The sequence below is a fragment of the Ovis aries genome, chromosome 22 (assembly GCF_016772045.2).
Source record: "Ovis aries strain OAR_USU_Benz2616 breed Rambouillet chromosome 22, ARS-UI_Ramb_v3.0, whole genome shotgun sequence".
Classification (NCBI taxonomy): Eukaryota; Metazoa; Chordata; class Mammalia; order Artiodactyla; family Bovidae; genus Ovis; species Ovis aries.
The window spans coordinates 6,443,213-6,515,301 of NC_056075.1; positions in this window are offsets into that span (position 1 = coordinate 6,443,213).

The window sequence follows — 72,089 nt, forward strand, 5'->3', positions numbered from 1 at the left end:
TAAATATAAATTTATTTATTTTAATTGGAGGTTAATTACTTTTACAATATTGTATTGGTTTTGCCATACGTCAACGTGAATCCGCCACAGGTATACACATGTTCCCCATCCTGAACCCCCCTCCCTCCTCCCTCCCCATACCAAATATTTTAAAATAAATGTATAATAATATTGAAAATACTTTATTCTCATTCTTTGTTTTTCTATAAGATGTTTCTTCCCCAATTCTTTCTTTATTACCAGGCTTATTTTTCAGCATTACTCATCTTTACTATTTTTGAAGTCTCTCCAAATTTAATACAGTATACATACCTGAATATAACTTTGAGATAATATCCAGTATTGGTTGACATCTCTGTAATGATTTAATTGTTTTAAATCAAAGAAGTCAAACAACCAATATTGCTATTGACTTTAGTATCAAGAGCATTGCAGTAAATATACCAGTATGTTTCATCTCTGCAGAGGCATTGACTTAAGGAAGCTACACAATTTTTCTCTACATTTTATTATCACTTTCTTCTAAGTAAAAAAAAAAGCTTGATTTTGATTTGAACATTTAAATTTGAATGCCACCTTAAAAGAAAGTAAGAGGTTTCTGTTAATGCCAAGGGATTGAAGCTCCAATTTTGATATATCAGAGAGCCAAGTTCAACCTCAATGAGACACCACGGATCTGTGAAAACCCCTAATGTAATGAGTTACTCAGTCATCATTTTAAAGTAAGCACACATTTTTGTGGGAGCCCAGATTGAAATGTGAAATTGAAATAATAAATACAGAACATATACATGAATATAGGAATCCAAAATTTGGATGAAAGCTGAGTTCTGGAAAGAGCATTAGTGTGTGGAAAGAACCTGTTATGACTACATCTAAATGGTCAAATTGGACTTTTAATAGACTTGACAATTAAGAGCTATGGAAGATTCTTCAGCTAATCAAAATCATATGTGTTCCTAAAGTTTCTCAGTTCTATAACACTGCTACAAGGGAAAAGAAAAGATTCCCTTTCAAGAGCAGAATGACATTTTGAGAAAGTTGCTTTTGGTTTCTAGATGGGTAAATTCGTATAGAGTCTTAGCTACTTTTTCCTCTCGGACCATCATTGAATACCACCGAGCAGCAATGATGATGAGAGTCTATCTGAGATCAGGATTTTTGCTGCTTCGTGCTGGTATTTTCAGAAGTTTATAATATCGCCATTCATTCTCACTTAAGGACAGAAGGCTGTCTGGAAAATCCCACTGATGAAGTTCACTCCCTTTTTTTAGCATTTGCTCAACTAACCATCTCAGCTGCCTTTATGGCCAATTAGTGAGCTCATGGACTTAGCTGAAAGTTTTGTTTTGTTTTTTTTAAGTTGCATGTGGCTCCCACTGCTGTCAGTTTCCCTTGCTCTCACCAAATATTTTCCTCTTTGGGATGGTTCTCCCCTTGCTTTGAGACTGTTTTGATCCTAGGAACATCTCCTTTTGTTGCTGCCAAGTTTTTCACTGGAACCCTCAGCTGTAGCAGTAAGATGATTTCTCACTTCATTTTCTTTTAATTTCCCTCCTATTCCTATCAAGTCAAATGTATATTACCATTTCATAATGATATGCTAAACCTTTACATCCCTGACATCTTGGGAATCAACTTTTCATTCTCTTCATTTCTCTAAGACTTTGCTACTCTTCAGAGAGTGGTCTGTGATCCAACAGTATGTGCTTCACCTAGGAGCAGAATCCAGGCCCCAGCTCAGAGCCACAGAATCAGTATCTGCATTTTAACAAGACCTCAGGTGATATACATGTATGCATACTGCATTATAGGAGCACTGCTCTGTGATGTCACTGGTATGTGGTAATATCTTCTTAAATGTCCTAGTGATGCAGAAAAGTGAAAGCGAAAGCCCTTCCTTACACTGAAATCACGTTTACATCTCCATGAATTCTATCTGTAGGTTTAAGCTCTGCATGCTTGGGTCAGGCCAAAATTTAATCTTTTGTTTACAAGATATTCTTTCAAATATGTTAAGATAAATATCAGCCCCATTTTTTTTTCTATTTCAGAGTAGGTACATTCACTTAATTACCTCAACAGGTACTCATATCATATAATTTCAGGTTTTTGCTCCTCTGAAGACATTTCAGTTTGACTCCACCTGCAAAAGAAACTGTCCTAAGTTTTGAAAATTTCATGGCCCAGCATTTAGGGACTAGATTATTGGTACAACCTCACGTTGTAAGAATGAAGGGTGGAATCTCCTTTCCAATATTCTCACTGCCACACTATTTTCATCAAAACCCTAACCCCTAGCATTGTTTGGCATGCCATAAGTTAGAAGTTTCTTACCTATCTGATACAAACCTATGGGATTCTTTTTCTTAAAGGTTTTTAAAATACATTAAAACCTGGAAATAACCTAATAAATTTACCTAACATTTTTCATCTTTTAAAATAATGTGTTAGGCCTACTGCCTTGTATGGAAGTGATGAGATTTTTTGTTCTTTTCCATTCTCTCAATAAAAGCATCTGTTAATGGAAGTATAATTTGAATTCTCTGAAGCTGCATCAAATAAAAGAAAACCATTAAGTGGACTCAAGGAGGAATAAGGACACAGAATTGGAAAAGGAAAATCTCAAAAATAGAAGGCTATGTTCTCACAGGGGAAAGTGCAATCACAAGCTCTATGATGACATTTAGCCCCATGGAAATACGAGTGTTCTCTAGCATTCCAGCACTCAGACATCAATTCATGGTGGTCTCAAGCTATGTTTTTGTTCTGGCACATTAAACAGAATGAAGACATATGTCTAAATTTAAGACATCCTTTCAGTGCTGTGTGCACGAGAGCCAGCTGAGAAATTTGAACTATTTCAAAGCACTAGAAAAGGAATTGTAGACACATCCTTTGTTTGGGCATATATTTTTAATTATCTTGCCTTTTAATATTCTTCTCCATTTGAGGATAATCAGACAAAATGGATCCTGCTGGGCATTGTCATGCTTAATAAAAGTAAGACTGAACATCTGCAAATATGGCGACACTGTGGCGCGTACGATGCGCCAGTGACTGAGCTGCATTCTGATGTAATTATAACACCACATGTTGCTGTGATAATGCAACTCCCTGCTTACATTAGTTCTAGCACTTAGAGCAAACTCTTCTTGTATTAGGTGCTAAGCAATTTCAACCAGGGTAGGCACAAAGAATAATGAAGGAAGAAATGTATTAAATGCAGGATGTAGATGATAGCAAGGGAAGGCAGATAAAAGTCTACAGACTCTCATGTTTGAGTCTGCAGGCCAGACGTAACCTCCCTGCAATTAATTTCAGCTTCTTTAGTTACTAACTGTATGACCTTGAGCAAGTCTTTAGCCTCTGTGACATGGAGACAATAATCATACTTTTCTCATAAGATTATAAGAAGATTTAAATGTATTAATATATGTAATGTTTTCTCTTCTTCCCGTTCTTACTTTCCCTTCTCTTGATTTCTTTCTTTTCTTTTTTTTTTTTTTTTTTTTTGCTTTTAAAAAATATTTTATTTTACTTTGGAGAATAGTTGATTTACAATGTGTTCGTTTCAGTTGCACAGCAAAGTGATTGAGTTAGATACATGCATGTATCCATTCTTTTTCAGATTCATTTCCACATAAAGTTTTACAGAATATTCCCTGTGCTATATAGTAGGTCCTTGTTGATTATCTACTTTCTATAGTAATGTGTATATATTAAAAACAAACTCCTAATTTATCCCTCCCCACCTTTCCCCTTTAATAATCATAAGTCTGTTTTTGAAGTCTGTGTGCCTGTTTCTGTTGGATAAATAAGTTCATTTTGTACCATGTTTTTAGATTCCAAATATAAGTGATATCATGTAATATTAGTATTTATCTTTTTCTGTCTGACTTACTTTATTTAGTATGATAATCTTTAAGTCCATTCAGCTGCTCCAAATGGCATTATGCATTCTTTTTGTAGCTGAGTAATATTCCATACGTACAACATTTTCTTTACCCATTCTTCTGTCAATAGACATTTCGGTTGCTTTTATGCCTTTGCTACTGTAAATAATGCTTTAGTGAACTCTAGGGTACATGTATCTTGAAGTATGGTTTCTCTGGATATACCCGCAGTAGTGAGATTAACTGATCATAGGTATGTAGGTGTATTTCTGAGTTTTCCATCCTGTTTCATTGATCTATGTTTCTGTTTTTGTGCCAGTATCATACTATTTTGATTTCTGTAGCTATGTAATATAGTCTGAAGTCAGGAAGCCTAATTCCTCCAGCTTCTTTTTTCTTATTTTTTCTTTGATTATTCAGTGTCTTTTGTGTTCCATACAAATTCTAAAATGTTTTCTTCCAGTTTCATGAAAAAAGCCATTGATAATTTAATAGGGATTGCACTGAATCTGTAGGTTGCCTGGGATAGTATAGTGATTTTGATGATATTGATTCTTCCAATTCAAAAGCATCACACTTTTATTGCCTTTCTTCTTTCCTTTATCAAAAAGCCATTAAAAAAGCAGATAGTCCAGACTTGTCAGGCCTCAGTGACAGTTGGATCCAGTGTAAAAAGAGCGGCAGCCAAGTGATATCATGAAATTGACTACGCTTAGGCACTTGAGGTAATGAGAGCTGGACTCTTCACTGTCAAAGAAGCAAGATACAAACGTGGAGGGGAAAGCTAGATGGACCCTGTGATGTTGGACTAGAGTTGAGGTATCAACAGAAACTCATTATTTTATAGATTTTATATATATATATATACACATATATAGAGAGAAGGCAATGGCACCCCACTCCAGTACTCTTGCCTGGAAAATCCCATGGACAGAGGAGCCTGGTAGGCTGCAGTCCATGAGGTCGCTAAGAGTCAGACACGACTGAGTGACTTCACTTTCACTTTTCACTTTTATGCATTGGAGAAGGAAACGGCAACCCACTCCAGTATTCTTGCCTGGAGAATCCCAGGGACGGGGGAGCCTGGTGGGCTGCCATCTATGGGGTCGCACAGGGTCGGACACGACTGAAGCGACTTAGCAGCATATATATATATATATATATATGCATTGTCTATGGTCTATATGGCCTATGGTCTGAATGTTTGACCTAAATTCATATGTTTAAACCTAACTCACAAAGTGATGATTCTAGGAGGTGTGGCCTTTGGGAGGTGCTTAGATCATGAGAGTGGAGCCCTCATGAATGGCATTAATGCCCTTATAAAACAACCCGCCCCCGCCAGAGCTCTCTTACCTTTTTACCATGTGAGGATACAATGAGAAGTCTGGGACCTGGAAAATGGCTCTCACCTAACCATGCTGGCACCCTAAACTCAGATTTGAAGCCTCCAGAACTGTGAGAAGTAAATTTTTATGGTTTATAAGCCACTGCTCGCTGGTATTTTGTTAGGACTAAGTCTGTGGTGGGTGTGTGTGTGTGTGCGTGTGTGTGTGTGTGTGTGTGTGTGTGTGTGCGCGTGTGTACATGCATGTATTTTCTATCTCCCATGAAGAGTTGGGAAAAGAAATATTACAATAGCAATGAGCATGCCTCATGTTAAGACCTTGCTAATGTTTCCAAAGAATATTTTGCATTAAAAGGAACCGGGGCACCTTACTGAAATGACTGATTCTAGGTCTGATTTAGGAAATGAACAGAACGAGCATAGAATTTCATTATACCAGATAGGAAATACTTAAAGAATAATAAGGACTTGTCAAAATAATAAGAGAAGCTACCTTAAAAGAGGTAAACTAGTCAAATCTAGGATAATCTTTGATCATCAAAATAAATCATAATAGTAGTAAATTATTATGGCAAATCTCTTCATTATTCTTGCCTTGAGAACCCCATGAACAGTTTGAACAGTAAATTATAAGGATTCAATAAAATAGAAACTCATGGGTTCCCAGGGAAATAAATAAATTAGTGAGAAAGCTCCTCCTTATAGAAAGCCAACTAATAAATATAGAAGAAATTATAAGAATAGAAAACCACCATTTAGCAACCATCAGTATAACAACTCAGAAAAGAAGTATTAATGATGTTATGATAAAACATGATTTAAGGAACTGGATTTTTTTTTCAACTATCACAAATTTGCTTCAAAAAGAACTAAACATTTCTGCTTAAGACATCCTTGTGACAGCTCACATAAAGATTGCACCTGATTCAAAGGTAAGCCTTTTAGTTTATATTTAAATTAAGTCATTATTCATATTTAGTACGATCATTTCACCAACCTTTATCATTAGTAGGAATATACATTTTGTTCAATACCAGAAGCTGTTTGCAGATCCAAGGAATGGGATTTTTACATGGTCTCTAAATATCCTCCTACAAAATTTTAATTGCAAAGGGAGAAAATTGATTTTACAGTGGAGAAAAATTTGGCAGACATCACTTTAATCAAATGATCAAAGTTAATAGCACTAGTAAAAATCATTACCACTCAAAAGAATGTACAAAAGTTAGTTACTAACCCTAACTTCAAGGGTCTTCTACAAAAGGAAGAGTCCATAATTCTTTAAGAAATTCAAGATCATGAAAGTGAAGAAAAGACTGGGGAAATGTTCCATTTGAAAGAAACTGGAGTGACAAGACTAACGGGTACAAAGCATGAATTCTTTGCTCAGATATTAGTGGGATAATTGGTGAAATTTGAAAGAGGTCTCTGAACAAAGGATATGTGAGAGTTCTTTGTTTGCTTTTGCAACTTTTCTGTAGGTTTGAAACTTATTCAAAATAAAATATTTAATTTTAAAAATTTAGGAAAAACAAGCTTTGCCAAGTAGCTGGCACATAGTAAGGGCCCCCCAAAATTTAGCCATTGTTTTTCTAATTGCTGTACTATAAAATTATTTTTGTTACAGGTGTTTTCATTTTCATTTGTCCTAACCAAGAATTTCCCCAAATAACCAGTTCAGCTCAGTTCAGTCAGTCAATTGTGTCTGACTCTTTGCAACCCCATGGACTGCAGCACGCCAGGCCTCCCTGTCCATCACCAATTCCCAGAGTTTACTCAAACTCATATCCATTGAGTCAGTGATGCCATCCAACCATTTCATCCTCTGTCATCCCCTTCTCCTCCTGCCTTCAATCTTTCCCAGCATCAGGGTCTTTTCAAATGAGAGAGTTCTTCACATCAAGTGTCCAAAGTATTGGAGTTTCAGCCTCAGCATCAGTCCTTCCAATGAATATTCAGGACTGATTTTCTCAGCAAGACTAAACCTTTAAACCTGCAAAATTTTAATATCCACACCAAGATTTACCAATGCTGTTCAAATTTCCTAGGTATAGGTTAAAGGAACTCAAGCGTCTATTTCAGTAGATACTCTAAAAATTCTCCATATAGCCAGATTCTTTATATGTATATATGTATATATACAATATATACATATATATGCATATACACACATATATAATGAACTGAAAAGGAAGAGAAAAAAATATGAGAATAAATGCAAAGGTTTATACTGGTTTCTCCCAAATGAAAACCAGCCTCACAATTGCAAGGTCACATTTCATACAGCTACTTTTTGGAACAAATGACTAGTCCTTATTTTCTGAGTTGGAGGCTTTCATTTATATTTTTCAGTGTTTCTCTCTAGTTTGTTTCAATACAACTGCAATGGTTCTAGGTACCACAAGTACACGTATCTCCACCAGCAAAGAAGAGAGCTATTCCTTCATATGAAGGTCTTTCTTCCTTAAGAAGAAAAACTTTCCCAGTAGGTAGTGAAAGACTTTCCTCAGATCCAATTTGTTAGAATTAGGTCAAGAAACACTTAAAACCAATCACTGTTCAGTTCAGTTCAGTTCAGTTCAGTCGCTCAGTCGTCTCCGACCCTTTGCGACCCCATGAATCGCAGCATGCCAGGCCTCCCTGTCCATCACCAACTCCCGGAGTTCACTCAGACTCACGTCCATCGAGTCAGTGATGCCATCCAGCCATCTCATCCTCTGTCGTCCCCTTCTCCTCCTGCCCCCAATCCCTCCCAGCGTCAGAGTCTTTTCCAATGAGTCAACTCTTCACATGAGGTGGCCAAAGTACTGGAGCTTCAGCTTTAGCATCATTCCTTCCAAAGAAATCCCAGAGCTGATCTCCTTCAGAATGGACTGGTTGGATCTCCTTGCAGTCCAAGGGACTCTCAAGAGTCTTATCCAACACCACAGTTCAAAAGCATCAGTTCTTCGATGCTCAGCCTTCTTCACAGTTCAACTCTCACATCCATACATGACCACAGGAAAAACCATAGCCTTGACTAGACACACCTTAGTCGGCACAGTAATGTCTCTGCTTTTGAATATACTACCTAGGTTGGTCATAACTTTTCTTCCAAGGAGTAAGCGTCTTTCTATTTCATGGCTGCAATCAACATCTGCAGTGATTTTGGAACCCAAAAAAATGAAGTCTGAAACTGTTTCCACTGTTTCCACTCTTTCCCATCTGTTTCCCATGAAGTGATGGGAACGGATGCCATGATCTTCGTTTTCTGAATGTTGAGCTTGAAGCCAACTTTTTCACTCTCCTCTTTCACTTTCATCAAGAGGCTTTTTAGTTCCTCTTCACTTTCTGCCATAAGGGTGGTGTCATCTGCATATCTGAGGTTATTGATAGTTCTCCCGGCAATCTTGATTCCAGCTTGTGTTTCTTCCAGTCCAGCATTTCTCATGACGTACTCTGCATATAAGTTAAATAAGCAAGGTGGCAATACACAGCCTTGACGTACTCCTTTTCCTATTTGGAACCACTCTGTTGTTCCATGTCCAGTTCTAACTGTTGCTTCCTGACCTGCATAGAGGTTTCTCAAGAGGCAGGTCAGGTGGTCTGGGATTCCCATCTCTTTCAGAATTTTCCACAGTTGATTGTGATCCACACAGTCAAAGGCTTTGACATAGTCAATAAAGCAGAAATAGATGTTCTTCTGGAATTCTCTTGCTTGTTCCATGATCCAGCGGATGTTGGCAATTTGATCTCTGGTTCCTCTGCCTTTTCTAAAACCAGCTTGAACATCTGGAAGTTCACGGTTCACGTATTCCTAAAGCCTGGCTTGGAAAATTTTGAGCATTCCTTTACTAGCATGTGAGATGAGTGCAATTGTGTGGTAGTTTGAGCATTCTTTGGCATTGCCTTTCTTTGGCATTGGAATGAAAACTGACCTTTTCCAGTCCTCTGGCCACTGCTGAGTTTTCCAAATTTGCTGGCATATTGAGTGCAGCACTTTCACAGCATCATCTTTCAGGATTTGAAATAGCTCAACTGGAATTCCACCACATCCACTAGCTTTGTTCATAGTGATGCTTTCTAAGGCCCACTTGACTTCACATTCCAGGATGTCTGGCTCTAGATGAGTGATCACACCACTGTGATTATCCAGGTCATGAAGATCTGTTTTGCACCGTTCTTCTGTGTATTCTTGCCACCTCTTCTTAATATCTTCTGCTTCTGTTAGGTCCAGACCATTTCTGTCCTTTATTGAGCCCATCTTTGCATGAAATGTTCCCTTGAACCTCTAATTTTCTTGAAGAGATCTCTAGTCTTTCCCATTCTGTTCTGTTCCTCTATTTCTTTGCATTGATTGCTGAAGAAGGCTTTCTTATCTCTTCTTGCTATTCTTTGGAACTCTGCATTCAGATGCTTATATCTTTCCTTTTCTCCTTTGCTTTTCACTTCTGTTCTTTTCACAGCTATTTGTAAGGCCTCCCCGGACAGCCATTTTGCTTTTTTGCATTTGTTTTCCATGGGGATGGTCTTGATCCCTGTCTCCTGTAGAATGTCATGAACCTCATTCCTTAGTTCATCAGGCACTCTATCTATCAGGCCATGATTGAATTAAACTTATGATCAATTCTTTGAAGCTGGAAAGTAGAGTTTATCTCTTTCCCTGGTTATGGTGTAAACACCAAAACATAGTCAAGATTTCTCCAGAAAGGGGAGATAGAGGGTGGGGACATGGTTACTGCATAAGAAACTTGCAGTGTCTGACTACAGAGATAGGAAAAAAGTATAAGAGAAACATAAGAAAAAAGACCTACAAAAACAAACCCAAAACAGTTATGAAAATGTCAATAGAACATATATGTTGATAATTACCTTAAATGTAAATAGATTAAATGTTTCAACCAAAAGACAGCAGAATGGCTGAATGGACACAAAAACAAGACCCATATATATGCTGTCTACAAGTGACACACTTCAGATCTAGGGACACACACAGATTGAAAGTGAGGGGATAGAAAGAGCTAGTCATTGCAAAGAAAATCAAAAGAAAGCTAGAGTAGCAATATTCATATCATAAAAAAATAGACTTTAAATACTGTTATAAGGGACAAGGAAGGATACTACATAATGATCAATGGATCCATCAGAGAAAAAGATGCAACAATTGAAAATATATATGCACATGCACCCACATAGTGGCACCTCCATATATAAGGCAAATGCTAACAGCCATAAAAGGGGAAATTAGCAGTAACACAATAACAGTGGGGGACTTTGCCACTCCACTTACAGACATTCCATCCAAAAGAGGCAGAATACACTTTCTTCTCAAGTGCACATGGAACATTCTCCAGAATAGATCACATCTTGGGTAACAAATCAAGCCTCACTAAATTTGAGGAAATTGAAATTATATCAAGCATCTTTTCCTACCACAGTGCTATGAGACTAGAAATCAATTACTGGGAAAAGATATTGTAAGAAGACACAAACACAGAGGCTAAACAGAATGTTACTAAGCAATGGATCACTGAAGAAATCAGAGGAAATAAAAAAATAATATAATCTGGCCATTCATAAATCACCAACTTCATTAAAACAAAAATGCTTCTTAATGTCTAATGTGTGTGTGTGTGTGTGTGTTAGTCACTTAGTCTGACTCTTTGTGACCCCATGGACTGTAACCTGCCAGGCTCCTCTGTCCATGGGATTCTCCAGGCAAGAATACTGGAGTGGGTTGTCATTTCCTTCTCCAGGGGATCTTAAATCTTATTAATTATAAGAATGCACATCTTTTTATTTTTAAACATCTCAGAAATTGAGTTTACCTTTAAGATATTCTATAATTCTTTAAGTGGCAATTCTCTTCTTTGTTTCTAGCCTGCAAACTAATGGTACATCTTACATTTGTTGCAGTGTTAGATTAGACAGCATGTAGTAAACAATAATAGTTACCTTATTCACTGGTGGCAAATATTATCTGAATAGGGGAATAGCCCTATGAGGTAAGCACTATTATTTTCCCTATTTTAAAAATAAGAAACTGAGGATTATTAAGGCTCATCTGCCCAATTCCACAAGATTCCACAGTGATTTAATGGCAGAATTAAGACTGGAGTCCACAGTTTGTCTGATAATAGTTTCTACTTTTACCAACCAAACACTTGTCTATCAATTCCTCCATTCAACATATGTATGGTGGGCCTACCAGGTGACAAACACCATCAGTTCAGTTCAGTTCAGTCACTCAGTCATCTCTGACTGTTTGCAACCCCATGAACCGCAGCAGGCCAGGCCTCCCTGTCCATCACCAAATCCCGGAGTTCACCCAAACTCAGGTGCATCGAGTCAGTAATGCCAGCCAGCCATCTCATCCTCTGTTGACCCCTTCTCCTCCTGCCCCCAATCCCTCCCAGCATCAGAGTCTTTTCCAATGAGTCCACTCTTCACGTGAGGTGGCCAAAGTACTGGAGTTTCAGCCTCAGCATCAATCCTTCCAATGAACACTCAGGACTGGTCTCCTTTAGGAAGGGCTGGTTGGATCTCCTTGCAGTCCAAGGGACTCTCAAGAGTCTTCTCCAACACCACAGTTAAAAAGCATCCATTCTTCGGTGCTCAGCTTTATTCATAGTTCAACTCTCATATCCATACATGACCACTGGAAAAACCATAGCCTTGACTAGACGGACTTTTGTTGGCAAAGTAATGTCTCTGCTTTTGAATATGCTATCTAGGTTGGTCATGACTTTCTTTCCAAGGAGTAAGCGTCTTTTAATTTCATGGCTGCAATCACCATCTGCAGTGATTTTGGAGCCCCTAAAAATAAAGTCTGACACTGCTTCCACTGTTACCCCATCTATTTCCCACGAAGTGATGGGACCAGATGCCACGATCTTTGTTTTCTGAATGTTGAGCTTTAGGCCAACTTTTTCACTCTCCTCTTTCATCAAGAGGCTCTTTAGTTCTTCCTCACTTTCTGCCATGAGGGTGGTGTCATCTGCATATCTGAGGTTATTGATATTTCTCCCAGCCATCTTGATTCCAGCTTGTGCTTCATCCAGCCCAGCATTTCTCATGATGTATTCTGCATAGAAGTTAAATAAGCAGGGTGACAATATACAGCCTTGATGTACTCCTTTTCTTGTTTGGAACCAGTCTGTTGTTCCATGTCCAGTTCTAACTGTTGCTTCCTGACCTGCATATAGGTTTCTCAAGAGGCAGGTCAGGTGGTCTGTAGTCCCATCTCTTTCAGAATTTTCCGCAGTTGATTGTGATCCACACAGTCAAAGGCTTTGGCATAGTCAATAAAGCAGAAAGAGATGTTTTTCTGGAACTCTCTTGCTTTTTCCATCATCCAGCGGATGTTGGCAATTTGATCTCTGGTTCCTCTGTCTTTTTTAAAACCATCTTGAACATCTGGAAGTTCACGGTTCACGTATTGCTGAAGCCTGGCTTGGAGAATTTTGAGCATTAATTTACTAGCATGTGAGATGGGTGCAATTGTGCAGTAATTTGAGCATTCTTTGGCATTGTCTTTCTTTGGGATTGAAATGAAAACTGACCTTTTCCAATCCTGTGGCCACGGTTAAGTTTTCCAAATTTGCTGGCGTATTGGGTGCAGCACTTTCACAGCATCATCTTTTAGGATTTGAAATAGCGCTACTGGAATTCTATCACCTCCACTAGCTTTGTTCAAAGTGATGCTTTCTAAGACCCACTTGACTTCACATTCCAGGATGTCTGGCTCTAGGTGAGTGATCACAACATTGTGATTATCTGGGTCATGAAGATCTTTTTTGTACAATTCTTCTGTGTATTCTTGCCACCTCTTCTTAATATCTTCTGCTTCTCTTAGGTCCATACACTTTCTGTCCTTTATCGAGCCCATCTTTGCATGAAATGTTCCCTTGGTATCTCTAATTTTCTTGAAGAGATCTCTAGTCTTTCCCATTTATATTTTTCCTCTATTTCTTTTTTTTTAAATTTAAATGTATTTATTTTCATTGGAGGCTAATTACTTTACAATATTGTTTTGGTTTTGCCATACATCAACATGAATCTGCCACAGGTGTACACGTGTTCCCCATCCTGAACCCCCCTCCCTCCTCCCTCCCCATACCATTCCTCTGGGTCATCCCAGTGCACCAGCCCCAAGTATCCTGTATCATGCCTCAAACCTGGACTGGCAATTCGTTTCTTATATGATATTATATATGTTTCAATGCCATTCTCCCAAATCATCCCACCTTCTCCCTCTCCCACAGAGTCCAAAAGACTGTTCTATACATCTGTGTCTCTGTCGCTGTCTCACATACAGGGTTATCGTTACCATCTTTCTAAATTCCATATATATGTGTTAATATACTGTATTGGTGTTTTTCTTTCTGGCTTACTTCACTCTGTATAATCGGCTCCAGTTTCATCCATCTCATTAGAACTGATTCAAATGTATTCTTTTTAACGGCTGAGTAATACTCCATTGTGTATATGTACCACTGCTTTCTTATCCATTCATCTGCTGATGGACATCTAGGTTGTTTCCATGTCCTGGCTATTATAAACAGTGCTGCGATGAACATTGGGGTACATGTGTCTCTTTCAATTCTGGTTTCCTCAGTATGTATGCCCAGAAGTGGGATTGCTGGGTCATAAGGCAGTTCTATTTCCAGTTTTTTAAAGAATCTCCACACTATTCTCAATAGTGGCTGTACTAGTTTGCATTCCCACCAACAGTGTAAGAGGGTTCCCTTTTCTCCACACCCTCCCCAGCATTTATTGCTTGTAGACTTTTGGATCGCAGCCATTCTGACTGGTGTGAAGTGGTACCTCACTGTGGTTTTGATTTGCATTTCTCTAATAATGAGTGATGTTGAGCATCTTTTCATGTGTTTGTTGGCCATCTGTATGTCTTCTTTGGAGAAATGTCTATTTAGTTCTTTGGCCCACTTTTTGATTGGGTCATTTATTTTTCTGGAGTTGAGCTGCAGGTGTTGCTTGTATATTTTTGATATCAGCTGTTTGTCAGTTGCTTCATTTGCTATTATTTTCTCCCATTCAGAAGGCTATCTTTTCACCTTGCTCATAGTTTCCTTTGTTGTGCGGAAGTTTTTAATTTTAATTAGGTCTCATTTCTTTATTTTTGTTTTTGTTTCCAGTATTCTCAGAGGTGGGTCATAGAGGATCCTGCTGTGATGTATGTGGGAGAGTGTTTTGCCTATGTTCTCCTCTAGGAGTTTTATAGTTTCTGGTCTTACATTTAGATCTTTAATCCATTTTGAGTTTATTTTAGTGTATGATGTTAGAAAGTGTTCTATTTTCATTCTTTTCTTTGCATTGACTCTGAGGAAGGCTTTCTTATCTCTCCTTGCTATTCTTTGGAACTCTGCATTCAAATGCTTATATCTTTCTTTTTCTCCTTTGATTTTCACTTCTCTTCTTTTCACATCTATTTGTAAGGCCTCCTCAGACAACCATTTTGCTTTTTAGCATTTCTTTTCCATGGAGATGGTCTTGATCCCTGTCTCCTGTACAGTGTCACAAACCTCAGTCCATAGTTCCTCAGGCACTCTATCTATCAGATCTAGTCCCTTAAATCTATTTCTCACTTCCACTGTATAATCATAAGGGATTTGATTTAGATCATACCTGAATGGTCTAGTGGTTTTCCCTACTTTCTTCAATTTAAATCTGAATTTGGCAATAAGGAGTTCATGATCTGAGCCACAGTCAGCTCCCTGTCTTGTTTTTGCTAACTGTATAGAGCTTCTCCATCTTTGGCTGCAAAGACTAGAATCAATCTGATTTTGGTGTTGACCATCTGGTGATGTCCATGTGTAGAGCCTTCTCTTATGTTGTTGGAAGAGGGTGTTTGCTATGAGCAGTGTGTTCTCTTGGCAAAACTCTATTAGCCTTTGCCCTGCTTCATTCCATATTCCAGGGCCAAATTTGCCTGTTACTCCAGGTGTTTCTTGACTTCCTACTTTTGCATTCCAGTCCTCTATAATGAAAAGGACATCTTTTTTGAGTGTTAGTTCTAAAAGGTCTTGTAGGTCTTCATAGAACCGTTCAACTTCAGCTTCTTCAGTGTTGAGGCATACATAGGCTTGGATTACCATGATATTGAATGGTTTGCCTTGGAAACAAACAGAGATCATTCTGTCGTTTTTGAGACTGCATCCAAGTACTGCATTTCGGACTCTTTTGTTGACCATGATGGCTACTCCAACTCTTCTAAGGGATTCCTGCCCGCAGTAGTAGATATAATGGTCATCTGAGTTCCCATCCATTTTAGTTCACTGATTCCTAGAATGTTGATGTTCATTCTTGCCCTCTCCTGTTTGACCACTTCCAATTTGCCTTGGTTCATGGACCTGACATTCCAGGTTCCTACGCAATATTGCTCTTTACAGCATCGGACCTTGCTTCTATCACCAGTCATATCCACATCTGGGTATTGTTTTTCCTTTAACTCCATCCCTTCATTCTTTCTGGAGTTATTTCTCCACTGATCTCCTGTAGCATGTTGGGCACCTACTGACCTGGGAGTTCTTCTTTCAGTATCCTATCATTTTGCCTTTTCATTCTGTTCATGGTGTTCTCAAGGCAAGAATAGGAAGTAGTGTGCCATTCCCTTCTCCAATGGACCACATTCTGTCAGACCTCTCCACCGTGACCCACCTGTCTTGGCTGGCCCCACACGGTATGGCTTAGTTTCATTGAGTTAGACAAGGCCATGGTCCGTGTGATCAGATTGGCTACTTTTCTGTGATTATGGTTTCAGTGTGTTTGCCTTCTGATGCCCTCTCGCAACACCTACCATCTCATTTGGGTTTCTCTTTCCTTGAACATGGGGTATCTCTTCACGGCTGCTCCAGCAAAGCGCAGCTGCTGCTCCTTACCTTGGATGAGGTCACCTCTCCTGACCTTAAACGTGGAATAGCTCCTCTCGGCCCTCCTGCGCCCGCACAGCTGCCACTCCTTGGATGTGGGGCTGCTCATCTCGGCTGCCACCCCTGACCTCGGGGCCAAACACCATATGTGACACTAAATATGAAGTGGTGATTAACAGAGCTTTGGGGCTTAAAGTTGAATAAGGGAGAATAGTGGTATTAATAATCAATATGTCATTAAAATTGCAATAAGTAATTAAGACTCTGATGGATTTCTCACAAATGTCTGATACCCTTCTTTGGGGAAGGATTTTACTTCCCAGTCCTATTAATGGCAGACTTTTTGGCCAATAGGAGACACTTTGTTGGCCAACAAAATGTGGGGGAACATAGCATAAATTATTTTGCTAAAGAACTTTAAGTACCAATATATGGTTTGCTATATCATTTTTTCCTCAATCACAATGACAAGCAGTATTCCAGAGAGAAGCATCTCTGTCAGTCTAAGCTCAAACGTGAAGAAAACGTACAGTACAGTTGTAACCACCCTGAGATGTACTAGTAGCAAGAATATAAAATACATTTTTGAGGTCGCAAGCCACTGAGATTTTTGAGGTCTCTAGTTACCACAGTATATTCTAGTCTGATGATTCACCGACTTCTCTTTTAATTGAAAAAATTAAAGTACAAGAGCATGAGAGGCCACATAACATAGTTCCTAAAAGCAGGACTCTGCAACCAAATTACATGGATTCAATCCCATCACCTCTATCTACTAGAAAACCGGTCTTCGAAAATGTACCTGTTCCTCGGATGCTCATAGGATAATACTAGACTTAACTCATAGCATTATCATGTAGATTCAGTTCAGTTCAGTTCAGTTCAGTCACTCAGTCGTGTCCGACTCTTTGCGACCCCATGAATCCTAGAAAGCCAGGACTCCCTGTCCATCACCAACTCCCGGAGTTCACTCAGACTCACGTCCATCGAGTCAGTGATGCCATCCAGCCACCTCATCCTCTGTCGTCCCCTTCTCCTCCTGCCCCAATCCCTCCCAGCCTCAGAGTCTTTTCCAATGAGTCAACTCTTCGCATGAAGTGGCCAAAGTACTGGAGCTTCAGCTTTAGCATCATTCCTTCCAAAGAAATCCCAGGGCTGATCTCCTTTAGAATGGACTGGTTGGATCTCCTTGCAGTCCAAGGGACTCTCAAGAGTCTTCTCCAACACCACAGTTCAAAAGCAGTAATTCTTCGGCGCTCAGCCTTCTTCATAGTCCAACTCTCACATCCATACATGACCACTGGAAGAACCATAGCCTTGACTAGATGGACTTTAGTCAGCAAAGTAATGTCTCTGCTTTTGAATATACTATCTAGGTTTGTCATATCTTTTCTTCCAAGGAGTAAGCGTCTTTTAATTTCATGGCTGCAGTCACCATCCGCAGTGATTTTGGAGCCCCCAAAAATAAAGCCTGACACTGTTTCCACTGTTTCCCCATCTATTTCCCATGAACTGATGGCACCAGATGCTATGATCGTTTTCTGAATGTTGAGCTTTAGGCCAACTTTTTCACTCTCCTCTTTCACTTTCATCAAGAGGCTTTTAGTTCCTCTTCACTTTCTGCCACTGACTGATATTTTTCTGGGCAATCTTGATACCAGCTTGTGTTTCTTCCAGTCCAGCGTTTCTCATGATGTACTCTGCATAGAAGTTAAATAAGCACAGTGACTATATACAGCCTTGACGTACTCCTTTTCATATTTAGAACCAGTCTGTTGTTCCATGTCCAGTTCTAACTGCTGCTTCCTAACCTGCATACAGATTTCTCAAGAGGCAGGTCAGGTGGTCTGGTATTCCCATCTCTTTCAGAATTTTCTACAGTTTATTGTGATCCACACAGTCAATGGCTTTGGCATAGTCAATAAAACAGAAATAGATGTTTTTCTGGAACTCTCTTGCCTTTTCTATGATCCAGCAGATGTTGGCAATTTGATCTCTGGTTCCTCTGCCTTTTCTAAAACCAGCTTGAACATCTGGAAGTTCACAGTTCACGTATTGCTAAAGCCTGGCTTGGAGAATTTAGAGCATTCCTTTACTAGCATGTGAGATAAGTGCAATTGTGTGGTAGTTTGAGCATTCTTTGGCATTGCCTTTCTTTGGCGTTGGAATGAAAACTGACCTTTTCCAGTCCTCTGGCCACTGCTGAGTCTTCCAAATTTGCTGGCATATTGAGTGCAGCACTTTCACAGCATCATCTTTCAGGATTTGAAACAGCTCAACTGGAATTCCATCACCTCTGCTAGCTTTGCTCGTAGCGATGCTTTCCAAGGCCCACTTGATTTTACATTCCAGGATGTCTGGCTCTAGATTAGTGATCACACCATCATGATTATCTGGGTCGTGAAGATCTTTTTTGCACAGTTCTTCTGTGTATTCTTGCCACCTCTTCTTAATATCTTCTGCTTCTCTTAGGTCCAGACCATTTCTGTCCTTTGTCGAGCCCATCTTTGCATGAAATGTTCCCTTGGTATCTCTAATTTTCTTGAAGAGATCTCTAGTCTTTCCCATTCTGTTCTGTTCCTCTATTTCTTTGCATTGATCGCTGAGGAAGGTTTTCTTATCTCTTCTTGCTATCCTTTGGAACTCTGCATTCAGATGCTTATAGCTTTCCTTTTCTCCTTTGTTTTCACCTCTCTTCTTTTCACAGCTATTTGTAAGGCCTCCCCAGACAGCCATTTTGCTTTTTTGCATTTGTTTTCCATGGGGATGGTCTTGATCCCTGTCTCCTGTACAATGTCACAAACCTCATTCCATAGTTCATCAGGCACTCTATCTATCAGATCTAATCCCTTAAATCTATTTCTGACTTCCACTGTATAATCAGAAGGGATTTGATTTAGATCATACCTGAATGGTCTAGAGGTTTTCCCTACTTTCTTCAATTGAGTCTGAATTTGGTAATAATGTGTTCATGATCTGAGCCACAGTCAGCTCCTGGTCTTGTTTTTGTTGACTGTATAGAGTTTCTCCCTCTTTGGCTGCAAAGACTAGAATCAATCTGATTTTGGTGTTGACCATCTGGTGATGTCCATGTGTAGAGTCTTCTCTTGTGTTGTTGGAAGAGGGTGTTTGCTACGACCAGTGCATTTTCTTGGCAAAACTCTATTAGTCTTTGCCCTACTTCATTCTGCATTCTAAGGCCAAATTTGCCTGTTACTCCAGGTGTTTCTTGACTTCCTACTTTTGCATTCCAGTCCTCTATAATGAAAAGGACATCTTTTTGGGGTATTAGTTCTAAAAGGTCTTGTAGGTCTTCATAAGACCATTCAACTTCAGCTTCTTCAGCGTTACTGGTTTGGGCATAGACTTGGATAACTGTGATATTGAATGGTTTGCCATGGAGATGAACAAAGATCATTCTGTCATTTTGAGATTGCATCCAAGTACTGCATTTCAGACTATTTTGTTGACCATGATGGCTACTCCATTTCTTTTGAGGGATTCCTGCCCGCAGTATATATATATATATATAATAATGGTAATCAGAGTTAAATTCACCCATTCCCATCCATTTTAGTTCGCTGATTCCTAGAATGTCGACGTTCACTCTTGCCATCTCTTGTTTGACCACTTTCAATTTGCCTTGATTCATGGACCTGACACTCCAGGTTCCTATGCAATACTGCTCTTTACAGCATCGGACCTTCCTTCTATCACCAGTCACATCCACAGCTGGGTATTATTTTTGCTTTGGCTCCATCCCTTCATTCTTTCTGGAGTTATTTCTCCACTGATCTCTAGTAGCGTATTAGGCACCTACTGAACTGGCGAGTTCCTCTTTCAGTATCCTATCATTTTGCCTTTTCATACTGTTCATGAGGTTCTCAAGGCAAGAATACTGAAGTGGTTTGCCATTCCCTTCTCCAGTGGACCACATTCTGTCAGACCTCTCCACCATGACCCGCCCATGTTGGGTTGCCCCGCGGGCATGGCTTGGTTTCATTGAGTTTAATCATGTGGATTAAACACATTAATATTCACAAACTTTTGAGGACAAGGAATGGCATATGGTGAGTGTTACACAAATGTTTGTTAAATAGTGTTTCTTTGCTAGGAAATAATAGAAGGTATTTAATTTGGGAGGTGGGGAAATTAGTCATAAAAGGGATATCCTGCAAAGCTTTAAATTGTATCTGTTTTGTCTTCTATTTGGTAATGTTCCCCAAGAACAAAATTTCCTGAGAATTGTTGCATATTTAAGGATGAGAGGACTATACAAGGCCATATTGAAATGTAGGTTCTGGATGGTCAGCAAGTCTACCCTAAGGGGTTATTCCCATAAAATGGTCATTTAGAGTTCAAGGCTCTGATTGGTGTTTCCACTTAGGTACACACTTCTACCCTTCACAGACTTTCTGGAGGGCTTCGAAACAGCTGAGTATACAAATATGCAACATCCAGAATGCCCAGGATATTCCATAATTTAACAAAGTGAAAGTCACTCAGTCATGTCTGACTCTTTGTGACCCCATGGACAATATAGTCCATGGAATTCTCCAGGCCAGAATGGGAGTAGGTAGCCTTTCCCTTCTCCAGTGGATCTTCCCAACCCAGGAATCGAACCCAGGTCTCCCACAATGCAGGCAAATTCTTTACTAGCTGAGCCACAAGGGAAGCCCATAATTTAATGAATCCTTGTTTAATTTAAAACTGGAATCCTCAAAAACCTAGAAGTTCACTAGTTACCTTCCTGAGTGATTGGTTGAATAGTTCATGGTTCTCTGATAGGATTTTAAATGAATATAAAACCTTCTTCCCTTTCTCATCAGCATTCTCAGCCATCATCTGCTTGCTGAAGACCCAAATCTTTCAGAAGAAAAAGTTTTCTTTTTTTCATGTAGAGATGAGGCTTAAAATACAAATCTTCCTGATAGGAGTAATATAACTGGAGTTAAATTTACATTAGTTGTACATTACTGATAACAGATTCCCAACAGCCAAGAAGGATTTCCTGGAAGAAGGCGCAAACCATAGAAAGGAAAAAAGTGCAAATGATGGTTTCTCAGCTGTGCTTAGGGTGGGGCCTTAGTTCTTAGTAACCCTGCCTTTTCAAATCACTCATAATTTACTTCACATTGGACTTTCTTCAATACAGCAATCCTAGCTTCATTGGCTGAATGCTTGTATTTGCATGAAGTCTCTCCCTAAACTGATTCTCTTGGTTGCCTAATACTAATCCATGGACCAGACCCTAACTCCAGAGGTTCTGACTCACTGCATCTGGGAACTTGTATTTTATCACTGTAGGATTTACTAGCATACCATGATACATACAGAGGAAAATAAGCCATGTTAAAGACACATTCTACAATACATACTGTTCCACTAGACTGCACATTCTGGAAAACTAAATTTTTTGTTAATATCTATTAGCTTCACAGTAACATATGCTTACTATAGACTGTGGAAAATCACAGAGGTAATAAAAATTACTTCTAATAAGTCCAATACTCAATGATATCCATATCATTCATGAAAATTTTCCAGTCTCTTAAGTTTTATAAAAAACATTTATTCATGGAGCAAATGTAGCATGATTTATTTGACCATGGGAGACATTTAGAGACTTTTTTCCTTCCAATGTTTTACATTAATTTCAATAATATCACAAGCATAATTATAGTTAAATACTGAGCATATCCATGGGGATAAATTCTAAGTTTCAATAATATGAAGTTTTTTAAAGTTAGGAGACTGTTGCCAAATTTCCATCTAGAAGCAACTTAAAATCTGAGTTCTTTAAATCAGAACTTTATGAAAACAACACAGCAATTTTTTTTAGAATTAAGCTACACTGTCTCATGAAAACCTTGAAAGGTCTTTGGCATGTTGGAATTGAAGAGCGAGATGCTATACTACCGAGGAGCAGTATGACAGTCCATGGCATGGTCAGATGATTTTAATGGGTGAAAATTTGAAAAGCAGGGCTTCCCAGGTGGCGCAGTGCTAAAGAATCTGCCTGCCAATGCAGGAGGTGCAAGAGATGCAGGTTCAATCCCTGGGCTAGGAAGATCGCCTGGAGTAGATAATGGCAACCCACAGCAGTATTTTTGCCTGGAAAATTCCATGGACAGAGGACCCTGGCAGGCTACAGTCCATGGCATCTCAAAGAGTCAGACATGACTGAGCATGCACACGTGCACACACACACACACACACACACACACACCACACACAATTTGAAAAGCACATTCACAGATCAGGTAGGCAAAATTCAGTCAGTGCCTGGCACTTGGTCCTTAAGATGGCTTTGTAGTTTATCACCCATTCTTCTGTTTACAAAAATCCTGTGGCTCAACAAAATGAACAATAAGACTATAATGAAAATTGAGAATTTGTGTATGTTAAAATGGTCTGGGATTCTTTAATGTGATTCAGGGAAAAGCCAAGAGCTTATACAGACATTTCTACTTGAAAATGTGAGTATTCTTGAAGGTCTTGGCACAAATTCTAAAAACAAAATCAATGATATGCTGCTCATCTAACTAACTGTATAATTTTCTAACATTTATATTTAACAAAATATAATATGTAGTAGGTGCTGATATAAATGTGATTCCCTGGTATTTCAGTGGTAAAGATTCCAACTGCCAATTGCAGGAGCTGCAGGAGATGCAGGTTTGATCCTGGGTGACCCCCCTGGGGTGGGGGGGGGGGAAGACCCCCCTAGAGGAGGAAATGGCAACCCACTCCAGTATTCTTGCCTGGGAAACGCCATGGACAGAGGAGCCTGGAGGGCGACAGTCCATGGAGTCGCAAAGAGTCAGACATAACTGAGCAACCAAACACACTGATATGAATATCTAGTTGTACCCTTCTGAGAAAGCATAAAGGCTACCCAGATCTGACTAAAAGGAGGGTGTCTGTTTGAATCTGACCTCTCCTTCTTTCCTTGTCCCTTTTCCTATAGTTCCCTTCTTGCCCTTCCTCTGTGTGACCCATGCTAATCTTTCTCCATCCTGGCTGGGAGTTGTTCAATCTATGTATTAGGACCCTTACAACTATTTACAGAGTTTTATGGTCTATTTACAACTGCAAGTTCTCTTTTTTCTCTTTTTAAAAATTCATTTATTATTTATTGAGATATAGTTGCTTTGCATGGCTATGCTAGTTTCTGCTGCACAACAAAGTGAATGAGCTATATACGTATACATATACCCCTTCCTTCTTGGACCTCCCTCCCACCCCTGCCCCCTCCCACCCATGTAGGTGACCACAGCACAGCAAGCTGAGCTCTCTGCCTTATACAGTACATTCCCACTGGTGTTATTCTGTTGTATAGTCGCTGAATCACATCTGATTCTTTTGTGACCCTATCGACTGTAGCCCACCTGGCTTCTATGTCCATGGAATTTCCCAGGCAAAAACACTGGAGTGGTTTGCCTTTCCTGGGGATCTTCCCAACCCAGGGATCAAACCTGCATCTCTTGCACTTCCTGCATTGGCCAGTGGGTTCTTCACCACTGAGCCACCAGGGAAATCTGCACTATACAGTAGGTTCCCACTGACTTTGGTAGCAATGATTTTAAGACAGGCCTGTTGGTAACTATTTGAGGCTCCAACATTAACTTTCATGTGGTTTTCTGGATCCTACAACTTTCCTCTCTAACATAAGTATTCTGGGTTCGGTTAAATTCTGTGTGCTTTTTGCTTCTTTATTACTATTTGTTTGGAATCTGAGTTTAAAACAGCACACCTTTAGGCCCAAATATGGGCACCATGATATATTCTTTCTTAAAACTTTCCTTAAAACATTGTATTAGGTGGCTCAGTCAGTAAAGAATATGCCTGCAGTTCAGGAGACCAAGTTTGATCCCTGGCTTGGAAAGGTCCCCAGAGAACAGAATGGCAACCCACTCCAGTATTCTTGCCTGGAGGAGCCCATGGAGAGAGGTGCCTGGCAGGCTACTGTCCATGTGGTCCCAAGAGCTAGATATAACTTAGCAACTACACCAGGCTTCCTTGGTGGCTCAGCTGGTGAAGAATCCACCCACAATGCAGGAGACCTGGGTTCTATCCCTAGGTTGGGAAGATACCCTGGAGAAGGGAAAGGGTACCCACTCCAGTATTCTGGCCTAGAGAATTCCATATAGTTCATGGGGTTTCAAAGAGTCAGACATGACTGAGCTACTTTCACTTTCTTTAGCAACCAAACCACCAAATAAGCAACAAAATGATCAACTATCATTTACCATAGCCATCTCTACTCATTGTGAAACTCTTGTTCCCTCAACAACATCTACCACAGTTCAGTTCAGTTCAGTCACTCATTCATGTCCAACTCTTTGCAACCCCATGGACTGCAGTGCACCAGGCCTCCCTGTCCATCACCAACTCCTGCAGCCCACCCAAACTCATGTCCATTGAATCAGTGACGCCATCCAACATCTCATTCTCTGTCATCCCCTTCTCCACCTGCCCTCAATCTTTCCCAGCATCAGGATCTTTTCAAATAACTCAACTCGTTGCATGAGGTGGCCAAAGTATTGGAGTTTCAGCTTTAGCATCAGTCCTTCCAATGAACAAGGACTGATGTTTAGGATGGACTGGTTGGATCTCCTTGCAGTTCATGGGACTCAAGAGTCTTCTCCAACACCACAGTTCAAAAGCATCAATTTTTCGGCACTCAGCCTTCTTTATAGTCCAACTCTCACATCCATACATGACTAATGGAAAAACTGTAGCCTTGATGAGACAGACTTTTTATGGCAAAGTAGTGTCTCTGCTCTTTAATATGCTATCTAGGTTGGTCATAACTTTCCTTCCAAGGAGTAAGTGTCTTTTAATTTCATGGCTGCCATCACCATCTGCAGTGATTTTGGAGCCCCCCAAAATAAAGTCTGACACTGTTTCCATTGTTTCCCCATCTATTTGCCATGAAGTGATGGGACCAGATGCCATGATCTTTGTTTTCTGAATGTTGAGCTTTAAGCCAACTTTTTCACTCTTCTCTTTCACTTTCATCAAGAGGCTCTTTACTTCTTCACTTTCTGCCATAAGGGTGGTGTCATCTGCATATCTGAAGTCATTGATATTTCTCCTGGCCATCTTGATTCCAGCTTGTGCTTCATCCAGCCCAGCATTTCTCATGATGTACTCTGCATTTAAGCGAAACAAAGCACGATGACAATATACAACCTTGATGTACTCCTTTCCTGATCTGGAACCAGTCTGTTGTTCCATGACCAGTTCTAACTGTTGCTTCCTGATCTGCATATAGGTTTCTTAAGAGGCAGGTCAGATGGTCTGATATTCCCATCTCCTTCAGAATGTTCCACAGTTTATTGTGATCCACACAGTCAAAGGTTTTGGCATAGTCAATAAAGCAGAAATAGATGTTTTTCTGGAACTCTCTTGCTTTTTCTATGCTCCAGTGGATGTTGGCGTATTTATCTCTGATTCCTCTGCCTTTTCTAAAACCAGCTTGAATATATGGAAGTTCACGGTTCACCTATTGCTACCACAATACTGCATTGTATTTTGTGCATTTAAGAAATACATTGAAATGGAAAAAAATCAACTGGAAACAAGGTATAAAGTTTTTCAATTCTGCTATACATTGATATAATATCCCAAAGTTTGATACTTTTCATAGGAGCAGATTTTTAATACTAGTCACCTAATGGGTAAAACAGGTGCTTACAAAATTTTTACTGACCCATAAAGACTGCTTTAGCATCAGCTATAATTTTCAGTTCAGTTCAGTCACTCAGTCGTGTCCGACTCTTGCGACTCCGTGAATTGCAGCACGCCAGGCCTCCCTGTCCATCACCAACTCCTAGAGTTCACCCTAACTCACGTCCATCGAGTCAGTGATGCCATCCAGCCATCTCATCCTCAGTTGTCCACTTCTCCTCCTGCCCCCAATTCCTCCAAGCATCAGAGTCTTTTCCAATGAGTCAACTCTCCGCATGAGGTGGCTAAAGTACTAGAGTTTCAGCTTTAGCATCATTCCTTCCAAAGAACACCCAGGGATGATCTCCTTCAGAATTGACTGGTTGGATCTCCTTGCAGTCCAAGGGACTCTCAGGAGTCTTCTCCAACACCATAGTTCGAAAGCATCAATTCTTTGGCCCTCAGCTTTCTTCACAGTCCAACTCTCATATCCATACACGACCACTGGAAAAACCATAGCCTTGACTAGGCGGACCTTTGTTGGCAAAGTAATGTCTCTGCTTTTGAATATGCTATCTAGGTTGGTCATAACCTTCCTTCCAAGGAGTAAGCGTCTTTTAATTTCATGGCTGCAATCACCATCTGCAGTGATTTTGGAGCCCAAAAAAATAAAGCCTGACACTGTTTCCACTGTTTCCCCATCTATTTCCCATGAAGTGATGGGACCAGATGCCATGATCTTAGTTTTTTGAATGTTGAGCTTTAAGCCAACTTTTTCACTCTCCTCTTTCACTTTCACCAACAGCCTTTTTAGTTCCTCTTCACTTTCTGCTATAATTTTAATGACGTCCTATTACACAGATAGTAACTTTATTAATGACTGACCAACAGTGACTTGGGCTTTCCAGATAGCACTAGTGATAAAGAACCTGCTGCCAACGTAGGAAACAAAAGAGACTCAGGTTCGAACCCTGGATAGGGAAGATCCCCTGGAAGAGGGCATGGCAACCCACTCCAGTATAGTTGCCTGGAGAATCCCATGGACAGAGGAGCCTGGCGGGCCACAGTCACGGGGTCACACAGAGTTGAACATGACTGAAGAGACTTAGCACATAGCACAACAGTGACTTAGAGGGTAGAATTCATAGGCTGTCTCACATTTTAAAATTTTACTTGTTTTCAACTTTATCGTCTGTATTAAGAAATGGTTTAATACAGGTGAGATATTTTCATATAGAGAATCACTCTATTGCTCTAATCTTTACAATCCTTTGTCAACGCACATGGTCAACCACACTGAAGGCCAAGGTGGGCAGAGGACTCATAAAAATAGTCAGTGTATATATTATAACATATTATGGAAAATGAACATAGCAATTCCTGTTTTGAAAGAGACTGTAAAACTTACTTTAGACTCACGACTTAGGGAATACAGTTTATTTTCAAGGCATAGTTATTTTAAAAAATTGTTTATTCATTTTAAATGAAAACCCTACCAATATATCCTTTCCCTCTCCCCTCCCCTTTTTGTTCTTGTCCTTCCCTCTCACCATTACTCCCATATAAATGTTTTAAGGTTAATTGAATTGGAACATTTGCATTTGGTATTATGGTGCATAAACAAGGCTGCCCCATTGTTCAGGCATGTAAGGAAAATCTGTTTATCCAACAACTGTATTTAACCAGCTCTTAAAGGTATTTTTATTTATTTGGTAGGAACCAAAGTTGATGAGTGAATCATAAGGGTCAATTTGGGGCACTGTAGCACCAAAAAATACAGACACACTTCTTTCTGCTCTTTAATTCTTCAAATTAGAAATAAGAAAATCAGTTTTAGGCTGTAAATATTGAGTCCGGAAACATTTCCACTTGATCTAAAATTGCATTAAGAGATGAAGCCCAAGTAATATACCCTTTTCCCATAACGTGTCTTACACACATTTAACATTCCTAACCTGAGAAAGATGTGAACAAGCAAGCTCTCACCATTCCCTCACACTCTAAATTATCCACCAGCTTCAAAGCTGAATGCAAAAAAGTACAAGCAAAGAGGATATTATGTTTTTTCCAACCACACAATGGTAAATCAGAAAAGACATTCTGTGGGGTTCTTACAGAACTTATTAACCAAATAGTGTTTATCTTACCTTCCTGGCTAACTCAGAGCATTACTACTCAGAGCAAGTAATGAGCTCAGAGGAAATAAAGCAAATACTGAGCCCTTTCCAATCCTTCCAACTCCTCTGCTACACACTAGTTCTTTGAATGTTTTCTCAATTCTGTGTTTGGTTGACCTAAGAGCTCCAACTGAACTGAGCAAGGGCTTCCAGGAGGTGGTTTGGAACAAGCAGAGTAGGTTTCTTTGTTTCCCACAAAGACATATGTCAATCAACAGTAAATACTTTTCCCCAAACATCTGCCTTTCCTGGCCAGCAACAGATTGAAGACTATGAAAAGAAGTCTCTTCTAACTTGAACACTGCTGCTGCTGCTGCTAAGTTGCTTCAGTTGCGTCTGACTCTGTGCGACCCCATAGACAGCCGCCCACCAGGCTCCTCCGTCCATGGGATTTTCCAGGAAAGAGTACTGGAGTGGGATGCCATTGCCTTCTCCGAACTTGAACACTACATTGCCCCAATTAAACATGTAGCATTCAAGTTAGAAGAGACTTCATTTCATAGTCTTCAATCTGTCGCTGGCCAGGAAAGGTAGATATTTGAAAGTACTTACTGTTAGATGTCTGTGGCCTTAATTTTGTTCCCCACTGCTATAATCTCTACCTTCTCCTCTGTGGCCTTCTCTTCAGTGAAAGAAAGCTGCCATTCTACTTTCAAGCATAGTGGAGAGACCAGACGGATATATCTTTTAGCACCACCAGCAGAACCATTTATATCAGTAGGGAGGATCAAGTGCATTACCACTTACTGAGAGTTTTATCATAACTTTTATTAGGAGGAATTCTTTCAAATTCTGATAAAATAATATCAAAGATTAATGACTCATAAAAAAACTTAAATTTCTATTTATTGCGGAGAGTCACAAAGTGTAATATGAAACTTCTGTGACTCAATTAATAGGAGGCGGGGATTATGGAAGAAAGGATAAAGAGGATGGCTGAAGCTGAGGAATAACAAACGACAAAGAGCAGGGGTTGCCAGTTTTTCCACAAAAAGGCACTATATAAATGGGGAAAGTTAGGAAATCGCCCACCATCTTTGATGTCTCCATGACTTTTTCCAAGACCTTCTCATTCCCTTGGAGAAGAGAATGGCAACCCACTTCTGTATTCTTGCCTGGAGAATCCCATGGACAGAAAAGCCTAGTGGACTATCGTCCATAGGGTCACAAAGAGTCGGACACGACTGAGTGACTAACACTTTCACTTTCTCATACCTACAGCCATTAAAACATTTAATGAAGAAGTTGAACCATACTCCCTGTGGAGGACATTGTATCCACTTCCACTATCTCATTGTGTCAAAACATTCCTAATACAAACTGATTAGATTTCCAGAACTAAAAATTTATTTTGACTATTGCTTCCATGCAGAGAAACGGCCTTACTTTGAGAATGTTCCTATGTTGTTTATAATCGTTAAACCCAGTTATTTCAAATACTTAGAAATTTATAATTCATTATTTTCACTGCTTAGATTTATATAGTAGTTATGAAATAAATTAAAGCCATTTTTAATATTGTGGCATATCAGGAATTATGCATATTTGAAAGTTCTTCTCAGGTGACACTGTAAACATAGTCAATTTATTATCATTTTCTTCATGTACCAATAAAATCTGAATATTAAAAAAATTCCATTTTCCTAACAAAATTAAGCATAAAAAAATTGAGTTTAAGTAACTTTCTCCATGCATAGGTCTCCCCAGCTTGGATCTTGTGCCAGAAAACAGAAAAAAAAAAGCTATATAAAAACTTTAAGCATTAAGATGCATGCATGCTCAGTCACTAAATTATGTCTAACTCTCTGCAACACCATGGACTGTATCCTGCCAGGCTCCTCTGTCCATGGGATTTTCAGGCAAAAATATTGGAGTGGGTTGCCATTTTCTCTTCTAGGGGATCTTCCCAACCCAGGGATTGAACCCATGTCTCCTGTGTTTCCTGCATTGACAGGAGGATTCTTTACCACTGCACCATCTAGGAAGCTCAAGCATTAAGATACTTTATAGTAAACAAGAAAAAATATGTTAATAGTAGGGCAAAATGATATATATATTTTTTAATTTTCCACACTTTCTACAGTAGGCATGTACCAATTCTATCATGTAAAATAACCAGTTTTTAAGTAGAAAAGTTTCCTTTTGACATAATACAAAAGAGGTAAGGAGAACAAAAATGAAAGCTATAATAATGACTCTAACAGAAACATTATAACTTTACAACTTAGATGCTTATGCTGCTGCTGCTGCTGGTAAGTCGCTTCAGTCGTGTCTGACTCTGTGCGACCCCATAGACGGCAGCCCACCAGGCTCCTCCATCCCTGGGATTCTCCAGGCAAGAACAGTGGAGTGGGTTGCCATTTCCTTCTCCAATACATAAAAGTGAAAAGTGAAAGTGAAGTCACTCAATCGTGTCCGACTCTTAGCGACCCCATGGACGGCAGCCCACCAGGTTCCTCCATCCATGGGATTTTCCAGGCAAGAGTACTGGAATGGATGCTTATAGCTACATGTTAAGAGACTGAAGAAGATCGCTTCCTATATCACTAAAATTTAGGATGATGAAACTAAGGCTTAATTTACGTGGGCTTCCCTGGTAGCTCAGCTGGTAAAAAATCCACCTGCAATGCAGAAGATCCCAGTTCAATTCCTGGGTTGGGAAGATGCCCTGGAGAAGGAATAGGCTACCCACTCCAGTATTCATGGACTTCCCTGGTGGCTCAGACTGTAAAGAATCCACCCGCAATGTGGGAGACCTGGGTTCGATCCCTGGGTTGGAAAGATCCCCTGCAGGAGGGCAACTCACTTCAGTATTCTTGCCTGGAGAATCCCCATGGACAGAGGAGCCTGGCGGGCTACAGTGCATGGGGTTGCAAAGAGTTGGACATGACTAAGAGACTAAGCACAGCACAGAGTGATGGAACTAAGGCTTAATTTACATTTAAGTAAATTGCCAAAAGTCACAAAGTGAATAAGCGGTTAAACCTGAACCAGAATACAAATTGTCAGCTCTTAGACCCTAGCAAGTGCCCTCTCCATCACCTCATCATGGGTCACTCTAGAGGATGCCGTCATATCCTTACAATAGCCCTGGAACTGCTTATCCATGCGTGCTGTAGCTAATAATAATAATGAACATTCATATAGTCCATACTAGGTGCTAATCTCTGCTCTATGTACTCTATAAATATTAATTCATGTAATTCTCACAGCAACCCTACAGATTAGGTACCATTCTTACCATGCTATTTTATAGATAAGAAAAGACAAAAAAAAAAAAAAAAAACTTGAACCAAGATCATACACCTAGCGATAAGCCTGGGACACAGGCTACCTGGCTTCAGAGCCTCTGTGCCTGACAACAGCATTAAATGGTGTACCGACTCGCCTTTATCAGTTATGTTAAAAGAGAGCATGATCACCTTTGGTGCTAGGTAAACCTCAAGACTGGGGGCTTCTCTGGTGGCTCAGACATTAAAGAATCTGCCTTCGATGCAAGAGGCCTGGGTTTCATCCCTGGGTCAGGAAGATCCCCTGGAGAAGGGAATGGCAACCCACTCCAGTATTCTTGCCAGGAGAATCCCATGGACAGAGGAGCCTGGCGGGCTAGAGTACATGGGGGTCACATAGAGTTTGATACGACTGAGTGACAAACACATGTACACACACACAAGCCTCAAAGCAAATTGTAGAAAATAGTCTATAAAGAGTAAGCGCAGCATCACTGTTTTTCCAAGGAATTGCTTTGCTTATGTATTTACTGATTGTCAGAATCCAACTTGAATAAATTCGCTTCCACACTGAGCCTCAGTTAACACTTGACTCATTTCATGGAGAAGGAATCCAGGTCCATAAAGACAGTTCCATTAAACTCTACCATTGTTGGTTCATTAAACTATGGCCTGTGACGTTTCAGGGAGCAAACACAAAAAGTGCCACTTGTACTAAAGTGAAACTTTTCCTTACAAGGAAGTTGACTCCAGCAGGAGTAAGACTACCTAGAAGCAAAAGATTACTGCAAAAAAAATCCAGAACATGACTTCTTCATTGTACGTATGCGTTTTCAGAGAGAGTTATACTAGGCATAAGAAGACAGAAAATAAACTTTTCTTTATTTAACTGTACTGAAGTATATATAATGTAAATTTAGCATTTTAACTTCTTCTAAGTGTACAATTCAGTGGTATTAAGTGTATTCACATTGTGGTGCAACCATTACCATCATCAATCTCCAAATCTTTCATCTCCCCAAACTGAAACTTTACACCGATCAAACAGTAACTGCCCAGTTTTCCTTCTTTCAGCTCCTGGTAGCCAGCATTCTAACTTCCATCAATATAAATTTGACTACTCTTGGTACCTCATGAAAGTGGAATAATACAAAATTTGTCTTTTTGGCAACTGGCTTATTTCACTTGGCCCCTGGTGGCTCAGATGGTAAAGAATCGGCCTACAGTGCAGGAGACCCAGGTTCGATCCCTTGGTCAGGAATATCCCGCCAAGAAGGGCATTGCAATCCACTCCAGTATTCTTGCCTGGAGAATCCCATGGACAGAGGAGCCTGGCAGGCTACAGGCCACGGGGTCACAAAGAGTCAAACATGACCAAGCAACTAATACTAACTAAACTAATGCCATCAAGCTTCCTCCATGTCAGAGCATGTATCAGAATCCCCTCCCTTCTTAAAGTTGCATGATATTTCATCACATGTTTCTATCTCATTTTATTTATCCATTCATCCATTGATGGACACTTTGATCACTTCTACCATTTGGCTATTGTAAATACTGCTGCCATAAATACAAATATCTTTTAAAGCTTCTTCTTTCACTTCTCTCAGACGTATACCCAGAAGCGGAATTACTGAATCATATAGTAATTCTACTTTAAATTTTGTAAAAAAAAAAAGAAAAAAGAAAGAAAGAAAGAAAGAAACCATGCTGTTTTCCAAGTGGCCGCACCATTTTACAAGAAATAGATTTAAAAGCCAATTTAATGAGTTCAGTTTTTCTGCCCTCCTCTACTTCCTCAATAAGACCAAGTTCTTAACCCTATGATTGTCAACTATACTATTTTTCTCCTCAGTCCAACACAGTCTATAGCCTCTCCATCTGTCCTTACTTTAGTAAGCCACAGTTTCATTGACATTGTGGAATCTGTAGAACCATAGTACCTGGATCACAGGCATCTGGTGTGAAAACTGCACCCTTAAAATTTCACAAGTCAGCCCAGGAGCCATGGTTGAGCTGTTTCATAAGGAAGCAAGACTGACCTCAGATAGTTGTCCAAGTTACTACATTTAGACTACATCGACTATTATCATAATACCCAACTTATATTTTGCCATTTCATAAGAGAACTGAAATATTAACCACAGAAAGCATAGGATGCCCCTGTTTTACAATATTCTGGTAAAGAATTCCATGAGTGCTTTCCTAGATAGACCCGTATATCACCCACATTTGACTCTACCATGGTGTCTAATATGGTTACTTTTACAATGTATGAATTGATGACAAACTCAGATGTGTCCCAAACCTGAATTACTCACATTACCTCCCTCAATGACTTTTGCCATGTTCATATAAGTCAACTCACTTTTCTTTTACTTAATTTATTACCTTTAGCAAGAAAATTTTTTATCACTAGCATAGATGGAAAATGTATCCCTTACAATAAGAAAATAAATACACTTATAAGAAAACAAATTCACCCAAGTACCACCTAAAATTATTTTACATACCACCAATAGAAATGCTAGACTAATTGCCTTGATATATGAATATGGATGTATTCACCTCCTTCAAAATAGCATATCAATAAATGTTTTGAAAACAGTTACAAATAATTGGAGAACGAAATGGCAACCCACTTCAGTACTTCTGCCTGGAAAATCTCATGGATGGAGGAGCCTGGTCCATGGGATCACAAAGAGTCAGACATGACTGAATGATTTCACTTTCATTTTCGGATAAAGAATTTGGTGCCAATATATTAACAGTGATTTTATGGGGGGGGTGCAATCATGGATAATTTTATTTTTTATGCTTCTCTCATGGAAATAGATGACTTATAGAAATATAATATGTATAGTTATATATGTATTAAAAAATCACCTATTTCCAGGTGAGTGTACATATGCTTATGTGCATATGTGTGATATTTTGTTAATAGAAACAGTGGGTGAATGAAAAAAAGCAAAAGAAGCTGAATCTTAAAAACCAGGTCCATCAAACTGATGTTGGACATCAGTGGGGTAATGACTGCTGTAGCCAGTAGATCATTCTTATGTCTAGCAATAGAGTGCCTCAGAGGAAGAATATAAGAAAGCAGACACAAGAGATTACCTGATGAAGAGTAAATATTTAAGTTAATGGAATGACACCCAGCCTAGCACAGGCATCTTCTGAAAGGCTTTCCTCCATATTTAACCAATGAAATGTACTAATGGAAGACCTACAATACACAGAGTAATATGCCAGGGGGTACTATATGCTAGGAGAATTATAAATCACTGTTCTTGCCCCATAGTTTTAAGAATTTAAATGATTCAGCCATGAAAAAGTCTGTTATAAATTAGAGTGTTGCAAAGTCTGAACAGAGATAATAATCTCTGAGTACAGAGAGGAGGAAGCCGAAATAAGAGTGGGAAAGCAACCAGGGGAGATTGCTAGGATGAAATGACATTTAAGGCTATTGATGGTTGGAGCAACGTGTATGAAAAGATTCCTCTGTCTCCACAGTATACACACCCGTTTCTCCGGGACTGAAGAGAGGAAGCGATAATCGTGAATGTAGAGTACCTCATTTACCTAGTTAGAACTCGAGATTGCTGGAAGGGTGCACAGCTGAACAGACTGCCAAGGAAGGAAAAGCGAGTTCAGGGGAAGTCACGAAGCCCTGAAGTTTCACATGATGCTGGCCAGTTAAGAGGGCACTCATGCCAGCAGCTCATACTCCTCTGAGGCCTGGCCTAAGCTGTCTCACTTCCTGACATCCTTCCCCAGCTGAGCTATTTCCTGGGCTGCTCCAGACTCGTCCCTTCACACTCCTTTCAGAGCTGCGGTTTGGCATCTTTGCAGCAAGAACCCCAGTGGCCAAAGTGCCCTCTGGGCTTGTCTCCTGGGAGGACCGTCCTGCCTATTTCCACTACTGAATTTACCCACAGAGACAGGCGGAGGAAGCTTTTTTTAGATGGCCAAGCAAATTGGCCTGCAGGAACTACATTGGAGTCGTGTGGTAATAATCAAATTCGGTGTCTGGGACACCCAGGCGGCACATGCGTAAGCTGTAAGCAGCTTAGAACTTTCCCTGCTGCATCACTGAAGCTGTTGGCTTAAGAAATGGAAGCATTTGAGGGATGAATGAAAACTCCTCCTCATACATGATGTTTGGCTGTGGCCATAGGGAGTAGTCAAGTTGAAGTTATACAACAAACAGTTGTTTTTTTCCAGAGCCAAGTAAGTGACTAGGATTTTCTATATCTGGATGGTGATAAAATAGGGGTCTGTAAACTCTGGCCTGCAAGCCAAGTCCAGCCTCTTCCCTGTTTTCATATAGCTTGCATCCCAGAATGTTTTCTCCATTTTGAAAATAGCTGAAAAGAAATCAAAAGCATATCTTGTGATACATGAAAATTATATGAAATTCAAATTTCAGTGCCTACAAATAAAATTTTATTGGAATACAAACACACCTATTCACCTACATATTGTCTCTAATTTGTTTCAAGCTTCAGATGTAGAGTTGACTCAGTGTAGCACAGATCTTATGGCCTGAAAAGCCTAAACTATTGACAGTCTCTCTAACCTTTTACAGACAGTTTTTAACCTCTGTACTAAAGTGATGGGCAGTGTGACCAAGGGCAAGGTGAAATAGCAGTAAGTGAGAAACTTTTGAAATAGGAACACTGTGTGTTTTTTTCTGAGATGCATTTTTTAATGCTCTATTATACTTGGTTGCTATACTTGGTTAGATAGCTTCACCAACTCAATGAACATGATTTTGAGCAAACTCTCAGAGATAGTGGAGGGCAGAGGACCCTGGTGTACTGCATGGGGTTGCAAAGAGTTGGGCACGACTTAGTGACTGAACAACAACATCCTTGGTTGTAGATTGCAACACACTGAGGAAGAGCTATAGGTGGAGCTCAGCTTGAGTGCTTAAAATGAGACTTAGATTTCATTTTTTACTTTGTGATGCTCCCTTCCCCGCTCCCCATGCAAGCATGTACATGCAAACATGCACACACATACACACACATACACACGTTCACACACACACGGAAAAAAATGATAGGCACACCACTCATGTGCCTCACAAGAGCTGAGCAACGTGCTTATGCTCACAGAGGCCCAGTGGTAGGAAGAAGTACAAGAGCAGTGAATTACAGACCCCCCACGATGGACCCCAAAGGAGGATTAACTGAAACAATTTTATGGAAATGTATTCAGTATGCACAGATGACAACATGCCAGCAAGCCATTTCAGTGCAGCATTCTAATTATAGACATCACTCTCAGAGCTTAGCCAAGCTATACAGTATCCTCTCTTTTACAGGGTGTGGTTGAAACTGACCACTTAAAAACTGGAGAGGTCACTTTTGTTAACTAGTACAATTTGGTAGCTCAAGGAAACACTAAACCTCACTCATCGTACAGGACTGATTTTATTTTTGCTCTTAGAATTCTAAGATGATTCCCCCAAGCCAGACAGCTGGAACGAACAGTTAAAAATATTGTATTAATCAAGAAAAAAGGGCTAGTGTTTTGTCACAAAGAAGTTTATAAGGAAACTTAGTTTCAGAAGAAAGCAAGCTAAGAGAGAGGTGTGTTGATGAGCTGGAGTGTGGCAGCAGTATACACAGGAGTTGTAGGGAGAGGGAGAGGGAAGCGTAGGCAAGGAAGTCTTTAGAAAATCCTTTAAAGATGTGCTGGTGGGATAACTGCTCTTGCCTAGGCACAAACCCATCAAACCATTGCAGTGAAAAGACAAAGAGCAGTGAGTGCAATCTATTTAGTCATATGGCCGTCTCCAGCCATACATCTGATTTCTCCATTTGGTAAAGGTAGTATCGTGCCTTAAAAGCAGCATCAAGCTATTAAATGACATTAAAAGCTGTACCTGAGTAGATGTGATTAAAGGAAGCTATCACAGAAGCCATCATAAAAAACAAAAACAAACCAAAAAATGAGTTCAGTGTTGAGTGTGCTCTTGCTTGAGCTAGACAGACTTATAGGTAATAGAAAAGAGAGTGTGGCTTGGCAGTGAGCTCCAGAGAGCCAAACCCAAGGAGAACTAAGGCTTGGGGAGAGGGCCTGGGGAATAATTCTAGACACAGGGCCTACACATTCCCTAGTTTGTGAGAAATCCATAGATTTGATGACAGGAGCAGGTATATAAACTATTTTTCCCTGTGAATACTGAAAGCCCTTACACTGCCAGGTGGTGGAAACTTGATCTCATCTCTACCCACGTACTAGATCATATTAAAGCTAGAAGAGTTATACAGCACCAAAAGATTTTTTGGAGCATACAGAGGGCTCTATCCCATTTATTGTTAAAAAAAAAAAAAAGATGCCTATTCAAGTCCACCAGCTCTCTTGTTGAACTCAGAGCCACAATCATTCATACTGGGATTTTCTACTACTACTCTCTTACTCTGATGCTTCAAGTACTTTGCTAAGGCTAATTCTGTGACTTCTCGATTCCTCTCTGCTCTTGCATACAATGGAATCATTCTACAACCTCCATCCGAAGCCTGGATGCAGGGAATCTGTGGGGCTATCTGTGGAGCCCTCCTTTCTAGAAGCAATATATGGTCATCCCAGGCTTTCCTAGGAAGGAAGACACAGCTTTCTTCCTTCTGTTGTTCCCGCCCCTAAGTCTTGAACCACAGTCAGGGTGCATGGGTCTCTGGAGGGAACTTCCTTTCCCTCTGACTCTCCACCCTTCCAGCTCAAGCTACAGAGAGGTCAGGGGGACAGAGAACATTTACTCTTCTGGTGTTCATCCCAGTCTTTTGTCTTATGGCCACGGCTAGGCTTTTAGATTTCAAATCAGAATTTGATGACTTTTTTATCTGAATTATTTTGTGAGTTTCAATAAACTAGATGCTTCCTTGATTGGGGAATGTCAGGATTACTATTCTAAAATATTTTCCCACTATCAATTTATGATCTTTGTGCAAACTTAGTGATACCTCATTACAATCAAATGTCCACTGTTTTATTTCATATTTGGTTAATATTTTAGAAAATTGGTCTTTAAAAAAGAAATATACAGCAAACAGTGCTTTCTTAGATCAAAATGCTTTAATGATGCTATTTTATAAGTCAAAAATATGTATGATTAATTCCCAGTGGCTCTTCTGGTACTCATCATAAAGACTGATCTTTACATTGATCCTATATGATCAATATAGGTAAGATCCATATAGGATCTTACATTGATCCTATATGTTAGAAACAACGCATTATCTTTGTTTTGAGGCAATTTTGTTTTTCATAGGCATCCTAGGCACCTTTGAATACCAACATTATGCCCATTTTTAAAAGATAATTCAGTGTGGAAGGTAAGGGAGAAGCAAACAATAACTCTGACTGAGACAGTATGTTTTGCCTTAATCTGAAAATTAATGGAGTTGTCAAATTTCAAAGCACATAATCCAGCCATTCTTCTTTAAGAATGAACCAATAAAATATGAAAAATGTAATTATCGCCCCCATCCTCCGCCATTGATTTAAAGTTGCTTTGCTCAGTCTTACTTGGCACTGGACCTATTTCTGCTGGGAGTGAATGGGATAGAGACTTTCAAAGGGCAGATCACAGGAACAACGTTTGCCTTCATTACTAAATGTTTGAATATTCTTCATATTCAACAAAGCACTACAGTTTGAAGAAGCATGTCTTTACAAAGTTCAGGGATAAAAGTCTGAGTTCTGGCTTTCAATTTGAAGTGAAAAAGAGGCCTTCAGATTTTCAACACAGAAAGACACTGAAGGAATACATAATTTAAATACCCTTTTATGGACATATCCTTGCCATAATTCAGGATGACCCTCAACTAGTCAAGGTATTTTTCGTTTTTCCTTCAGATTTTGGTCATCTGTGTCAAATTAAAATATATCCAGTACCTCAAATATTGGAAATATTTTTTTCATATTCGAACAGTTGTGTTTTCTGTTGAATTATCACTGCATGTTCATACAATTATGTATTAGATAGTAAGAGATAATGATACCTTTAATTTGCATATATTTCTTTTCAGTCCTTGCATATATTTATTTTCCTCAGTCCTTGATGTGTGCTACTTATTTCTCTTTATGATATCCTTATAAAGTAAAAAAGTATTAGTGTGTCTATCTAAAAATAATAAAATCTTGCATGCATTCTAAGCCACTTAAGTTGTGTCTGACTCACTGCCTGACTCATTGCAACCCTATGACTGTAGCCCACCGGCGCCTCTATCCATGGCATTCTCCAGGCAAGAATAGTGGAGTGACTTGTCCTCCAGGGGATCTTCCCAACCCAGGGATTGAACCAACATCTCTTACACCTCCTGCATTGGCAAGCAGGTTCACTACCACTAATAGCACCTACCTGTAAGTCATATGTTACACATATTTATAAAAGTTTATAAAGCACTTTTACATATATTATTTGATTTTGGTTTTTACCTTCAGAGTACCCTGTGAATACATAAAAATAATCAGGTGCCATTGTCTTCAATTTACATATGGGAAGTCTAGAATTCAGAAAGATGAAGTGTCTGCCTGGGTTCCAGGATGTCTGGCTCTAGATAATCACACCATCGTGATTATCTGGGTCGTGAAGATCTTTTTGTACAGTTCTTCTGTGTATTCTTGCCACTTCTTCTTAATATCTTTTACTTCTGTTAGGTCCACACCCTTTCTGTCCTTTATTGAGCCCATCGTTGCATGAAATGTTCCCTTGGTATCTCTAATTTTCTTGAAGAGATCGCTAGTCTTTCCCATTCTGTTCTTTTCCTCTATTTCTTTGCATTGATTGATGAGGAAGGCTTTCTTATCTCTCCTTGCTATTCTCTGGAACTCTGCATTCAGACGCTTATATCTTCCCTTTCTCCTTTGCTTTTCGCTTCTGTTCTTTTCACAGCTATTTGTAAGCCCTCCTCAGACAACCATTTTGCTTTTTTGCATTTCTTTTCCATGAAGATGGTCTTGATCTCTGTCTCCTGTACAATGTCACAAACCTCATTCCATTGTTCATCAGGCACTCTATCTATCAGATCTAGGCCCTTAAATCTATTTCTCACTTCCACTGTATAATCATAAGGGATTTCATTTAGATCATACTTGAATAGTCTAGTGATTTTCCCTACTTTCTTCAATTTAAATCTGAATTTGGCAATAAGGAGTTCATGATCTGAGCCACAGTCAGCTCCTGCTCTTGTTTTTGCTGACTGTATAGAGCTTCTCCCTCTTTGGCTGCAAAGAATATAATCAATCTGATTTTGATTTTGACCATCTGGTGATGTCCGTGTGTAGAGTCTTCTCTTGTGTTGTTGAAAGAGAGTGTTTGCTATGACCAGTGTGTTCTCTTGGCAAAACTCTATTAGCCTTTGCCCTGCTTCATTCTGTTTTCTAAGGCCAAATTTGCCTGTTACTCCAGGTGTTTCTTGACTTCCTACTTTTGCATTCCAGTCCCCTATAATGAAAAGAACATCTTTTTTGGGTGTTAGTTCTGAAAGGTCTTGTAGGTCTTCATAGAACCGTTCAACTTCAGCTTCTTCTAGGTAGGCCTATTAGTAACTTTGCACTGCAGAGACACAAAAGACTAGGTAAATAGTTCTGTATCATATAAGAAAAATACAACAATGGTCTTCATATTTTACTTTACAGGCTTACTCTCTTTTTCTCTTGTTACATTTTTCCAGTGCTGTTATTATGTCAAATATTCTCTGAAATCCCTCCCATACTGTATGTATTAGAAACAGCTCTACTTGTTCCGTTCTCCCCAGAACTCCAGGGGTGTTTTTGGATCTGGGGCTTTTTTTTTCCCCCCTCTGGTTTTACATTTTGAAAGCCTTGCTCCAGCTCTCAAAGGATGCTGTTAAATACAGAATAAATATTGAATTGTCTCTCTATCCTCATGGTCTTCGTGGTGGCAAATAAATGTTTCTGTGAAAGAGTTTGCTCCCTGAAGACCCACAAGTGGTGGTTAGAAAGTGTCCACAAATTAAAGGCAATGAAAGAACAGTAACCACAAGTAATAGATGTTAGAAAAAAATACAAAATACATAAAATAGCTTTTATATGCATGTATAATCTGGACTCTAACTAGGTGGCTACTATGTAAGTGTTTTCCCAGTTATGAATGTTTTTATACATACAAAGATGATTTCATAGCAGCAATCTGTGCAGGATAAATATTATCCATAATTACATGATTTCTTCTAAGTTTGAACAGTAGAGCAGTGTTAATCTGCTAGAAAACACCTCAAATTTTTAATCCATTCAAGTTTCTGAATTAGTTGTGATTCTGAAGGACTTCTGATATTAGGAAGGAAGGAAGAAAATATAGAATAAAAAATACTGATTCAACTTCGGAAACCATGTTCAATGAGTTAGGAGATGTGAATGTATAATTTCTAATAATTTGTATTTTTTCTCATTTGAAAGTCATCAGGAATTTAATGGCCACCCACTGTATATCTAGTTATCTTTTGTAAAACTCAAGAATGACATGGCAAAAATGAACATCAGTCCCAAAGTAGGATACTGAAGCCTAGGTATTCTCAGAATAGCTGGAGAAAGACAGAAACCAAATATTTGCCTATTTTCCCCACTAAGAATATTTCCTCTCTCTTTTCTGCCTAATAAAAACCAAGTGTATCTTTCAGGGCTCATTTCAAAACCCTTCACACACTGCTGTCTCCATCTCCTGAAATCTACTCCTTTGCTCAGTCCTTGTTGATTCTGTATCTGCATTTTCCTCAAATCCATCTATTTCTCTGTCTCCAGTGACAATGTTCTAGCTTACATCTTTATTGTTCTTTGCTGGAAGTATAGCAACAGCACCCTAACTTTTCCTTGACTTCTGTCTTTTTCTCCACTGATGCCATTTGCCAACATCTACAGCATAATGGTCCCAAAGAACCACCGAGAAAATGTCATTTTTCTGTTCAGGATAGGCTTCTCATTGCCTACCAAATAAAATAATAACTATTTAATCCTGTGTTTTAGTCTTCTAAGAAACAAAATAGTAACTATTTAATCCTGTGTTTTAGTCTTCTAAGAGATGTTACAGGGCTTCCCAGTTGGCTCAGTGGGTAAAGAATCTGCCTTCAATACAGGAGATGCACGAGACACGGGTTCAATCCCTGGGTCAGGAAGATCCCCTGGAGGAGCAAATGGCAACCCACCCCAGTATTCTTGCCTGGGAAATCCCAAGCACAGAGGAGCCTGGCGGGTTACAGTCCATGGGGTCAGGAAGAGAAGGACACAGCTGAAGCAGCTTAAGCACGCACACAAGAGCTGTTACAACTTGCCTTTTGTTCCCCAGCAGTCTCTGACTCATGCTACCCTCAAACAGGACAGAACAATCCTTAATATCAGTTCAGACTGCGATCACTAACCTTTCTAAGTTTCCCCAAGTTCCTTTTCTCATATCCAAATAGTATCCAATTCTCAGAGCTCCACGTGAGTATTAGCCTTCCTATTGCCTTTTCTGAACCTCCATGTCAATATATTTACTCATGTTCTATGATAACCTTTTTACTCCATGCTTTTGTGCAAAAAGAATCACTATATTCTGGGAGCAAAACTCCCAGAAACTATAGGGAGTCAAACTCCCTGAGATTTAATTTCTGGCTATGCTTATGTGAATCTGGGAAAGGATTAATCGTGATAGTACCAACATCAGAGGATTGTTGAGAAGACTGTGAGTTAATATATGTAAGCTTCCCCAGTAAGTACTCAATGTAAAGGTAAACTACTATTGTGTACATCCTCTCTCTCTTAATACAGTAGAACCTTGGGATGGGACTTCTAGCCACTCATCATTGCACCTCACCATGGTGTCAGAACACACACCAGTGTTCAGCACATTTATGTTGAAAAAACACTGAGGAAAAAGTCATATTCTGTGTCTTTCAGTGTCTTAGATAGAGCAACAGAACTCTATAAAGACCATTGTTTACTGATGATCTCAGCAGCCTTGCCCCCTCCCCCTTATGATGTAGATGGGAATGATGAATGTGACTTGAAGTGTGTAACTCAATGTCCCCCATAAGAATGCTTCCCATTCTTCCTAAAGGTGAGAGAGGTCATCCTTGCTCATTCCCTTTCTCCAAAGAGTTAGAAACATTAGTGGCAAGGAGACATAGGAGAGGAGACATGAACAGTAGACCCAGGGAAATCTCATTCCACAGTTTTATTTACACAACTCTGAAAGATGCTCTTTGTGTCATATGCAATTCTAAACAGGAGAAATTAGGAATTAGCAGACCGTGTACATGCTCAACTGGAATAGCCAACATTCTGAGGAACATCTTTCTCTACCACTTGATGAGGAGATCAAACCAGTCCATCCTAAAGGAAATCAGTCTTGAATATTCACTGGAAGGACTGATGCTGAAGCTGAAGCTCCAATACTTTGGCCACCTGATGTGAAAAGTCAACTCATTAGAAAAGATCCTGTTGCTGGTAAAGACTGATGGCAGGGGGAGAAGGAGACGACAGAGGACAAGATGGTTGGATGCCATCACTGACTCAATGGATGTGAGTTTGAGCAAACTTTGGGAGATAGTAAAGGGCAGGGAAGCCTGGCATGCTGCAGTCCATGGGGTCGCAAAGAGTAAGACACGACTGAGCTACTAAACAACAACAAATGCACATTTTAAGGGGATGGGATGCCGACTCTGAGTTGTGCACAGAAATTCATGAAAAGGGATTGGCTAAAGAATCAGAAAGTCAACACTCAGAGGCATATGGTATTTATTTAGGGATTCTTAGACTCTGATGTGTAACATGAATCCAGGCACAGACAGAATGAAAAGTAAGATTTCTCCAAATGGCACTCATGTCTGAACACCAGCTTTATAAATACCAAATTACTCATCAACCTGGAATATGTGTATTTTTTTAGGAGTACCTATGTTTAGCATCTAATGTTTCTTAAGAAAGGACATTTATGATGGGTACATTTTGTCAAATCTGTAATTTTGCATATATGTACACTAAGCTAGAAAGGCTGTATTTTTACTAAAATACTAAAGCTGTTTTTTCACATTAATAATGCGTGTGTTCTCCTGTGGAAAAGAAGAGTTTCCTTAGCTTTGCTCTCAGTCTGTATCATCAACAACCGTAAAAATTGTAATAGATAAAGAGCTACCATTTGCTGAGTGTGCACTGCATGATAGGTATTATAATGTTGAAAATAAACCTACAAGGCAGGTATTATTATTCCTGCTTTAGAGCAGTTAAATGGTTTGCCAAAAGTCATGTCATTAGTCAGCCGAGACAAATTCACGTGTCTCATTACAAAGTCCCTTCCCTAGTTCTAGTTCACAAGTTTGGATTTAGAAAGTTTTATCCGTTTTACTTATAAAGGTATTGTATTTATAAATGTTTAAAGTTTTGTTCTCTATACACTTCAGTCCTACTTTTGACCCTCCTGCCACATGCTTAGGACTGTGTCCTGCCTCTGACCAACTACCCAGCATGCACAGATTTATTAGCGGTGCTCTTAGCAATTCCCTCCTGGGGCCCTGGATGTGAATCTGCCTACGCACTTGTTTCCTAATCCTGGACCTTTTCTCATGCCTCACTTTCTTCAATAACATAACGTTCAGAGTGATTACGTACACCTCAATATTAGCGGAAAAAAAAGAGACAAAGACATTTCCTGGATAGATTTTCTAGACTTTCTCAGATTTCCTGATGGAGAAGTGCTTTCCATTCATCTGTCGCAAGAGCCTTCTTATCTGCCATGAAAGTGAAAGTGAAAGTGTTAGTCGCTCAGCCATTTCCGCCTCTTTGTGACTCCATGGACTACAGCCCATCAGTCTTCTCTGTCTCTGCAAGAATACTCGAGTAGGTTGCCATTACCTTCTCCAGGAGATCTTCCTGACCCAGGGATCAAACCCAGGTGTCCTGCATTGCAGGCAGATTCTTTACCGTCTGAGCCACCAGGGAAACCCCCTTATGTGTCATACCTCATGAAAAATAGTTTAAAAGTCTCTATGAAAAGGAGTGTAGTCAGAGTTGAGGACATTCAACTAGGGTTATAAAAAGTAATGTTTATGCACACATGTTCACGGTTCACACCAGCATTACTCCCAGTAGCCAAGGGGCAGAAGCAACCCAAGTATCCATCCATGAAAGAACACTTGGATTCTTAAATGGATCAACAAAATGTGATATATACACACAGCGGAATATTACTTAGCCTTAAAAAGGGAAGAAATTCTGACACACACCACATTATATTAAACCTTAAGGACATTATGCTAATGAAAGGAGTCACAAAAAGACAAATTCTGTCTGACTCCACTTCTGTAAGGTATTTAGAAGAGTCAGATTCATTAAAATAGAAAATAGAATGGTGGTTGGCATGGGCTTTGGAGAAAGGAAGAACTTGGGGGAACATGTCATTTAAAGGGTATATGGTTGCTGTATTACAAGATGAAAAGTTCTAAAGATTGGTTGCACAACAATGTAGGTATAATTCACACTACTGAACTTCACATTTATAAATGGTTAAGATGATAAATTGTATATTATGTGTGTTTTGCCGCAGCAATTAAAAAAAGAAATTGGCAGGAAAGGTAAATTTCTAGGATTTCAGTGTGATAAATAAATACATTTGGAGAATGTAGAATAACAGAAAATAGTGAACAGCGGTAGCAACAGCTAATTCTCAAATCTAAAAGGATCCCCCACTTTATCCTGGAAACTATTCTTAAGTATCTGGTTTAGGGGACAAGCAGGAATAAAAGTGAAGCTAAACAATTAGGATTTCATTTCATTTATTGATATGAATTATTTGGGTAAGTGCTGTTATCCTTCACAATCTTTTCAAGAACTTAAAAATCAGTCAGATTAAAGACTTTCTCTCCCATAAATTTAATTTAATTTAAATTTAATTTAAAGGTAGAATGACTTTCTTTGAATTAACAGAAAATTGAGTCCTTCTAATTGAACATATTCAGCTACTAGTATTTTGTGGCAACTATTTCATTTTTTATTGACAAGATATTTCCATGATATGATTAGGTTTTGTTAGCAAGTCCAAGGTCGCTCTACTTACCGCAAGGAGACAAGGTGTTGAGTCAAGGAAAATTACTTTATTCAGAAAGCCAGGTGGCTGAGAGGATGTCAGGCTCAGTTCAGTTCAGTTCAGTTTAGTCACTCAGTCATGCCTGACTCTGTGTGACCCCGCGAACTGCAGCACCCCAGGCCTCCCTGTTGATCACCAATACCCAGAGTTCACCCAAACCCATGTGAACTGAGTTGGTGATACCATCCAACCATCGCACCCTGTCATCCCCTTCTCCTCCTGCCCGCAATCTTTCCCAGCATCAAAGTCTTTTGAAATGAGTCAGTTCCTCACACCAGGTGCCCAAAGTATTGGAGTTTCAGCTTCAAAATCAGTCCTTCCAATGAACATTCGGGACTGATCTCCTTTAGGATGGACTGGTGGTATCTCCTTGCAGTCCAAGCGACTCTCAAGAGTCTTCTCCAACACCACAGTTCAAACGCATCAATTCTTCAGTGCTCAGCCTTCTTTATAGTCCAACTTTCACATCCATACGTGACCACTGGAAAAACCATAGCCTTCCCTAGACATAACTTTGTTGACAAGGTAATATCTTTGCTTTTTAATATACTGTCTAGGTTGGTCAGGACTTTCCTTCCAAGGAGTAAGCATCTTTTAATTTCATGGCTGCAATCACCATCCACAGTCATTTTGGATTCCAGAAAAATAAAGTCTGACACTGTTTCCACTGTTTCCCCATCTATTTCCCATGAAGTGATGGGACCAGATGCCATGATCTTAGTTTTCTGGATGGTGAGCTTTCAGCCAACTTTTTCACTCTCCTCTTTCACTTTCATCAAGAGGCTTTTTAGTTCCTCTTCACTTTCTACCATAAGGGTGGTGTCATCTGCATATCTGAGCGATTGACATTTCTCCCAGCTATCTTGATTCCACCTTGTGCTTCATTCAGCCCAGCATTTCTCATGACATACTCTGCATAGAAGTTAAATAAGCAGGGTGACAATATACAGCCTTGATGTACTCCTTTTCCTATTTGGAACCAGTCTGTTTTTCCATGACCAGTTCCGCCTGACTGTTGATTCCTGACCTGCATATAGGTTTCTCAAGAGACAGGTCAGGTGGTCTGATATTCCCATCTCCTTCAGAATTTTTCACGGTTTATTGTGATCCACACAGTCAAAGGCTTTGGCATAGTCAATAAAACAGAAGTAGATGTTTTTCTGGAACTCTCTTGCTTTTTCGTGATCCAGCGGATGATGGCAATTTGATCTCTCGTTCCTCTGCCTTTTCTAAAACCAGCTTGTACATCAGGAAGTTCACGGTTCACGTATTGCTGAAGCCTGGCTTGGAGAATTTTGAGCATTACTTTACTAGCGTGTGACATAAGTGCCATTGTGTGGTAGTCTGAGCATTCTTTGTCATTGATTTTCTTTGAGATTGGAATGAAAACTGACCTTTTCCAGTCCTGTGGCCACTGCTGAGTTTTCCAAATTTGCTGGCATATTGAGTGCAGCACTTTCACAGCATCATCTTTCAGGATTTGAAATAGCTGGAATTCCATCACCTCCACTAGCTTTGTTCATAGTAGTGCTTCCTAAGTCCCACTTGACTTCACATTCCAGGAATCTGGTTCTAGGTGAGGGAATACACCATCATGATTATCTGGGGTGTGAAGATCTTTTTTGTACAGTTCTTCTGAGTATTCTTGCCACGTTTTCTTAATATCTTTTACTTCTGTTAGGTCCGCACCATTTCTGTCCTTTATTGATCCCATCTTTGTATCTTTAATTTTCTTGAAGAGATCTCTAGTCTTTCCCATTCTGTTGTTTTCCTCTATTTCTTTGCATTGATCACTGAGGAAGGCTTTCTTATCTCTCCTTTCTATTCTTTGGAACTCTGCATTCAGATGCTTATATCTTTCCTTTTCTCCACTGCTTTTCACTTTTCTTTTCACAGCTATTTGTAAGGCCTCCTCAAACAGCCATTTTGCTTTTTTGCATTTCTTTTTCTTGGGGATGGTCTTGATTCTTGTCTCCTGTACAATGTCACAAACTTCCATCCATAGTTCATCAGGCACTCTATCTATCAGATCTAGTCCCTTAAATCAATTTCTCACTGCCACTGTATAATCATAAGGGATTTGATTAGATCATACCAGAATGGTCTAGTTGTTTTTCACCACTTTCTTCAATTTAAATCTGAATTTGGCAATAAGGAGTTCATGATCTGAGCCACAGTCATCTCCCAGTCTTGTTTTTACTGACTGTATAGAGCTTCTCCATCTTTGGCCACAAGAATATATAATCAATCTGATTTCGGTATTGGCCATCTGGTGATGTCCATGTGTAGAATCTTCTCTTGTGTTGTTGGAAGAGTGTGTTTGCTATGACCAGTGCTTTCTCTTGGAGAAACTCTATTAGCCTTTGCCCTGCTTCATTTTTGTACTCCAAGGCCAAATTCGCCTGTTAATCCAGGTGTTTCTTGACTTCCTACTTTTGCATTGCAGTCCCCTATAATGAAAAGGACATCTTTTTTGGGTGTTAGTTCTAAAAGGTCTTCATAGAATCGTTCACCTTCAGCTTCTTCAGCATTACTGTTAGGGGCATAGACTTGGATTACCATGATAGTGAATGGTTTTCCTTTGAAACAAACAGAGTTCATTCTGTCATTTTTGAGATTGCATCCAAGTACTGCATTTCAGACTCTTTTGTTGACTGTGATGGCTACTCCATTTCATCTCAGGGATTCCTGCCCACAGTGGTAGATATAATGGTCATCTGAGTTAAATTCACCCATTCCAGTCCATTTTAGTTCGTTGATTCCTAAAATGTCGACGTTCACTCTTGCCATCTCCTGTTTGACCACTTCCAATTTGCCTAGATTCATGGACCTAAGATTCCAGGTTCCTATGCAATATTGCTCTTTACAGCATCAGACCTTGCTTCTATTACCAGTCGCATCCACAACTGGGCGTTTTGTTTGTTTGTTTGTTTGTTTGTTTGTTTTTTGCTTTGCTCCATCCCTTCATTCTTTCTGGAATTATTTCTCCACTGTTCTCCAGTAGCATATTGGACACCTACCGACCTGGGGAGTTCCGCTTTCAGTGTCCTATCTATCTTTTTGGTTTTTCATACTGTTCATGGGGTTCTCAAGGCAAGAATACTGAAATGGTTTGCTATTCCCTTCTCCAGTGGACCACCAGCACCTCAAAATACCGCCTTATTAGGATGAGGAGAGGTTCGTTGATGTCTCAGACAGTAAAGAATCTGCCTGCAATGCAGGAGACCCCGGTTCTATCCTTGGGTCGGGAAGATTCCCTGGAGAAAGGAATGGCTACCCACTCCAGAAGTCTTGCCTGGAGAATCCAAGAACAGAGGAGTCTGGTGCACTGGGGTCCATGGGGTCACAAAGAGTTGGACACAACTGAGCGATTAACACTTTCATTTTCATGGGGGGCTGGATACCAGGCTCTTTTATAGATTAGAGATGGGGCGATGGGGTGGGGGAGGTGAGATTAAAAGGACATTAATCTTGCAAACATTTCCCAGAATGGCAAGCCTCAGGCAGGGGATGTGTTAATTTATTCTTTCCTGTCATCCACAGGTGGACAGGGTTCGAAACAAAGGTGCTTTAGTTTAAACAGTCAGGCAAAACGGCAGGATTCTCTGAGGCAGGCCATTCTGTATGATTACAATAACAAAAGCAAAAAAAAAAAAAAAAAAAAGGCAAGTCAAAGAAACAGTTCCAACATGGAGTCAGAATTGGCTTCTCTGCAACAGTTTATTTGTGGTATAAATATTTGTCAGTTATTGCACATGCAAGGGTGTCTAAGAGATGTCTCACACAAAGCAATTCTTAAAACTGTCCCTACCCTCATCTTCTCAGTAAATGACACCTCTAACGTCCAGTTATCAAACCAAAAATCTCAGTGCCCTTCTAGCTCATTCCCTAAAACCTTTCCCATACAATCCAATCTGCCAGCATTTGTTTGAATGCATCTTGTATAAGAAGAAAGGAGAGTTGAGACTCTGGACAGCTGTGTTCAAAACAGAAATGATCGTAAGTATTCTCATAATAAAAGTACATGTAAATATCATCAAGCCGTCACTGGCAAAGTCCATGAACAATTCCCTGGAAATAAAAAATAGGCTCTGGGTAATAAAACAAAATCTAACATTTTTCTTTTATTTTGTGATTTGTCTAGTCTCACCTGCTTACAGGGTGCTGCATGCAGAGGCCTGGTCTCCGCACTTCAGATGCTGCCCTTGGCACTTCAGCTACACAGACCATGTGCAGAAAGAAGCGCTGCACAGGCACCTCCGTTTAGGATGTCGGCCGCAGCCCTGTGCCCAGATGCTTCCTCTCACTCTGCGTCTGGGGCCAAGAGGGGCACACCTGTGCCTGCGCTGACCTGTGTGAACTCACCCCCTCCCTGCAGGCAAGATCCCTGCATAGCAGCCCCTCACATGGCTTATTTGGCATAGCCTACATTTCCTGATGTTCAACCTGGTTTAGGAAAGGCAGAGGAACCAGAGATCAAATTGCCAACATCCAATGGATCATGGAAAAAGCAAGAGAGTTCCAGGAGAACATCTATTTCTGCTTTATTGACTATGCCAAAGCCTTTGACTGTGTGGATCACAATAAACTGTGGAGAATTCTGAAAGAGATGGGAACACCAGACCACCTGACCTGTCTCTTGAGAAACCCATATGCAGGTCAGGAAGCAACAGTTAGAGCTGGACATGGAACAACAGACTGGTTCCAAATAGGAAAAGGAGTATGTCAAGGCTGGATATTGTCACCCTCCTTATTTAACTTATATGCAGAGTACATCATGAGAAATGCTGGGCTGGAAGAAGCAGAAGCTGGAATCAAGATTGCCGGGAGAAATATCAATAACCTCAGATATGCAGATGACACCACCCTTATGGCAGAAAGTGAAGAGGAGCTAAAAGCCTCTTGATGAAAGTGAAAGAGGAGAGTGAAAAAGTTGGCTTAAAGCTCAACATTCAGAAAGTGAAGATCATGGCATCTGGTCCCATCACTTCATGGGAAATAGATGGGGAAACAGTGGAAACAGTGTCAGACTTTTTATTTTTGTGGGCTCCAAAATCACTGCAGATGATGACTGCAGCCATGAAATTAAAAGATGCTTACTCCTTGGAAGAAAAGTTATGACCAACCTAGACAGTATATTCAGAAGCAGAGACATTACTTTGCCAACTAAGGTCCGCCTAGTCAAGGCTATGGTTTTTCCAGTGGTCACATATGGATGTGAGAGTTGGACTGTGAAGAAGGCTGAGCGCCGAAGAATTGATGTTTTTGAACTGTAGTGTTGGAGAAGACTCTTGAGAGTCCCTTGGACTGCAAGGAGATCCAACCTGTCCATTCTAAAGGAGATCAGCCCTGGGATTTCTTTGGAAGGACTGATGCTAAAGCTGAAACTCCAGTACTTTGGCCACCTCATGCGGAGAGTTGACTCATTGGAAAAGACTCTGATGCTTGGAGGGGTTGGGGGCAGGAGGAGAAGGGGACGAAAGAGGATGAGGTGGCTGGATGGCATCACTGACCCTATGGACGTGAGTCTGAGTGAACTCCGGGAGATGGTGATGCACAGGGAGGCCTGGCGTGATGTGATTCATGGGGTCGCAAAGAGTCGGACATGACTGAGCGACTGAACTGAGCTGAACTGACACTGGAAATTTCAAGCTCCTGCCTGTCCACTCTTAATGAAAAAAACTTTCATTTGCTTCTAAACTGAACTTAATCTTGATATTTGGCTCCAATAACACGACATGGGTCAGGAAGAACCCAGCTGCAAAAGATCAGCAGCAAAGTCAGCCCCCTGAACAAATCTGAAATGCATCCACTTCTTTCCACCTCCACTGCTATTAGCTGGAGACCCCAGTGTTGTTACTTACATGAACCGCCATTGTGCCTTCTAATGTTGTCTTTTCTTCTATTTTCAAATCCAGCTCCACCCCTCCAATCTATTCTCCACAGGTTAGGGAAAATGATCATCTTACAATCTAAGTCATATTTTGCCACTCCCTGCTTAAGTTTTTTTTTTTTTTAATTTCTCCCCCCACTACACACACACTCATCAATCAGATATATGTTATTATCTGCTCACTATGTACCTGGATGGAGAAGGCAATGGCACCCCACTTCAGTACTCTTGCCTAGAAAATCCCACAGATGGAGGAGCCTGGTGAGCTACAGTCAGACATGGCTGAGCGACTTCACTTTCACTTTTCACTTTCATGCATTGGAGAAGGAGATGGCAACCCACTCCAGTGTTCTTGCCTGGAGAATCCCAGGGACGGGGGAGCCTGGTGGGCTGCCGTCTATGGGGTCGCACAGAGGCGGACACGACTGAAGTGACTTAACAGCAGCAGCAGCATGTACCTGGAATTAATTTCATAGCTGAGACATGGCAGGGAACAAGACAGACAGAAATTCCTGCTTCATGTAACTTACATTCTAAAGAAGGGGAATAGACAATAAACTGGGAAAAAAGAAATAAATTAGGAAGCATGTTAGTTAGTGATAAATACTGTGAAAAATAATAAATTAGGGAAATGGGCAAGGGTAAGAGGAGTTACAACAGTAAATAGAATGATCAGGAAAAGGTGCCACTGTGAAGGTGTCTTTGAGTAAAGATCTGATGGAGGTGAGGCAGCAGGCAGATGGAGTTTGTAGGGAATAATCTTCCAAGGAGAAGAAAGAGCACCTTTCAAGGAACAGTGAAGAAGCAGAGTGAGTGAGGGTGAAAGAAATCAGAGTCTGAGATTAGAGACTAGGATTCTGTAGAATCTGGATGAGGTGTTGAGTTGGGAAGAGATGTGCTCTGACTTGGTTAAGAGGAACATGGGCTACTGTGATGGGGTTGTCTGAAGGGGAACAAGGACTGAGGCAAGGATAGTAGCTAGAACTTCACTGCAATTCTTGAGCCAAAATATGGTCAGCTTCTGTAGGTGGAGCAGAAAGGAGTCAAGGATGACTTCCAAGTTTTTAGTCTGATCCACTGGAAGCTGAGAGTTGCCATAATATAAGACAAAGTCCAAAGAAATAAAAGATTTGGGGAGGACATATCAGGAACTTGGTTTTGCATGGGACAAAAAGTCTAATATTTGAGACATATTTGATTTCCAAGCAGAGATTTCAAGTAGGGGGTTGGATACTGGGGTTTAGAGTACAGAGGCGAGGGACAGACAAGGGATACATATTTGGTGGTTATTCGTATATAGATATTATTTGAAGCAGTGGGGCTGGTTGAGATTATCAAAACAGCAAATAGATAAGGGGAAAAGTCCTGAAGACTCAACCCAATGTACACTGGTAGGTAAGGAGGAGGCAGCAAAGGCAACCGAGAAGGAACAGCCAGCGAAGGTGAAGGTAAATGGGTAGCATGCAGTATCTGAAAGTGTGAGTGTTAGTCTCTCAGCAGGTCCAGCTCCTTGCGACACCACGGACTATAGACCCACTAGGCTCCTCTGTCCATGAAATTCTTCAGGCAAGAATACTAGAATGGGTTGCTATACCCTTCTCCAGGGGAACTTCCTGACCCAAGGATTGAACCTGGGTCTCCTGCTGAGTGAAAAAGAAGAACCAGGGAGGAAGGAGAAATTAGCTTTGTTAAATGCCTCATTTAGGTTGAGCAAAATTAGACCAAGAATAATATGTTCTAAAATTCCTCTTAGTGGAACTTGAAAGCACCTACGTGTCTGATCTCCATTACCTCTCTACCTGGGATTCTCTCCCTTCTTCAGCATGGCCTGGCCTCTGACTACCTCGGCAGTCTGGCTTCCTAACTCAGTCTCTCACATTCTACTTAGCTGTAGAGACTGGTCTTCCTTCTATTTTCCCAGCCGGTCTATATTTTGCTTTCTATCATTCTCACCACCTAAAATGCTCTTGCTCCTCATTATTACTTTTTATCATTAGTTTCTTTTCATGACCACCCACTCTAAAACACCAGTATCACCAATACTATTTCTCTCTCCTCCTGTTTACTATCACACCACTTGATTCTTTTCACTTTATATTATTTTTCTTGACACTCCAAAAGTAACAGTTTATTATTTGTCTCTTCTCATGAGAGCAAGGATCTAGTCCCTCTTGTTCTCTGCTTTACCTCAGGCTAAATCAGAACTGATAAGTATTTGATAAATACTTGTGGAATATAGTAATTAATCTATATCCTAAAAGATGAACGAAATTGTGTATAAAATACTCTGGTGAATAATTTTGAACTTAGAAGTACAGAAGAAGAAATCCAGGGTATATTTTCATTTGAGATGATATTAAGTATCTTTTCAAGTCTCTTTCAATTTAGATAAAACCAAAAATATAGGCAGCCTTTACCAACTTATTTGAGACATCTTCTGTCTCATTTCTACAGCACCTCAAATATAACCTTATATCTGCCTAATAATGCTACAGTACTATAGCCTCACATTATTTTTCAAAGCTCTATAGTTGTAATAGCTTTTTCCTTATACAGGTAGCAACACATCCTGGTTGTTTACTAAAAAATTGTTGAAATGAATGAATGCATTAATACTGAAATCCTTGAGTAGCTGGTGAATAGTCAAGTTTTCTCATCCATTCATTTCCTACCATCCTTCTCAAGATGGTTTCCTTTTAAAAAGTCTAAATGAACACTACTTATCATTGAAATCTTTTTTTTTTTTAATCTCTCTAATTAAATTCAGGGGACAACTAGAAATGGGCTAGGGCAGGCTTTACGGCTGATAACTTGCTGTGCTCTTTCATCTCCCTTCTGCAGTCTTACACTCATTGTTTGTTGCTTCTAAAGCAGTAAATGTTGTTTGTCTTAGTTGCAAAACCAAGACTAGGAAACTTTGAAGTGTTTTCTGTTGCTTCATGTCACCTACTGTTCCTGTCAGCAAACTGAGATAAACCTGATGGACTGAGGTGTCTGGTCTAATACCTTTATTGACACATAGTCCTGTCTTCAAACACCAGTGTAAATGCATAAGTACTGAGATAGTAATGTGTCAGTAATAGGCTGCCAGATAAATGCCATTGTTTAGGCACTGATCCCTGCTTCCTAAGGTCCAAACAGCTCAAAAATCTTACAAATTAGCACCTCGCTGAGATCAAAGAATTGTCTTTTCTTTCTGCAATTACCTACTTGGAGAGCTGAGCAAGCAAATGAGACTAGTTTAAGCTCTCTCTCTCTCTCTCCAGCCCAAATCTTTCTTTTGAGGAGAACAAATGGTGGAATTATACACCTTTTCAGAAGGAGGTGGTTAAGAATAAGAGACTTTTACTTTATTTTGCCATGTAAGAATGAAGGGATTCTGTATTTTTATGTTAATTATTTATTATATCCCCATATATTGCAGTTCTTATCTCTAAAATGAGTGGAAAGAAGCATGTTCATCCTTAATAACCAGTCTTTTGGGATCAAACTTCAAATTACCGAGACAAAAATAGTTTTAAATTCAGTGGCATCATAGTACCTACAACCTTAAACAAAAGATATGAGAAAATTAAGTATTTTCTGAAGAAGTGAAAATTTAGACTGCAAATCTAGTTTCAGACTTACATCTTAAACAGAAAAGTACACTGTTAGTTTAAATTCAAACTAAATGAAACTTATTTATTCATTAAGTAAGTTTCCATGCCCTAAGAATATTCTGGCTCTATTAACCTATGTCCAAAATGATTTTGTTTTTTAATTTGAAGACATTGAGAAATGAGAAAATAAAAGTTATTTACAGAATGTCATTGACTTCACACTGTTTAGTAATCATGTCCTTCATACTAATAATATAACCTGGAAACAAAAAAATCAGGTAGCCAAATGTCATGGTTTAGGACAATATTGGCTTATTTATAAGAAAAGCAAGATTTTTTTTTCCCCCCAGTGACAGACTTTTATGTAAATGAAGAAAAAGTACTTTCAAATTCTAACAATACAATGACCAAATTTTGTCTTAAAGTCTTGACACTTATGGAAGAGTAGTTTAAAAAAAATGAAAATTGACTATATTCTTCTCTTTGAAAAGTAATTACCAGGAACAGTAAACATGGACATCCTTTTTTCAAATATATGTTTTACTTCACTATTCATGACCATGGTTTATAAAGGAGCATTAAATATGTTTCTTATGCTAAAGAGTTCATGAAAATGAGCAATTTTTAATATAATTTTTCTCATTTTAATTTTAATATAATTTGTCTAAAACTACCATCTGCAGAAAAATTCTAGCATCTTTGGAACCATCCCAGATTAGAGTAAGACTCCCTCCCAGGATTCTGTAATCTCCAAGTTTCAGGAATGCTGATAACTCCAACTAGCTCATATGACAACTAGCTATGAGACCATCAACATACAGACAATTTTAGAAGAATTCTGATAATCATCATAAAACACAGTCTCTTCAGTAACCCTTGAAATTATGCTTTAGCATTTTATTATATTTAGCCTCTTAATAACTCTGTTGGCTTTTGATGTTAAAGAAAAACATGAGGAAAAAGTAGAAACGTTAAACCAGTGCAGGGCAGTCAGATGGCAAAGAAACTGCTCAAATGTATATTCAGTGTGAATACTTTTCAACAGGTATCACTCAAACTGTTATTTACATACTCAAGAAATTTTACTTTGTGGCCAAAACTCGGAATTGGCAAAGCAAGAGGGACAAGAATATCAACTATTCTGACTGTTCTTTTAGTGAAGAGGGATTTACATAGAATAGATGAAGGAGCATAGTATTTGATGGTGGAATGCCCAATAGGGCTTAAGTCTTTCCATTTACATGACTGAGGCAACTCATTCATATTACAGAGCCTCAATTTCTCCCTATAACATAACAAGTCAGCCTTTCCACATTATTATAGAGCTGTTGTGATGATCCCATGCTATTTTCCAGGCAAGAATACTGAAGAAGGTAGCCATTCTGTTCTCCAGGGGATCTTCCCAATCCAGGAATTGAACCTGGGTTTCTGGTACTTCTTCCCTGGGCTTCCCTGGTGGCTTAGATGGTAAAGAATCTCTCTGAAATGCGGGAGATTTAGGCTTGATCCCTGGGTTGGGAAGATCCTCTGGAAAAGGGAACAACTACCCACTCCAGTATTCTTGGGCTTCCCTGGTGGCTCAGATGGTAAAGAATCTGCTTCCCATGCAAGGGACGTGGGTTTGATCCCCGGGTTAGGAAGATCTCCTGGAGGAGGGCATGGCAACCTAGTCCAGTATTCTTGCCTGGAGAACCCCCATGGACAGAAGAGCCTGGTGGGCTACAGCTCATGAGGTCACAAAGAGCCAGACATGACTGAGTGACGAAGCACTCCCATGTTGCAGGCAGATTCTTTACCCTCTGAGCCACCAGGGAAGCAGGATCTAATCACAGAGGAAGTATATTTATAGATATTTGCTGATAAATATGTTTTGTCCCAGAAGATGGTCTATTTTACGTCATGGAGCCTGAAAAAGATCTACTGCAAGCCACTGAAGTACACAAACGAGTCTGAATAATCAAAAAGGAAGCATGTTTAATTCAGTTCAGTTCAGTTCAGTCGTGCAGGCGTGTCCGACTCTTTGTGACCCCATGAATCGCAGCACGCCAGGCCTCCCTGTGCATCACCATCTCCCAGACTTCACTCAGACTCACGTCCATCAAGTCCATGGGGCCATCCAGCCATCTCATTCTGGATCGTCCCCTACTCCTCCTGCCCCCAATCTCTCCCAGCATCAGAGTCTTTTCCAATGAGTCAACTCTTCCCATGAGGTTGCCAAAGTACTAGAGTTTCAGCTTTAGCATCATTCCTTCCAAAGAAATCCCAGGGTTGATCTCCTTCAGAATGAACGGGTTGGATCTCCTCGCAGTCCAAGGGACCCTCAAGAGTCTTCTCCAACACCACAGTTCAAACGCATCAATTCTTCGGCGCTCAGCCTTCTTCACAGTCCAACTCTCACACCCATACATGACCACAGGAAAAACCATAGCCTTGACTAGACAGACCTTAGTCAGCAAAGTAATGTCTCTGCTTTTGAATATACTATCTAGGTTGGTCATAACTTTCCTTCCAAGGATTAAGCGTCTTTTAATTTCATGGCTGCAGTCACCATCTGCAGTGATTTTGGAGCCCCAAAAAATAAAGTCTGACACTGTTTCTACTGTTTCCCATCTATTTCCCATGAAGTGATGGGACCAGATGCCATGATCTTCGTTTTCTGAATGTTGAGCTTTAAGCCAACTTTTTCACTCTCCTCTTTCACTTTCATCAAGAGGCTTTTTAGTTCCTCTTACCTTTCTGCCATAAGGGTGGTGTCATCTGCATATCTGAGGTTACTGATATTTCTCCAGGCAATCTTGATTTCAGCTTGTGTTTCTTCCAGTGCAGCGTTTCTCATGATGTACTCTGCATAGAAGTTAAATAAGCAGGGTGACAATATACAGCCTTGACATACTCCTTTTCCTATTTGGAACCAGTCTGTTGTTCCATGTCCAGTTCTAACTGTTGCTTCCTGACCTGCATACAGATTTCTCAAGAGACAGGTCAGGTGGTCTGGTATTCCCATCTCTTTCAGAATTGTCCACAGTTTATTGTGATCCACACAGTCAAAGGCTTTGGCATAGTCAATAAAGCAGAAATAGATGTTTTTCTGGAACTCTCTTGCTTTTTCCATGATCCATTGGATGTTGGCAATTTGATCTCTTGTTCCTCTGCCTTTACTAAAACCAGCTTGAACATCAGGGAGTTCATGGTTCACGTATTGCTGAAGTCTGGCTTGGAGAATTTTGAGCATTACTTTACTAGTGTGTGAGATGAGTGCAATTGTGCGGTAGTTTGAGCATTCTTTGGCATTGCCTTTCTTTGGGATTGGAATGAAAACTGACCTTTTCCAGTCCTGTGGCCACTGCTGAGTTTTTCAAACTTGCTGGCATATTGAGTGCAGCACTTAAACGGCTTCCCTGGTGGCTCAGAGGTTAAAGCGAATGCGGGAGACCCGGGCTAGATGCCTGGGTTGGGAAGATCCCCTGGAGAAGGAAATGGCAACCCACTCCAGTACTCTTGCCTGGAGAATCCCATGGAAGGAGGAGCCTGGTAGGCTACAGTCCATGGGGTCGCAAAGAGTCGGACACGACTGAGCGACTTTGCTTTTACTATACGAAAAAGAAAGTTATGGAGCCTGGAAAGGAAATTTCCCTTTCGCATTGGTATTCATTCCTACCTTCCTTGAAATAGAGATTGTGAAACTCCACCAGCGATACTCAGGCCCCAATTCTGGTTTGGATATTGGAGGGAAGTGTCCAAGGACACTTGAACTAAGAGTGCCAATGAATGTCCCAGGGAAGACTGCAGAATCATGGATGTTAATATGTAAACTAACCTTGCTATTCAGACTTGGGCAGTTCAATGCCACATTAGACTCAATGTTTAGACTCAATTTAGTAATAATCTCTCTGAGATTAATGAGCCAGGAAATGAACCTTTCTACTTTCTTGTTTGTCTTAAACCTACGAGGAAAATATAAGTTCCTGTGCTTTCATATTATACCTCTTTTTTATCTCTGTAACAAAAAATAATAGCAGCATGTAAATTTGGCTTGTGTATATAACATTCATTTCTAAGTAATAGTTGTAGAGGAAGGAAGGTAAACTTTTGATGCTGTTCCATAACTGAGCAAGCTGGGACACCCTCGCATGGGTTTAGTGCCTACACAAGCAGCTGAGTGCAGAGCTGCCAGCCTGGGTCCATGTGTCAAATTCTGCTGAAGCCCTGAAAGCACCTGTTGTGAAAAGCTGGGAAAAAGACTTGGCTACCAAACCTCGTGTTGATTTTTGTCACCCTTTTGAGCAAATATCCTTTACAGATCAATAGTCTACTCATTTATTTTTGAGAATGTTTTCCTTTGAATTTCTTTTCCTCTCAATGTGGTTTCAGAAACTAGTCTGTTAGAAAATAATCTTTTTCATGGAGTAGAAGAATATAATACTCAGAGTGGTCAAATTCTGAAGTTCAAAGGTGCTATTTTTTTTTTTTCCTTTTCTGCAAGTCTTATTTTCAGTTAATTGCCTTGAGACTAATGACAGCCCATCACCTTCTCTGTTGCAGATTTGGATAGCATATTGTCACACAATATGAAACAGCATTAAAATTCGTTGTGCCAAAAAAAAAAAATCCCAAAATGTACAAATTTTCATTTTTTCTTTTTTTGCTTTCTCACATTTAAAATTTTATGTCAAAAACATCAGGAAATTTATTCCTTATAAGTACTGAGGGATCATTATTAAATAAAACTTACAGTAACTGTGCTTTGTAAGAGTTCTTCAGAAAGAAATATCCAGAGTTAGCCAGAGGAAGGGAAGGGAGAAACGCATGCATGAATGCAAAGGACCTAGTGTTTCTCCAGCGGGGTACTGAAAACTCATTCTTTTGGTGAGGAGAAGGTAAACAACTCTCTCTTTACTGTGATTCATGTCTTGGTCTAAGTTCTTTCCCAGAGGAAGAGTGGACTCTCTCCTGAGTCTCTGTTGATTTATCTGGCTGCCAACAAAGGAAGGTTACTAGTCTCTTGGAATCCATATAATTATATTCCTGTGGGTACTTATGAGGAGCCATCTCTAGGCTGGCCTCCATCTGTGGGTGGTGAGAACTTAAAAGAAAACATTTTCTGACCTACTTTATACCTCATAAATCAAACTTTATCCCCTCAAACAAGATTCAAATACCATCTTGTTTATAAGTGCCAAACTGAATCAAATCTAATTTTACTTTCCTGTTTACCTCCTATATGGTCAAAATTAGTATTATTCTCATAATAAAATTTTCACAGATAATGTATCATTTATCATTCACACCCTCACAGAATGCCAGGAAATTCTTAAAACATTTAAGAAAGTCAGACTGCCAATGCTCTTCATTTAAATAAGTTCTGGCTAAAGGTTTAACCATAATGTTCCCTTAGTGCTACTCAAAAAATGTTTATTTATTTACGTATTTATATAACACTTCTCCTTTGAAGAAAGAATTTTATGTAGTTTCCAGAAATGTATACATACAAATAGAAGAAAAACTGACCAATTGGTGGAAAATATAAACAATGGGAACGATAAATAGATTGGAAAATAATTAAGGTAGGATAAATTAAGGTCAGTACACACAGTACTGGTCCTTAGGATCCTTCTAGTTATGCTACATAGAGATAGCAATTTTGAAACAGATTATCCTAAGGCAGCCGATATGGTTTGAAAGTACAATCAGGCATGGGACTAGCCATGTTACTGGCCAAAATCAAACACTTGGAGAGCGCACAGGTTCTGTGATATGCGAAGAATTTTTCCTACGGTTCCTCAGGGGCCAGGAGTGGAAACAGTGCTTAGTGACTGCTAGTGGGAAAAGAGACTTCTGGAGAAGCAGGTGAAATGAATGACAGTGTTGAAGGGTGGCAGTGAGAAGGAAGGTCTTTATCATATTTAATGTGAGCTTCTAGTGATTAATGAGTTTGTGATGCCAGATTTGAGTATGTGTGTTTGATTCCAGGAAAGCTGGAGCCCAACAGTTTGTATAAGAGCTAAATTCATCGGTATGGAGTTTTCTGCCCAGGACCCTGAGCTACCTTTATTGCAAATTCATCAGAGTAAGTCCTTGTGCACCAAGCAATCGGGCTGACCACTTATTATTTACAAATCTTCCAGAGCTCTCAACAAATAGCCCCAAATTTCCGGATTTCTAGAATTCCATGCTCCTCTGTTCTAAACACAGTGCAGAAGGGGCTAGGGATCTAGATATGCAGGGGAGACTTGTTCTACAATCTATACGATGACACTTTTTTACTTTAGATACAGAAGGCAGATTTAAGTATGGTCATTTGGAAGTTACCTGTCCTATTTGCAGCAGAGGTCTCAATTTCATAGCTTGCTTATTGTTAGAAAAAAGGACTTACTCTTATTGAGTGCCTTCTCAATTGAAGTACAAGATAAACATGAATATGCTTTCTAAGGCATGAAAAAGTTGAAAGCCCCAAACCTTACATATTAGCAGTGCCAGAGCCTCTAAGGAAATTATGAATATGAAATATACAAAAATATGCATGCATCCGATGCCACTGAGGTGAACCATAAACCTCCTTAACTTTTCATGGGAAATCTCTCTGATGGTTCCTCCTGTAATTTTCAGAGCAACCAATGATATATTAATACATAACATTCTTTCTATCTAACATAAGACAAAATTTCTTAGGTTAATCAGACAGAGATCACCTATCCAATTATTAGAGTTGCCATATTTTGCAAATAAAAATGGAAGACTATTAAATTTAAATTTCACTATGCAACAAATAATATTTGAAATGTATATTCCTTCTTAAAAATGCTCTCGTGGTATCTGAAATTCAGATTTATCTTCTTAGCCTGCTTTTCACTTGGCAACCCTATGAACAATAAACAGTCAGGCTTTTAAATGCATATTTATTGTGTATAAAACTTAAGTATATATTACTTCTTCCTTATTATACTTACCACATGTATAACAATTATTAAGCACACTCATTTTCTCATTAAATTAAAATAATTTTCACATTTAAAAGTTTATTTAAATAACTAAAATTATATATGATATTCTACTCTTTAAAACTTACTTTTAAACAAGCAATAATAATTACATTGAAAAGTTTAAATACAAACCAAATAAGAAATAAAAACACAATTCTCGTTGTAGATAACTTCTTTATCATTTAGTTTATATACTCTTTTGACTTTTTTATATAAGTAGCTACATATAAATCTAAAAAATAGAACCAGTACTACATATCCTTTGAAATACAAAGTGACTCAAAATAAAAAACAAAACTTTTTTTTCTTTGTTCTGGGCTTAGTAGGTGATGATAGAGATTTGGCAATCAATTATCAGGATTTGGATTGCAAAAATCAGCAAGTAGAATACCAGATGTGTAAGCTTCCCACTGAAATTCTCACTTCTTTTGAAGTGTGGATTAATGATCTATATCAGATGGTTGACCTTATTATAGCCAGACTTAATGCGAAGTATTTCAGATGGCTACAGGATGATACAGGTGTGGCTGGTAAAAAAGCCTCTCAGAATTGAGATAAATTAGCTTGGCTTCATCACTATGATTTACTTTCTCATAGAGCAAGGGGGAAAAAGTTCCTTGACTGATGAAATAAGTTCTTATTGCAGATTAAAAATAAAGTAAATCAGTAGCTTTTCAGTGGACATATATGTCAAATTCCTCTATCAGAATTGCCATACGTATAAAGCAGATATTTGATTTTCTTTCAGAGGAAGGGGAAAATAGGGACAAAGAATAATTTGTCATGAATGTACAACTTCTGAGCTGACTGAAGAAGCATGCAAGTTAGCTTTTTACATATAAAACCTTTTTCATCTATAGATTAAGCCTGTAGTAAGCAAAATCAGTGACCCAGCTCTTTGCTCAAATGCCGAATTTAGGGATGTGTTGACATAAAGCAAATGAAAGTATCAAACGAATTGTTGGCAAAATGTTCTCCTATTCTTGCATTATCTTATTTGACCATGTAGACCTATCTCAGATTTCCAGAGAATTTCCCAGAAATTTTTACTTATTGTTCCTGTCTGATTAAAGTAGAATGGTCAACACAAACAATCACTCTTGATTTTCCCTAAGGATGACCCACCCTTGACTCCAGGCCTGACTCCCATCTTTGGAGTCAACATCAGTTGTTACCTGAAGGACAGAGTAGGTGGCAATATCTACAATTAACAGTGATTCTACCATCAATTCCTCAGTATTACAGAGGAAAGAGACTCTGAAGTCTTGGAAATTCATCCTGAATCTAACAATGTCCATACACGTTTCCAGGTTAACACAGTGTCAACTTAACCAATTTGCACATATTTATTATAGATTTCAGTGTCTTCACCTATAAAATAAAGCAGTGGGATTTTATTGATTCTTTAAGTCCACTCTCTGGATTCCTGAGTTATTTCAAAATTGTTTTCTTGCCTTCCTTTTCATTTGTTTGTTTTTTGGTTGTGCTGTGTGGCATGCATGATCTTAGCTCCCTGACCAGAGATCAAACCTACATCTTCTGCTTTAGAAGCATGGAGTCTTAACCACTGGACTGACAGAAGAATCCTGAAGTTACTTTTTTATCTTTTAATAATTTCTATACACATATTTCTATTTGGAATTTCTTTAAGCAGCTTCTGCTGAAAATTACTACCAGGTTGACATTACAGACATCTCTTTGTGAATGAGGGATAATCATTGTAGCACATTCCCGCTGCTATTTTGAGGATTAAACAGTAAAACATATATTCTGCATGTGTGTTTTACTATTAGAATTTCATTTTTGTTAAAATTTCAACTTTGTTGTAAAATTTCATGTATATATTCCAATCCCAAAGAAAGGCAATGCCAAAGAATGCTCAAACTACCACACAATTGCACTCATCTCACACACTAGTAAAGTAATGCTCAAAATTCTCCAAGCTAGGCTTTAGCAATACGTGAACTGTGAACTTCCAGATGTTCAAGCTGGTTTTAGAAAAGGCAGAGGAATCAGAGATCAAATTGCCAACAACTGCTGGATCATGGAAAAAGCAAGAGAGTTCCAGAAAAACATCTATATCTGCTTTATTGACTATGCCAAAGCCTTTGTGTGGATCACAATAAACTGTGGACAATTCTGAAAGAGATGGGAATACCAGACCACCTGACCTGCCTCTTGAGAAACCTATATGCAGGTCAGGAAGCAACAGTTAGTACTGGACATGGAACAACAAACTGGTTCCAAATAGGAAAAGGAGTACGTCAAGTCTGTATATCGTCCCCCTCCTTATTTAACTTATATGCAGAGTACATCATGAGAAACACTGGGCTGGATGAAGCAGAAGCTGGAATCAAGATTGCCGGGAGAAATATCAATAACCTCAGATATACAGACGACACCACCCTTATGGCAGAAAGTGAAGAGGAACTAAAAAGCCTCTTGATGAAAGTGAAAGAGGAGAATGAAAAAGTTGGCTTAAAGCTCAACATTCATAAAATGAAGATCATGGCATCTGGTCCCATCACTTCATGGGACATAGATGGGGAAACAGTGGAAACAGTGTCAGACTTTATTTTTGGGGACTCCAAAATCACTGCAGATGGTGATTGCAGCCATGAAATTAAAAGACGCTTACTCCTTGGAAGAAAAGTCATGACCAACCTAGATAGCATATTCAAAAGCAGAGTCACTTTGCCAACAAAGGTCCGTCTAGTCAAGTCTATGGTTTTTCCAGTGGTGACGTATGGATATGAGAGTTGGACTATAAAGAAGCTTTTGAACTGCGGTGTTGGAGAAGACTCTTGAGAGTCCCTTGGACTGCAAGGAGATCCAACCAGTCCATTCTGAAGGAGATCAGCCCTGGGATTTCTTTGGAGGGAATGATGCTGAAGGTGAAACTCTAGTACTTTGGCCACTTCATGGGAAGAGGTGACTCATTGGAAAAGACTCTGATGCTGGGAGGGATTGGGGGCAGGAGGAGAAGGGGATGAGATGGCTGGATGGCATTACTGACTCAATGAATATGAGTCTGAGTGAACTCCGGGAGTTGGTGATGGACAGGGAGGCCTGGCGTGCTGCTTTTCATGGGGTCGCAAAGAGTTGTACACAACTGAGCAACTGAACTGAACTGAACTGATATATCTTATAAATAAATATATGTATGTATGTATAGGGATGAGAGTGAAAGTGAAAGTGAAGTCGCTCAGTCGTGTCCGACTCTTTGTGACCCCATGGACTGTAGCCCACTATGCTCCTCTGTCCACGGGATTTTCCAGGCAAGAGTACTGGAGTGGGTTGCCATTTCCTTCTCCAGAAGATCTTCTCGGCCCAGGGATCGAAGCCACATCTCCCGCATTGTAAGCAAGACACTTTACCGTCTGAGCCACCACGGAAGTCCTGGTATGTATAGGGATAAGTAGATATAAATATATATAAACATAGTAGCATATATATATATATGTATATATATACATATAACAGTGTCTCTTTAGTCCAGGGCTTTTCAATCCATCTGTAATGAAGAACCAGAGTCTTTAAAAGTTATTATTATTGAAAGTGAAAGGTTTCACTTTCAATAATAATATTCATATCTACTTCTTATACCTGCTTATAATATAAATAGAATACTATTTATATCTACTTTTCCATATACATTGTCCTAATTTATTTACATACATATATTCATTGACAAGATATATATATAAAAATTTTACAAGATTTAAAAATATATAAATATAATAGCATATGTATTAAAAATAGTGTCTCTTTAGTCCAGTGCTTTTTAATCAATCTGTACTGAAGAAGCAGTTTTTTAAAGTTATTATTATTATCTTAATCCCATTGGAATCCACAGTTTGTAAAATATAATTAAAATATCAAATTGCTACAAAAAGTTTTTGTTTCCTGTCTCCTTGCAAACTAGTAACAAACAGTCTGAGATAGACCATCCAAGGTCTGTCAACCACATTTTGAGTAGACCGACTCCAGAGTGTGAGATTACATAAAACTTTCCATTTCTTTCTTTATATTTTATATAGTTTGATTTTAATGCACATTTTATTTCTAAAATAAAGAGAAGAGAAAAGTAAAGTAATTTAGTAAAATGTGCTGCTGTGCTTGGTCGCTCAGTTGTATCCAACTCTTTGCAAACCCACGGACTGTAGCCTGCCAGGCTCCTCTGCCCATGGGGATTCTCTAGGCAAGAATACTGGAGTAGGTTGCCATTTCCTCCTTCAGGTTTTAGTAAAATAAATTTAGTTTTATATATGTATCTATGTGACTAGAAAAACATACACTCAATTCTTAATCTAAGTGGTCCTTGGTTGAAAATAAATGGAAAGCATGTCTTTCCCTTTTTTAGGAGGTGGGTATTTGTATTTCTCAGTATTCCATGATCATCCATTGTAAAACAAAGAGCAATGTAAAGGCTGTTACCAAGTTGGGTTAACTGTTAACTTTTGGCTAAACACAATTCTTCCCTTCCATTTATATTCTTTAAAGGGGATTTCTCAAGGAGGAATTTTGTATGACTTTGGTATGATTCTGTTTCTAGCTCTGTATAAATTCTAGTTTAAAAGAGATGTAATTCGTCACCCCAAAATATCATTCATCAATTTTCATTCATTGGTCAATATTCGCTTAAGCCACAAATATTCATGAAGAGATTCTTCAGAGAGTAGTTGCCTGGTTGTCTAGCAATAGTTGACCTATTATTTCCAAGGCAACTGATGCTGATATTCAACATGCTTTGATTTTCTAGCTAGCATTTGAACATTCAGCTAACAATTTACCAAATATTTAATGGCCTAGCACTGTGAATGAATCAGGTATCATACTAGCTCCTAAGGGCTCCTAAGGATAAAACGTGGAGGAAAGAGACACAGTCTCTGTCTTCCTAGACTGGATAAACTGGCAGAGATGGTTGATACGGAGAAAGTATCTACATGTTCTGGAAGCAATGTGGAGAGGAAGGGAAAAGGAGAGCAAGAAGGGTGTGGGAGACTGCTTTCAAATCAGTGTGAGCCAGCTAACCAGAGATTAGTATGATTTATTTCTTCAGATAGTCTATTTATTATACATTACAAAAAAGAGTCACCAGGACATTCCTAGCTGACCTCACATTTTTTTAATTAAAAAAGTTTCACTTGTTTGTATGAAAAACAACAGAGAAAGGTTAAGAGAAAATAAAACTGCCCCTTGAAAGGGTACTTTCAGTCATAGAGCAGCATGCAAGGTTCTCACTGTGTGTTTCAGTGGCTGGTGTGGGGATGCTGACATCTGCTATTATTATTCCTGAGTAGACATGGGACTTGCCAACCCAGCAGCTCAGAATTTAATGATGTGGGTTCACTGATGATTTTTCTCTTGACAGGGATTGCAGGAATTTAAGGCAGTACCAATTTATCCTTTTCTTATTTCTGTCCTTTTACAGATTCAGTGTGGTAAACATAGAGTTTTCACCATAATAGCTAACACGTTCTGTGTACTAGTTAAATGCCAGTAAAGTACTGTGCTAAATGGGATGGGGAAGGAAGTGGGAGGGGAGTTCAGGATGGGGGACACGTGTACACTCATGGCTGATTCATGTCAATACCCACTACAATATTATAATTAGCCTCCAATTAAAATTAATTAATTAATTTTAAAAAGTCACAAACAGATCTCTTACTTTGTTTGACTTTATGAAAGCATTATTGTTTTTATTCCATTTTTTCAGAAGAGAAACTGCAACATGAAGAAAATAAGTAATTTTTCCAGCATCACAGGGCATAGGGACAAAGCCAAGCTCACAACAAGCGGTTTGAGGGTCTAAACTGCCGCTGCAGCCATCTTCCAGGGACAATCCCAATGGCCCTATGGGCATGACGTCAATCTATTTTAAGAGGTGGTGTACAATTTCTTAAGGGATTAGATCCTCTCTTTAGAACAGATTCAGGAATCAGACTCACCAGTTGGATGAAGTATCAAATAATGATTGTAATGAAAATAACAGGGGAGAACTAGGTGCTCATCAATCAGAAGAAAACTCAGCTCTGAGACAGTGAGAAACTATAGCTCAGTATTCACAGAAGAGCAGCCAACATTTGAGCTCCACTGAAGCTATATCAGGGGGCTTCCCCAAGGCTCAGCAGTAAAGAACCCAGCTGCCAACACAGGAGACATAACAGACACAAGTTCGACCCCTGGTTGGGGAAGATACACTGGAAGAGGGCATGGCAACCCACTCCAGTATTCTTGCCTGGAGAGTCCCATGGACAGAGGAGTCTGGCGGGCTACAGTCCATGAAATCGCAGAGTGGGACATGATTGAAGCAGCTAAGCACGCACACACGAAGCTATAGCAGGAACACTCAAACTGGGTGTGATCAGGGCCTTTGCCTTTACCAGACTAACACTTGACCTTCACATCACACGGAATTAGAGCTGTTTTGTCTAGCTGTTGTTCTTCTGTCTTCCTGCTGCTGCTGCTGCTGCTAAGTCGCTTCAGTCGTGTCCAACTCTGTGCGACCCCATAGACAGCAGCCCAGCAGGCTCCCCCATCCCTGGGATTCTCCAGGCAAGAACACTGGAGTGGGTTGCCATTTCCTTCTCCAACGCAGGAAAGTGAAAAGTGAAAGTGAAGTCTCTCAGTCGTGTCCGACTCCTAGCGACCCCATAGACTGCAGCCCACCAGGCTCCTCCGTCCATGGGATTTGCCAGGCAAGAGTTCTGGAGTGGGGTGCCATTGCCTTCTCCGCCTTCTGTCTGTCTTAGATGGGGCTAACTTAGCATGAGTAAAGAGGCACTTGCACTGTGCGCCCCGCCCCCCAACCCAACTGCACACACACATGCAAGGGTGACCTCCATATGAGGAAGTCACTGCGCCCTAGGAGAAGAGTGACGCATGAAGCCGGTATCGTTCGTATCACTTATAAGGCGACATGAAAGTGACAGTGAAGTCGCTCAGTCGTGTCCGACTCCTTGAGATCCGTAGACGGCAGCCCACCAGGCTCTCTGTCCATGGGATTCTCCAGGCAAGAGTACTGGAGCGGGCTGCCATTTCCTTCTCCAGGGGATCTTCCTGACCCAGGGATCGAACCCGGGTCTCCTGCGTTGCAGGCAGATGCTTTAACCTCTGCGCCACCAGGGAAGGTGACATGAGCGCATCTTAAACTCCAGTCCAGTATTGATCAAACTGAATCTTTCTAAAAAATGGTATTATTGTTCCAGCAGCATTTCCCCTCTGGATCCTTACACAGACACCAAATCATTCTGATGAAAATAAATGAATAAATAAACATATTAAAAAAGCAAGTAGTGGAGGACCATGAATACGCAGAGGATAGTCCTGAGTTTATCATTCTCAAGCTCTGAGAGATATCCACCTACTGTTTGGTGGCTGCTGGGGCTGTTATTCTTGCCTTCCTAGTGAATTAAACAAGTCTCAGGGTACCTGCTATCTATATCTAATGATGAGGCCGCCACCCACTGACATATGTAACCTCATCACACACTATTTTCTTAGGGAGAAAGAAAGATAACTAAAAGTAACAGATGGATTCGTTTCTTATTTCTGCTCTGGGACCACAAAAATTTTCTGCTACCCAAGATCAGAGCAACGGTTCATAATCTCTTATCTTTCCCTTTTATCCCAATGGAGACAGATTAATTAAATATGAATAATACTAAACTAACTCATCAGTTCTTTGGGGATTCGAAAAGCAAATTGCAAATAGGATCACCATGCCAATCCTGAAAAATTTAAACTCCATTTAAACACAGCTGTATTATTACAGGTGTATATTCATTTTTCATTCATTTATTCAACCCTAATCCCTGCTAAATACTAACTACATATAAAAATACTACCATTTCCCAGAGGGAGAGAAGAAAGTCACCTAAATTTTCCTTTCTATCCAACCACCACCCCTGAAACTAGTACATGAATAACCGTAATGTAAGGCACAGTGTCAGTTCTATAATAAAAGATTAAGATATTATGAAAAGAAAATGCGGGTGGATCAGAGTTCTATAGGGTAAATGAAAACCCTACACAAGTTGGCCAAAAACAGAAAAAAGATGTTTACTGGCTTCCTTAGCCATAATGCACCCGTGAAGATCTAGTTGCAGGCTAGGTTTCATCCGGCAATTTGAATCTCTTCCCAGTGGCTGCCCTGAGCCCCATGATCTTACCTTATGGTAGCAACATGGCTATCAGTATTCCACAGCTCACATATTCTTACCCCACATCTAGGAAAAAAAGAGAAAGATTCTGTTCCACGGACGCCCCAGCGAAGTCGCCTCTCATCACTTGGACTATGATTGTCTTAAGTGCTCAATCCCAAACCAATCATTTTGACCAGAAGTGTGGGTATTCTAATTGGCTTAAGCCAATCAGGGCCAGCCTTGGGTTAAGGAAGGGATCAAGACCACCAAAACCAACATGGCAGGAAGTAGAAGGGTGGCTTCACAAAGAAAAATTAGGGTTGTGTAGGTCAAAGAAGAGGACATGGATGCTAGGCCAGCAATAATACCTAACAGTGGGGAACAACTCTGAGAGGGAAAGGAGGAAGGTAGAGGAAAATAAAGAGGCTCCCTAGAGACCCTGTTAAACAGGGTCTTGATTAGAAGATAAGAAGCATCTATGATTGAAGATGTCAAGCAGATGACTTCAGTCTACAGCACCTGCTGGAGTACCAGTCACTTGTCTACTTGAAAAAGCCACCAGAACTGCTGCTAGGAGTTTCGCAAGATCATCAGCTCCTCCTCACCTGCCTCGCCAGCCACAGGACCATGGCCACAACTTTTGTTAATGTTTGAGCAATTACTAAAACCATAATAGAAATAGCTTTCAAGTGACTCCTGGTAAGGTAGGCATGGCTTGAAGATAACTGTTCAATGGAAACATCTATTTCTGCTTTATTGACTATGTCAAAGCCTTTGACTGTGTGGATCACAATAAACTGTGGACAATTCTGAAAGGCATGGAAATACCAGACCACCTGACCTGCCTCTTGAGAAATCTGTATGCAGGTCAGGAAGCAACAGTTAGAACTGGACATGGAACAACAGACTGGTTCCAAATAGGAAAAGGAGTATGTCAAGGCTGTATATTGTCACCCTGCTTATTTAACTTATATGCAGAGTACATCATGAGAAATGCTGGGCTGGAAGAAGCACAAGCTGGAATCAAGATTGCCGGGAGAAATATCAATAACCTCAGATATACAGATGACACCACCCTTGCAGCAGAAAGTGAAGAGGAACTAAAAAGCCTCTTGATGAAAGTGAAAGAGGAGAGTGAAAAAGTTGGCTTAAAGCTCAACATTCAGAAAATGAAGATCATGGCAT